Here is a 72,089-nt window from a genome sequence, read left to right as displayed (position 1 = left end):
GTGTGCATTTCATGCGACCCAAATCCAAATCTGAAAACATCAAATAAAATACGTTCCGGATTGTGGGTGCATTTCATGTGACGCAGTCCAAAGACGTGTTTTAAGCGATGTTCACATTCTTGTAAAAACAATAATAATAAAGCGGTTAAAAGTTAAAATTTGCACATAAGTTCATACTTGTATAAAATCAGATAATCAAGCCGAATATAACAATTGAGCGACCGTGCTAGAACCACGGAACTCGGGAATGCCTAACACCTTCTCCCGGGTTAACAGAATTCCTTATCCGGATTTCTGGTACGCAGACTATAATATAGATTCATTCTTTTCCTCGATTCGGGATTAAAATTGGTGACTTGGGACACCCTAAATCTCCCAAGTGGCGACTCTGAAATAAATAAACCAATCCCGTTTCGATTGTCCTTTAATTGGAAAAAACTCCCCTGCGCCCTCGCGGGTGCGGAAAAAGGAGGTGCGACAGTTACAACAGAGATCCCCAAGCAGGAAACAATAAAATCCCCAGCACCAAGAAGCAGAAGGCTACAAAGGCAAGCGCGCGATTCAAAAGGAAGAAGGGACGCGTCTTGAAAGAAGCAGTTTGGGAACGCTATAGCATGCCCATCATAACAATTTTGATGAAGAAAGCCACACCACTGAAGAAACCATTGAAAGGCTTAAAGAAGAGGGCCATGTTCCCAGCAGATCAAACAAAGTGATGAAAACTGGCATTCAGAAAAAAGGGCAAAAGACCAGTGTCATCCCCCAAGTTCACAAAATAAAAGCATCGGAGGAAAGTGCAAGCCGACAAGAAAGCAAGGCGACAAGAACAAATTGAAGATAGATGAGATCTCATGATTCATAGTCTAGCTTAGCTTCTTGTTTTTCCTTTTAAAACAATGTAACAAGGAGATCGGTGAGATCTCATGATTCATAGTCTAGCTTAGCTTCTTGTTTTTCCTTTTAAAACAATGTAACAAGGAGATCGGTGAGCGGTAGCATCCCACAGCAGCATGCAACAACACACAACAGCAGCGAACACTACAGCCATACGGTAGTCCCAGCTACCAAAACTTTCCGAACTACATTGACCTGATTCCTGTTCATCCCAGGATATGTAGGAAACCTCTGAAGCAAAGGTTCGGTCAAATCTTTTTCAAAAAATGCTTCACACGGAGTACTCGGACAAGCAAAAATCGCCCGCTTTATCTTTGCGTGAAAACCCGTCGTGTCTTCGGGCAAAGAGGGGAAGCTGTAAGCACGTGATTTTTGCTTCACGGACAATGACTCCAAAAGAAAAACAAAAAATAGTGACAACTGACCTCGCTGTACAATTTTTCGATTTTCCATGACATGTGTTGGTAGTCATTTGTGGTTCTGTCCATTTTTTCATTTTAATCTTATCAAACAAGATACAAAATATGTATGTCATGTGTAATTAAACCATAATTCGGTCATTAAAAGAAAATTCACAAAAAATATGCATCTTTTATTCTAGGATGTGATTTAACCTATTTAAATATTTTTAACATGTGTGTGATAAATGTGTTAAGTATTAATTAATGGGTGTCTTTTTTTATTTCTAATTGTGTTTAAAATTAGAAAACAAAAGAAAAATGCAAATTGTGTAGTAAATCGGACTTGGGCCTATTTTCATTTCGGAATTAAGGCCCAAACTCAGCCCACATCAGCCAGCACAAGGACCCAGTCCAAACCAGGCCTGCCCAGGCACGGACCCAAAACGACGCCACATAGGGCGTCTGATCTGAGCCGTCCATTCAAACTCATCCAACGGTCCACACTCACACCCAGCACCCGACCTGTTTACCCGGTTCAACCCAACCCCTCACTTAAACCAAACGACCCCGTTTCTATACCAAACGACCCCGTCTCGTCCATCACTAACGGATCCAAGCCGTTGAGATCATCTGATCTAACGGCCCAGATCTAATCCCCTACCCCATAAATAAACCTAACCCTTTTACCCCGCCACCCTATCCAAACACCCACCCCCGTTCCTTCGTCTCTCTCAGAAGGGATCCCAAACCCCCGAAACCCTAGCAGCCGCCATGGCTTCCCTTTCACCAGAACCCGGCGGCAAGGACGCCGGTGACCACCCCCTTAACACCCCTGATGCACCTCACCACCCCAAACCCAAATCTGTTACCCCCTAGCCTCGAATCACCTTCCATCATCTCGAATCTTGATTTGAAGATTCGAGACAAAACTCGATCTACACCAAACCACACCATATTCGTACCAGACACTCCCCTGACCTCCCTCGTGACCAAACCAAACTTGGTTTGGTCCGAATCTACCCACAACTCCTAGAATCTCAAATCTGAAGATCCAAACCCTAGAACACAAGAACCTGGGGAATCCGGCCAGTTTTAATAGAGGTTTTAGGTCTAATAGACCTTAATCAGGGTGTTCTCGGTTGAGAACACCCCGACTAAAGTTTGTTCGGCTTCAAAAGGCCAAATCTGATTCGGACCTGGTTTGACTTTTGTTAAAATTTTCAGTAAGTTTTTCTTTTCTTTTCTGTTTTATTTGAATACTGTTTGAGGATTGCCAGCATGTGTCGTTGTGTTTGTTTGGTATTTTCTGGTATTTTTCTTAATTCCTTCCATCTCTGTCAAAGACCTTTTATTTGGTCGTTTGTTCTTCTGTGTATGTGAATACATCTGGTGATATACATGCTCGTCAATTAGATTAGTCGTCAAATAGTTAATTCATATAGGTTCCCAGTAATTGAACAAAAGTTGTCTGAAGCCATTTGGGACCCTGTACGTGTTGTTTATATGAACAACTGATTATTACCTGTTATAATTAGTATAGTCGACTCGATAAACGTCGTCGATTAGTTTCCTACGATTGAATGTTCAAATATTCTAATTCATACAACTTCACATAAGTGAACGAACCTGTTGAGTGTTAATTGGATGCTCGACATTGCCTGAATTTAGCTTATAACTGCATTACAAAACAACTGAAAGATTCAGTCTAGGGCAACTTCGATTTTAAACTTTCAGAAGTTCAAAATGCCCCATTGTTGCAGAGGGTTAGTACAGTAATAACCAAGGATTAACAGGGGTAGTCTGGGGTTTGAAAAGAACAGAAAAGCTTAGTTTAAATGAGCTAACAAATAGGGTACTGGATTAGGATTAAAATAAGGTAATAGTGGGGAGCCAAACTTTGTGGTATGGGGCTGATTGAACAAAAAAAGGGTGCCCATGTTGTTGGGCAGAAAATACAGGCTAAAAGCCTGTCGAATGGATGGGTATGGGGAATATTTTGATTAGTTTAGAAAGGAAGTTATGGGAAGGAAAGAGGAGAGGGGTTCAAGGCAGCTGAGTGCTTGCCATTTCTGCCTATAAATAGAGTTGTTTCAGAACTTAAAAGGGGGTGGACATTCTTTAGTCTTCAGAGAGATTCTGTGAGTGAGAAAACTGAAAAGGAAAAAACAGAAACAAATTTTAGAATACTGTGAATGAGTATTGTCTGAAAACTGTGTAAGAGTTCAAGGCGGTCAAGCTGTCTTTGTTGTTTGCTGTTGGTTGTTTGCCGAGCTTTGTTGGTTATTGGATTTCTGTTGCTGTTACATTCGATATCCTGGGCCTCCTGCTGTCTCTCTACTCTGTTTTCTGGGATTGCCTGTTTATTGCTCGATCACTTGTTGAGCTTCATCATTGTGGTTGTTTGGTTGTTGCTGTGTTGTGTTGTTTATCTGCTGCTGTTGTGCTTGCTGTGTACCACTCAGCTGATCATTTTCCTTCTTCTTTTGTTCCTTTACACCAGGTACACGACTAATACTGTCCATGTAACTTGAAAGTCGAGCATGAATACAAAAGAGAAGATTTGAAGACGTTTATGTCCACATGTAGTTGTTATATCGAGTATCATGTAGAGTGTATTGGTTTACATTCTTGTTTGGTACTGGAGTTGGTCCTTTCATATAGTGAATGTAAATGTAGGATAATTTAATATGGTGCATAGTTTGACAGATAAGAGGATTGGCAGTATAATAGGCTACATCTTGGAAATTAGTTGTGTTTTTTTGTGATTAGCATGTCCTTAAATGCATGTCAAAGCATAAAACTATCCATGTTAGTTAATTTCGTTTCCCTTTTGATAAACTGCCCCATTATAATTGTCGAACCACACCCTTATAACAAATAGCACAAGTCTGCGTTCCTCAACCTCATGAAGGTCGAGCCCAGGTCGAAACAGACCAAGCAGGCCCGCATCGGTTAAACAGTGGCCCAGGTCTGGCCCATCCCGCATGAGCTGGATTTGGGCCCATAATGTTCGATCAGCTGTCCGTGTGCGTAGCCACGTTTTCTTATTCTGTAAAAGCATTTTGAATCCTGCTATAAATAACCTGCAAGCATGTAATTAACTAGGACTAACTCTGTTTTCAATTAGTAGAGACAAACGCGACAAGAAACGTAGTTGCTATAGGATATCCTTTTAAAATAAGGACGAGATGAGCCTCGACAAATAAAAACGCACAAGCTGCGGGGCCCTCGTTAAATGTATATATCGAAGCATTCAGTTTCCAAGGCGGGTCGTTTAGCAAATCTCACGACCCTCCCGGAATAATAACGCGATAGTCTCTTTAAGCGCGTATTTAATAATCTTACCTTCTTAAATTCGGGTGCACATTTATGTGACCCAAATCCAAATCTCAACGGATTCGAAATGTGTTTCTAATCACGGGTACATTGATTGTGACGTGGTTCGAGATGCGTGTCCATGACGTTGCGAATTCCTTTTAAAAATAAGAATGAGACGAGCCTCGACAAACAAAAATGTACAAAGCTGCGGGGCCCTCTAAATGTATGTATATATTAAAATATTTAGAATTTGGGACGTGCCGTTTAGCAAGTTTTACGACCTTCCCCAAAATAACAAGACGCTAGTTGTTTTAGGCGCGCCTTTAATAATCTATCTTCTTAAACTCGGGTGTGCATTTCATGCGACCCAAATCCAAAATCCCAAAACGTCGAATAAAATATGTTCCGGATTGTGGGTGCATTTCATGTGACGCAGTCCAAAGACATGTTTTAGGCGATGTTCACATTCTTAATAATAATAATTATGAAAGCGGTTAAAAGATAAAATTTGCACATAAGTTCACATTTGTATAAAATCAGATAAATAGGCCGAATATGACAGTTGAGCGACCGTGCTAGAACCACAGAACTCGGGAATGCCTAACACCTTCTCCCGGGTTAACAGAATTCCTTATCCGGATTTCTGGTACGCAGACTGTAATACGGAGTCATTCTTTTCCTCGATTCGGGATTAAAATTGGTGACTTGGGACACCCTAAATCTCCCAAGTGGCGACTCTGAAATAAATAAACCAATCCCGTTTCGATTGTCCTTTAATTGGAAAAAACTCCCTCGTACCCCCGCAGGGGCGGAAAAAGGAGGTGTGACATCTCTGGCGACTCTGCTGGGGATTGAGACCCAGAACCACTGGTTCAGGGTTAGAAATTCGAGCTTAGATAAATTGTTATATTCGGTTTTATCTGATTTTTACATGTTTGAGCCTAATGTGCTAAATGCTGCTTTTACCGCTTTGATATTATTTGAACTGTACATATAAACTGTGCCGAAACCCTTCTCTTCTTACCTCCGGGGAGAAGCTCGCTGGTCGAGACTCCCTATTCTGAACTGTACATATAAACTGGTCAATGGAATATTTGGTGGTTGTGTCCATTTCCAAGTATTCTAGAGGGAGGTGAATGATAACGCCCAACTATGTCTTTTAAAAGACAAAGCGGTTGCTGCAAATATAATCCGATTTTAAGTCCGGAATCGAATCCTCAGGGAACTAACTTATCTATTACACTCTACGGCAATGTTATTATCAACTCAATCAATCTCTAGATGCAAGATTTTTTATCAATAAGATTGGGTTTTTGTTTAACTACTTCAACTACTATTAAAAACAACAGTAAGCTAAAACAAAGATAATTCAATGGTAAAAAGGTCTGGGGCAGTGATTTCCCAATTGCTAGTTTAGGTCTTGAATCTTCCGCTATAATCTCGCTGTAATACTCTATGAGGATTAAGAGTTATGGATTATCGTAATTATCTCTCGATCAACTACAATAATTTACTAGAGCATTCTCTCGAACTACTCTAGCTGACAATAGTTATGCAACTCTAAATTATCCCACCAAAGTTTTATTATCTCTAAACCCACTTTTAAGTTCAAGTAATGAATCTCTTCAATTATCCAAAAGTGGTGTTGTTCAACAGCTATCTAACCTAATATTCTTTCTCAAGCAATATAAGGTAATTAGACACGATTAATCAAGGGCTCATTCAATTAATCACCGTACAAAACGTAGTTGAACAATCATATCATAAATCCGGCTCGATTATAACAACTTGAGTCAAAACTTCAACCAACAATTGGTTCCATCAACCCTAGATAAGTATTTAGCTACTCATAACAAAATAAGAGAAAACTACTAAATTGTTCATAATGTAAAATTGCAAGAATTAAAAGGAGATAGAAAAACTCTAATGTTTTGTTGATCTTCTCACTCTTGTTCTTGCCTCCAAAAGTAGTCTAAAATCAGCTTAGCACAATCTTAGGCAAATTTCTAAAACATATAAGGGTTTTACAAAAGTTTTCCTGATTTTACACTTTGGTCCTCAAACTTTCCAGCAGCGTGAACAGTGCACCGCGGTCGACCGCGGTGAATGCTGACCTTTCTGCCTTACGTTGTTAATCTACCGCGGTCGCGGTGGCCTTTTTAACCAGGCCATTTATGCTTCTTTGTGTTCGGGTACTTCTCGAGTGAGCGTTTTTCTTCACATTATCGCCTCCAAAACACTCCATGTTGCTTCCTCTCATTTAATATTCCCTGCTAAACAAAAGAACACTATTTAGAGCATTTTGTTGACAATTTATCTATAAAACAATAACAAAATATGGTCATATTAAAGTGTAAATATCAATTATATAGCCTACTATCAGTAAAACTCATGCGTAAGGAACCAGAAGAAAAAGAATAGCTACATGTCATCATTTCTTCGTTGTTAAAACGAGAAGGATTTATACTACTTATTTTCTTATTTTTTGTTATATTTTTCTAGCACATTTAAATTCCCCTCCACAAAGATAAAAGAACAAGGGCACAATTGTCTCATTTCTAATAATGCAGAATTAGCCTTTTTTTTTTCTGTTCTGAAAATGATATTTTTGAGCTATTTGGCTAGCTGGAAGTGTAAATTTTAAGTTAATTGACTATGAGGAGGGAATTTTTATGTCAAAAAGGCAAAAACAAAACAAGAGCAAAATTATTCTATTTCAAATATTTCTGTAGTATTTTTGTGCATAATGATTTAAAAAAAAAAAAAATACAACCGTTTCCTAGGTAAATAAAGAAGGAACGGGAAAACATATGCAGTTATTCTCTTCAAATCAAATGCACAAAATTCTAGGTTCTATTTTATCCAACGAGAGGCCTGGAAACTTCCAATGTCACGGACGATCCAATGATTTGTTGATGATTTCCCTCTTCCTATTTACAGTCGTCTCGTCTCGTCTCCTTCCTTGTATAGTCTGTCAATCTCCTCCACCTAAACCCCAAGAAAGAGAGAGCGGGAACTGGGTTAGGTAGTAAGATGAGCTCTTCAAGCTCACCTGGTCGATCTCGAGGAGGAGAAAAGGAGCAAAGAGCAAGGACTTTTGACACTGAAGCGAAGAAGATGTGCTGGGCCAAGGCGGAGACTGTACCTGGTCGACATCCCGAACGCTGGCGCAAAGATTCCGCCGGAAACGTTGTCTGTAAACGCTTTGCCAATTGTCAAGGCTGCCTTTGCTTTGAATATGACCACATTATTCCCTTCTCCAAAGGTCCCTCCTATTTATTACCAGTAGTTTGCTAACACAACTATTCTACATATTTCAGTATTTTTAGCTGATTATCTGACTCATTCTAGTAGCCAATAGAGGCCGGATTTGAATTTTATTGTTTTAAGTTCGGGATTCTACAACTCATTTGATTTACTGAGTTCGAAATCAATTATTTGTACTTGTTTAGTTATTTTCTTAACGCATACGCAAGGTCCAAGCCGAAACTTAATACTCTATGTCTGCCCCTTGTAGCTGACTTGACTAGTTTGTTCCTGAATATTCCGTCATCAATTTGAGATTAAGGATTAGTTGATTGCTTATTATTGTCAAAGTGAATCATTACTGTTCAAGCAAAATGAATTGGACTCGGAGTTGATACATAGGATTCATGTGGTCAATCCTAGCTAGTTTGGAATTGGGGCTTTATTGATTTTGTTATTACCATAGTTAATCATTACTGCCCAAGTGGAACGAACTGAGCCCAAATAGAGCGGATTGGATATAGAGGATTCATATTAACGAACTAGTTTGAAATTGAGGGCATGGGCGGAGCCAGAAGCCCGGATATGGGTTCGGACAAACCTAGTAGCTTTTACTCAAACAATATATTTCTACTGAGAAATCCATTAAATATGTACAAATATTAAATTTAGAACCTAGTTGACATCGTACAAAAAATTAAGAACCCATAAAGTTGAAATCCTAGCTTTGCCTCTGAATTTGAGAGGTAGTTGATTCTATTTTCACCTAAATGTAATGAAATGGACCTTAATAATGGGCAACTTCAACAATTGGGATTGAGGGGTATTTGGTTGTTTGATTGATCTGATTCACTCCTAAACTGATTTTGTTTTTTTGTTGTACTGATTTTAATCATTTGGACATAATATTAACTGATGAAAAATCCTGCTTTATATATATATATATTTTTTTCCGCATCCGGTGGTTGGGCGGGAGGAGTGAGGTGGGGCCATTGAATTTTGGTTTGGTGGTCAACACATGGTTGTTGCACAATTTTACTATGTGTTTCCTTATGCAGGGGGTGAGTCCATAGTGGAGAACTGCCAGATCCTTCAAACAAGGGTAAACAGGCTTAAAGCCAACAAGGATGAGATTGATATTAATCAGCTAAAAAGCTACTCTTGCGATATCAAGTTCACTGGTACTCTCCTGATCTTTCCCTATTTGTTCTGCTTCTATCAATATTTATGGCATTATCAATATTTATGGCTTCTGGACTTAGCCCCTACAGTGGAGAGCTGTGAGCTAAATAATCGTTCTGTTCTCCTGTAGCCTCTTAAGATAAAAATTGCATCATTTCTGCGGTAATTTCAAAGTTTAAGTCATTGCCTGATCTCTATCTGGATTACAGGATTACTACCGATTGATATGCTATAATGATCTTATTGTTGTCTGGAATTGAAGTTTAGTCATAGTAGTTGTAATATTGTATTTTCATGGCGGTTCTCAGGTATTCATGTGTTTTCAGGTTTAACAAGATAATTTGACACAGTTTATATAGAGATACAATCAGTTAATATAGGAGGCAAATTATTTTGCATAACCATTAAAAAATCATATGAAACATTGCTGTTGTTGTGGTATTTGGTTTGAACCTAAGTTGCATTTTCATGGTTGTCATTGTGATGGTTCTTGTGGGGATGTCTTGCTCAGATTAATGTTTTTCCATTCAGTACTCTCTTGGCCCATGTAAGGTCTCATTCTGACAAAAAAAATTCCATCAGAGGGGCAGTATGCATGCGGTCACATTAAGATTAATCTTTACTGTATATCTTTTTCTGTCTCCTACAGCCAGCAGTAGTTGGAGAAGGTTTTTGGTTTAAAGCTGGTTTCTGAATCCAAATAAAAGTTCGGTTAGAATTCAAGTCCTACTTCTCGTCGCATAACCCTAGTGAGAAAACATGATGTGAAATCAAGAGAAGCTTTGCAACAGAACACAAGTAATAGAATTGTTTTTCTTTTGTGCAAATGTGGATGTAGACAATTCTTCCCAAACTACGTAGATCTTATCTTTTTTTAGATTATTCTTGACAATCTAGGTCCTAACAGAGATAAGATTTTGCCATTGTAGAAGATCAAGCAAAGAGCCTATAATTCGTCCATCTAGAAGGATTCCTTTGTCATGTTAGCTAGACATAGCCTAAAAACATATAGAAGTTCTTTATCTTGGTAGATGCTGCCTCACTTCCTCAGAGTTTGATCCCTGCTATATCAGCCGTGCTACCATCTCTATATAATCTTCTCACAAAGGATAGAACCAATAACGTTTGTGTTGCTCTTTTAACTGGTTAGACCCCTTTCTGAAGTTGTGCCAGTTTTTCCCCTTCATTTTTTTTCCAGACTCTATATTCTGCTGTTTCGCAATAAGTTATTACAGAACCTACCTTGTGACACAACAGCTTAGGCAACTTCAGATTATGGATCTGGTAACTGGTGAGTTTCTTTTTTCTCTTTTTTGTGGATAAGGTATAATGGAACTGTTTAGGGCTGAGGTGCAGTTATTGTTAGATAAGGTATAATGGAACTGGTAAGTATAGAGGACCAGTAATACCTTCTTCTACACAATTAGTGCAAACTGAGATATTCTTGTCTGAAGGTAACCTGTGGAGACTATTTAATAGTATATGGTATAAGATTTTCTATGAAATCTAGCAGAACTTCACCGACCTTAAGGTCCCTTAAAATGTGTAATTAATTAAGTCATCCTTCCAACTTCACACAGAGTAGTTGGGCATATAAATTTGTATGCTTACTGCATGGTCATTTTTTTTGCAGCAGTAACATTTCGCTAATATTTACCATGTAACTTGGGCGATGCAGATAAGGAGCTCGATGTAATTGAAATGGCTGTTTATGGGGATGTTATCCGCCCTGGAAACCAATGTCGTTGTAGAACTGTTGCAGAACTGCTAGGCCAATACAAGTCAAAGGATATATCTGCTCCCTGCAAGTTACCATATGCTGATGAATCCTTATAGCAAAGGGAACTCAGGGCTGGATATACATTTGTCCAACAACAACTACGCTTCAGTCCCAAACAAATTGGGTAGGCATACATTTCACCAACAACAACTACCCCGCAGTCCCAAACAAATTGGGTGGGCATACATTTCTCCAACTTCATTTTTTTTTTCAGAAGTCATTAATATGTTGCATTTTAAAAGCTTAAAGTAGAGTTTAAATTCTTAGGTAGCTCAGCAGCCTATTGAGTGAATTGTTGTAGCTTTGGTGGATAACTGTGTCACACAGTGAACTTAAGTGTTCCGAGTGGGTCTCAATGGCATTCCTTAAGATGGAAGGCAAATAATTCTAAAGCCATTTACAACAGCAGATCTTGTTTCGTGACCTTCTGAATCCTTAAAATGGATTAGTATAGCAGGATTCATATAGCTAATCCTGACCAGTTCATAGAGAGTCTATTATACCTAAAAACACAGACCAGCAAACTTGTTTGTTTTTGTCAGTTCTTCAAGTATTACTACGTGTTCAGTTTAATCCATTTGGCTTCAATTATGAAATGCCAGGATAAAAATAAGCCCAAATAATCTACAACCCAGTGCGTTCCTCCAATGGAGAAAATTAGTTGTAGCTACTTTTTATTGCATGTTGAATACCTAATTCAAGAAACATGCTATTATTATTTTGAGGGTAGCTGTCTACATTATTACTAATTATTTCTAGAGACCTATAGTTCCTTCTTGCAGTTGAATTTATGGAGGTTTTCCAAATCAACCTGCAAAATTAAATAAAATTCACGTGTTCGTCTACAAAATAATTTAATAAATACTTGCCAACATTCTGTATTAACACCCAACCACATAAATTAACTAGGTTATATGATAAAGTGAGGTGAGAATATATAGTGATTAACTGTGAATAAATAATAAAAAGTATATCTAAGTACATACAGGAACTGCTGCTGAATAATTAGACTGATTGATGATCCTTGTCCAATGAGACTCTAGAGTCTAAAATGATCAATCATTCATAATTATGTTTCAAAAGTTGCTTTAAGCACGGTACTACAAAATAGATAAGTCAAAACTTTCAGTTGCCCACCCTTAAAGAGCAACAGTATTTATTACCTTTTACCGCGTAATAACTTGTGCCATTACGTTCCGTGAGTGCATAGTATCATCCCATCTACTACACTTTTTGACAATAGGTGAAGATTTCGGGAGGTGACGGGATTGATGAAATTCTTCGACCCTTAATTAGAAGTCTCGAGGTAAGAATGAAAAAATATGCTTCCTTTTGACGGGCACAACATAAAGCGAATTTGGATTATTTGGACCAGCAAATAAGATAATTATGAAAAAAAGAATTGAAGAGGAAAATGTGAATCTGCCCTAGCACATTGTTGTTTGCCCGCTTATGGAAGTCTTAAACTTGGGATCACCTAATTAACTTTTCAGAGAAATGAACCTGCCAATTGGCTATAAATGCCAAGTATGATAAAGTAGGTAGCTAATCAGTGATCCTACATATATAAATGGTCCCAACTGTGAACAATAAAAGTTAATCACTTTCTTCATAATCTCAAGACCCAACCTCTAACCCCACAGCCCCCTCTCTGTTTGTGTGGTGTACACTGTCTACCAAGACTAATTAGATTCTTAAATTGCTTTGGATCATTAAACTTATTCTATAATGACGTGTAAGGACAGGTGGGAAGCAAATTATATACGGAAAAAGGCCAAATATACCACTGTAAGTATACCCTTGTTGTTATACTATTAGTTCAAATACACCTCTTTTCTGTTAAGTTTGTTTAAAGTGGACATTCAATCCTACGTGACACTAAAATTTGATGAGGTGGACTCTACATGGCTTGCCACTTCAGCGCTCCTAACCCATTTTGCCCCTCCCTTTTATTTTTTTTCTACCACTAAAATTTTCTTCTCTCCACCACCATTACCATCATTACCGTTCCATTCAAATTTTAGTCTTTTATATATGGATTAGAGGCAGCTGAGATGACATGCCATGTACATTCACCTCATCAAATATCAGTGCCACATAGGATTGGATATCCATCTTGGACAAACTTAATAGAAGATGGATATATGTAAAATAATAGTATTACAACAGAGATATATTTAGACCCAAAGTATAACGAAGGGTATATTTAAACCTTTTCTCATAGTACAAGGATATATTTGACCCTTTGCCGAATTATATATGTAAGCAATTAGCAATGTGAAGAGTGCTTCAAGGGTTGTTCCATTATATTGCACACAGTACTAAAGTAGACACACAAAACCATCTTTGACAAGTAAAATAACACAGACCAGCATGAAATTTGGAAGTCAATGGTCAATTTTGGAATTTTTTGGTCATCATTTATCAAGTTGATTACTATAGTAGTATAGCCTAGGCAAAGAAAACTGATTTGGTCAATGAGTAATTGCCAATTAGCCCACTGCCCAAGTACAACCAGACCAAAGTTCTCATGAGGTTCTGGTACTCCACTGATTTTCTTTTTCCACACAGAGACAGTAATCATCCTATTCAAAATGGAGTAGAAGCATGCTCTCCAAATAAGTATTGAAAATAGTCTATATCATGACTACATTGATTCATGATAGCGCAGATCTGTGGGTCCAGAGGGCTAAACTATTCCAAAATTTTGGCAAGATGGGTGCACAACGACGAAGAGGTAGATTCAGGATATAAATTTTAGGAGTTTAACCTTTAATTCTTGCTATCACACCAATTACACTTTTAAGTTTAAAATTATTATTTTTTAAATAGTAGTATAGTTTCTTAAATCTATACAGTGACAAAAATATTAGAATCAGTTAAATCCATTGACTATATGCTACATCTTCCACCGCTACTTGTTTTAATATAAACATTGTATTTAATCATATAAGTTTTTAGAATGACAAAAGAAGAATAGTAATTTCAATGGGTGAAAATTTTAAAAGAATAAACCAAACAAAGAAGAAAGAAAACGAAAAAGTACTTAACTAATTCGCAAAAGTGACATCAAACATGTCCAATCTCCCGTGGGCGCCTTATTCTAGGAAAAAAAAAGAAAAAAACAACAAGATTAATATAAGATTTGAAGTAATAAACAATATGCTTGGAGGATGGAATTACATTACAAATCTGGAGTACCATTATAATGGTCGAGTAGTTATAGCATGTAGACCTGATTACTATCAAGTCAGGTACATAAGTGGAACTGCCCAAAGCATAACATGTTTAGCTACAGATGTTGTTTTTCAGAAGGAGTATTATATGACAGTTGTGTACGTTTTTAATACAAGGGAAGAAAGAAGAAGTTTATGGCAATACTTAGAAAGTATGAGTGGAGAAATAAAGCAACCATGGTTAGTAACAGGGGATTTCAACTCTATCCTGCAAGCAGATGATAGAATAGGAGGACTTTCAGTTACTATGGGTGAAGTGGTGGATTTCCAAGAGTGTATTGGTTCTTGTGAACTCATGGAGTTACCATGTGGAGGATGTAGATACACATGGAATGACAAACATGGTGATAATAGAGTTTTTTCAAAAATTGATTGGGCATTTGTCAATAGAGAGTGGCTAGATAATATGCCAGTGGTTCAGGATGTATTTCTAGTGGAGGGAATAAGTGATCATTGTCCACTTAGAATAAAGAAAGATACAGGAGGATGGAAGAGGGCTAGAGCTTTTAAATTCTGCAATGTGTGGGTTTTACACCCTCAGTTTAAAGAGGTTGTAACACAGGGATGGCAGGAACAAGTTTCAGGGTGCAGTATATTTCAAGTAGTTAAGAAACTGAAGTTACTAAAGAATGATTTGAAGATGCTCAATCAACAGCACTTTAGGAATATCTTAACAGAGGCTGAGGAAGATAGGGCATCTTTAAACCAAGCCCAGAATAGATTGCATTCTGACCCCTCTAATAAAACTTTACAAGAACAGGAGACAGCCATGTACCAGAAATTCAGGAATTCCTCTTATCTAGTTGAAATGTTTCTATTACAAAGGAGCAAGGCAAGCTGGATTAAGTTAGGAGATGACAACACTAGGTATTTTTACTAAGTAATCAGGCACAAAAGATTGCAACAGGCCATCACACAGATCAAGGATCAAAATGGGGAACTAGCAACATATAATATAAGCATAACAAATGTTCTGGTAGATTACTATGAAACTATGCTAGGAAGGAAAGAAAGAAGAAGATCAAAAGCATTTCAAAGCTTTTTGAAGAATGGCACTACACTGAATGTTATACAACAGATGGAATTAATACAACCATTCACAGTTAAGGAGGTGAAACAGGCTATGTTCAGTATAGATGTGAACAAAAGTCCAGGTCCAGATGGTTATGATAGTGATTTCTATAATGAAGCTTGGAGTATAATTGGAAATGATGTTACAGCAGCTATATTGGAATCATGGAGAATGTCAAATTGTTAAGACAAGTCAACTCAACAGTAATATCTTTGATCCCCAAAGTTCCAGTTCAAGAGTATGCAAGTCAATTCAAACCAATTTCTTGTTGCAATGTCATATACAAATGCATTTTCAAGATGTTGTACAAGAGGCTCAAGAAAGCTGTATCAATACTAGTAGCTGAAAACCAGGCAACTTTTTTTGAAGGTAGATCTTTGATTCTTAATGTCCTAATCTGCCATGACTTACTGAGACACTATAATAGGAAAACATCTCCTAGGTGCCTTATGAAAATTGACTTGAGGAAGGCATATGATATGATCAACTGGAATTTCATAGAGGAAGCTTTGAAAGGATTTGGATTTCCAGATTCATTCACTAAACTGGTGATGACTTGTGTTATTACAATCCAGTTCACTATTAGAATTAATAGAGAAAAACATGGCTATTTTGAAGGCATGAAGGGGCTTAGGCAAGGGGATCCTATCTCACCCTCCTATTTGTTCTAGTAATGGAATATCTTTCAAGGGTTCTTGGTAAGATGAGTGATCTCCCAGACTTCAGATATCACCCCGTGTGCAAGAAAATAAAGTTAACTCACTTAGTATTTGCAGATGACTTGATGATTTTCTGTAAAGGAAATCTGAAATCCATAGCTAGAGTGATGGAGGCATTACAGCATTTCAGTGATGTTACAGGATTAAAGGCAAACATAGATAAATCTAGCATGTTTGTAGCAGGAGTAGATAAGGTGACAAGGCAGAATATGCTGAAGATTACTGGGTTCACTTTAAGGACCTTTCCTATAAGGTACCTAGGCCTTCCTCTTACATCAAGGAAGTGGAATAAGATGGATTGCAATCAACTAGTTGATAAGATCACAAACAAAATCATAGCTTATACAAGGCAATTGTCATATGCTGGGAGATTGCAAATAATAATGGCAGTTCTGTTCTCTATATACAACTTCTGGAGTACTGTGTTTATTCTTCCTCAAAGTGTGGTAAAGCTTGTTGATAAGAAATGCAGAGACTTCCTGTGGGGTACAACTGAAGACAAAAGGAAGGTTAACCTAGTAGCATGGGAAAGGGTCTGTGTTCCTAAACAATATGAAGGTTTAAACATCAAAAGTTGCTGCAAATGGAACATTTCTACAGTAGGTAAACTTCTATGGAAATTAGCTAGGAAAAAAAACACTGTATGGGTCAACAATATATAGATAAAGGATAAGAAAAGTATATGGGAACACCAACCACCAACAGACTATAGCTGGTATTGGAAGAAATTGAACTCTCTTAAGTCTCAAATGGTAGGATGGTATCAATAAGACAAATACATGTTGTCAAAAATAGTAGAATACTCTATGTCCAAGAGTTATCAACATATGTTGGGGCCTCTATCTAAAACAAGGTAAGTTAAGCTAATATGGAGTAAAGTAATGCTTCCTAAACAAAGATTTATAGTATGGCTGGCATGTCAAAACAAATTGCTAACCAAGGAGAGGATGCAGAGAATGCAGTTTGAAGTAGAAGATCACAACTGTTGTTTATGTGACCAGACTCAGGTGGAAACTCAGACTCACCTCTTTGGACAATGCAAATAGATAACAACCCTTAGAGATAAGTTGAGTAGCTGGATGGACATCAAAATTCATAACAATGAAGCTAGTAAGGTGATCAAATGGATCCAAAGAAGAAGATGAGCCAAGTTCAGAAGGAAATAGTTGGTGCTGTATGAGGTACCATGGTGTATTATACCTAACAAGCAAGGAACTGAAAAATATTCAGGAAAGTAAATGTGAGCATAGATCTTGTAAATGAACAAATTAAGAAAGAGATTGTAGACAAATTGGAGATAGTGTATAGTGGAAGAAGAGATAGGAAAAGTAAAGTGTTGTTTCAGAGAATATGTAAATAGATGTGCTGATATGCTTGGAGATCTAGAGTTTGTATCTGTTCAGACACTAGAAGCTCGTAGGTTATAAAAAACTGTTTTTGGTTGTAATGGTAATATTCACATTTTTTACCAAAAAATATAAGATTTGAACTCACAATCTAACTTAGAGCGGTGCACGCGATAATCATTGAACTCACAATCTCACTTATTAGAGATGCACCCAATAATCATCACATCATATGATACTTTGAGCTTGGGTACACACATATATTTAAGTATTTTTTTTTTAAATATACATAATCTAGGGAGAAGAGCATCAATTAACGTGCCCTATGGAACCCTTCGTAGATACGCCCCTACTTAAGTTACAAGATTAAGTGAGTGCCAATAAATATTTATCGTTTTATAATGTATTATATCGTATTGTATCGTATCGTTTTATGAATACAATGTTTGGATAGATTGTACTGTCTGTTATTGTTAAATAATATGTTGCTATTTGGTTTGACTGTATCGTACTGTACTGTAATTGATAAGTTTACTAAAATACTCTCAATTGTTTAAATATTAAATTTATCAAAAATTATGCATAAAAATAATTTTAAAAAATAAAACAGAAGAAGACAAAATACCTTAAAAAAAGTAGAACAAAGGAGTGAGACAGAAGAAGGCAAAACAAAGGAGCACAGATAATTAGAATTGAGTTAAAAGCAAATTAGGAGAAAAAATAAAACAGAAGGCGGCAAAACACCTTTAACCATAGTGGCAGAAGTTCAGGAAAAAAATAAAGTAGGTTATAGGTTGGAGATTTGGAGTAAAAATAGAAAAAAAGGTAAAGGGTAAAATAGAATTGTGGAGTAATAAGTTAGGGCTTAATTGAAAAGAAAAACAGAAACAATCCCACCACACCAAATCGGTTATTTCAAAAAAAAGGGACTTTTCATTGTTCCGGAACAATAGATTTAACAATACAATACAACCAATTTTAATGAAACAATAAAGGAAAACATTGTTTTGGAATAACAATACAATACAATACAACGAGGAACAGGCATCCAAACAAGTTGTAAGTGAGCGTCTGTAAATATTTATCAACACTCAATATTCGTATCAAATTAAGTAATTTAATCTTAGCCGTTAAAAAATAAATTAATAACAAATATTATTATTTAATTATGATTAAGCAATAAAAATACATATAAGAAAGGCATACATGTAATTCATTAATTTGATATAAATAGTTAAGTAGATTTTGTAGAGTGGTTGGTAGTGGAAGTGCAAATGGTAAACCCAAAACAGCAGCAAGTAGAGGCAACCTCATAGTTTGTTCCCCCTCACTACATCAATCTATCCACTTTTTTCTTTTTCTTTTTCTTTCTTTATTCAGCAATTCATCTCTCTTTTCTGACTTCATGTTTGTCCCTTACATGTCCAGCCCCACGCCTAGAGCACTTAAATAAACAAGAATGGTGCGTGGGGACCACTCCAGTCCCTTCATTGAACCAAACTGTAATTTAATTTTTAACAAATCTACTTACACATTTAGATGTGATGAGAAATAATTGGAGTTTTAATCAAATATTTCAGAATTTCGACTCGGGTTCAAAAGATAAATTCTCAGCAGGAGCATTTTACCAACTTATCGAAAATTAGGTTTTATTAAACCAAACCACACAAAAAATTATTCCTAAACAAATCTACTTACTCCATCACATGTCATTTCATTTGGCTGGCCCCCACCTTCTCGGACTGTATACTGACCAATCTCGTCTTAATTCTAAATATTTTAACCGGGAAAATAACCAAAATAGTGCCAAAATTACCAACAAGACCAGGAGAATTTCAAATTTCCGCAGTGAATGCTGAGACAAGTCAAAGAGTTGTTGCTCTCAAAAGACTGCAATGCTTACTTTTCTTTGTCATTTACTTTTTTTTTTTTTTTTGTTGCCCTCCTAGATTATAACCAAAAAAGAAGTTTGAAAATTCCTACTGTTACTATTGAAAAGGCTATAACTTCCGTTGATTTCGCTCATCACTCATTCCTATACTCTGACTGTTAAGCTCTTATTTTCCTTGTCCACCTTCCGCAATTGCCGCAGAAAAGAGTTTCGACGAGGGAGATCAGCTAGTGACTGTGTGAACTGAGTTCTTGATTCTTGAATATATAAAAGTAATATTTCAAATTTCCATTGCTACTTCAGAATTGAACTTGACCCACGTCAAGATTTAGTTAAATGCCGTCTGGGTTGGTCTTGTTTTGTAGTCAGGTGTCACTGTAATATATACAGAGACAGATTAGAGTTAATGAGTTCAAAATGGATGCAACATAATACTCATATACGTACATTGTTTTTGGATACGTATACATAGCTCGCTCGAGTGGAAGCTGTTGTTTCGGCTGCAAATGGCTATATTGACGATCTGTTTGATAGTGTAGAGTCATTTACAATTATATTGTCCTTCATGGGTTGTGTGGCCTCGAAACAGACCGTGTCGGTAACCCCTGCATGTGATCAATATTCAGGGACTTTCAGAGAAAATGACGACAGTAAAAGCCGTGTCGGCAGTGATGCATTGGTACCTGAATTTGATTTGAAGAGAGGAGAATTATCAGGACTAAGTGGAGGCGAGAGGGGGTTAAACGAGTCGGGCAAGGAAAATTCCAATGGTGATCAATCAGTGAGTTTGATGAAGTATGTGGAAGGAGAGCAAGCTGCTGCAGGTTGGCCTGTATGGCTTAGTACTGTTGCAGCTGAAGCCATTCATGGCTGGCTGCCTCTTAAACCTGAGTCGTTTCAGAAATTGGATAAGGTTAGTTTCAAAAATATGATAAAGAAATCTTCTCATCTACCTAGTTGAGTAGTCGAGGTGTGCGCAATCTGTCCATCAATAATATTTCTACATAACACCTTCTACACTGCATTGCTTAGATGTAGTAGTAGCAGCAGTAGTAGTCTTTGCTTCTTTGTGTGCTGAAACTAATTAAGGTGGAGTGAAGATATCAGATTTTAATTTGATTCTTTTTTTGGTGGGGGTTTATGTGTGTGTGGGGGTGGGGTGGGGTGGGGGTGGGATGGGGGGGGGGGGGGAGGAGGAGAGCACATGGAAACTAGGAACAAAAGGGGATGAATGAGATGAAGATAGTAGTATTTTCTGTTGACTGAAGTGATAAAGTTTTAACCTTTTTGTATGACCGCTCCAATTCATTAGTTGTCTTTTCGAATTCTGTAATTCTGTTAGGTTGAGGTTCCTTTCTGTGTACTCTTAGTTCCTTGTGTTATAGTTTTGCTATCTTATAACAACAGCATTCTGTATTCAAGTGTATATTACTTCAATATTCGTCCCGTGCTACACGAAGCAGTGGTTCAATGCACAACCTTTTGACAAAGCAATTGATACCACCAAACCACCTTCATAACTTTTTGAGACATCAACAAATTTTAAGCTTATTAACTAGTTACAAATTTACTCCATGAAAGGAGTTGAAGGTCTCTGGTCGTCATCAGACAACTATCTTTCTATTCCTACAGAGTCAAACTTTCTTACTATTCATAATTTTGCTAATTAAGCTTTCTTGCTGATGAATTATGTTTTCTTTATGTGGTTTAACTGCTGTAACAGATAGGTCAGGGTACATATAGCAGCGTATTCAGAGCACGCGATCTGGAAAGTGGAAGGACAGTTGCACTGAAGAAAGTGCGATTTTATAACTTTGAGCCAGAAAGTGTTAGATTTATGGCACGAGAAATTTTGATTCTTCGTAGGCTTGACCATCCCAATATAATGAAGTTAGAGGGGATAATTACCTCCAGATTATCTTCTAGCATATATCTTGTGTTTGAGTACATGGAGCATGATATTTCAGGACTCCTGTCCTGTCCTGAAGTCGAGTTCAATGAATCACAGGTTCGTTAGCTTCTCATAGTTAACGTTAGCTTCTCATAGTTAAAGGTATTGGGTGTTTTTGCCCACTCTTCAACCTGATGAGTGCATAATATTTATGTTTGTGCTAAAGATGTGCTGCTTCTTTTGCAGGTTAAATGCTTAATGAAACAGTTGTTATCTGGACTTGACCATTGTCATTCTCGAGGTATAATGCATCGGGATATCAAAGGTGCAAATCTTCTAGTAAATAATGAGGGAATTCTGAAGGTTGCAGACTTTGGATTGGCGAACTTCTCTGACCTTGGAACAAAGCAACCACTAACCAGTCGAGTTGTCACTTTATGGTATCGTCCTCCAGAACTTTTGTTGGGAGCCACAGATTATGGAGCTTCTGTGGATCTCTGGAGTGTTGGATGTGTCTTTGCGGAAATTCTTACTGGTAAACCAATTCTTCAGGGGAGAACTGAGGTACCTCCTTTATTCAAATTACTTCTCTTATGAGAATAGAAAATAAGATAAAGTGCTTGTCTGCTAACCTGAATCATTAGAACTTTACCCTTTACACTTTTTACTCCATTTCTTGCCTTCATCCTTGATAACAATGCAATTTATCTATGTGATTTAGGTTGAACAGCTGCATAAAGTTTTTAAACTTTGTGGATCTCCACCAGATGATTACTGGAAGAGATCTAAACTTCCTCACGCGACTATATTTAAACCACAACATCCTTATGAGAGCTGTCTTTGGAACACCTTTAAAGATTTACCAAAAAGTGCAGTCTCACTCATAGAAACTCTTCTTTCTGTGGAGCCACACAAACGTGGGAACGCTTCTTCTGCCCTTGCATCTCAGGTAGCATTTGTTAGTTCAATGTTGTCGAACTCACACTTAATCTGAGATGATATATATAGTATAATGAAAATTATTCTTCTCCTATCTTTCCAATGTGCTCTTTGTTTGTGAGTTTAAGCCTGAATTCTCAATCTTTTTGTCAAGTTATATTTATCTAACAACTCAATCATTGCCTGTTATCTCAATGATACATAAATTTCAAGATTGCTAACACTTTTTCGAATGATCTGTGTAGTACTTCAAGACAAAGCCTCATGCTTGTGATCCTTCAAGCCTGCCAAAGTACCCACCAAGCAAAGAGATAGATGCCACATATCATGAAGATGCAAAAAGGTGAAGATTTAGGTCATATTATGTTAGAAAGAACTTTTGACTTAATAGTTTACAGCACTTGATTTACATTTAAGGAAAATCATGTGATTAGACAAGAGTGCTTTACGCTGTCCCTCCCCGAACCCAAACTGACCTGAGAGAAAGGGATAAGCAGCAAGTATCCTTCTGAATTATGATTCTTATGGATTATATAAAAGGTTTGATTATCTCAAATCAAGTCAGTAATTCGGCATAAGCATAACTATTGAATACAATACGCTTATGCTATTGACTCATCCAGCTTGAGGTTCGTCCAAGATAATTTTCAAGTCATCTATGTTTGAACTAGACTACAACTCGAGGATGAGTAGTGAAAAAAAATCAGTTGACATATACTCCAAAATCTTTCAAAAGCTGGACTCACGAATATCTCTGGGAGCAAGAGAGCGGGAGAGACAGAACTTGAAAGTGGTGCCTACAGAATGAATTGCTTGCTTACCAAACCATCTCGACTTCCACTCATCCAATTAGATTGTTCTAGCTCTGTCTGACTCAACCAAAAATATGCAACTTTCCATGTTGAAACCTTGACATTGAAGAGGGAGGGGAATAAAACTGTATGACTAAAGTTGCACCACTTAATCTGGTAGAATGAGTTTACTGTCTTGCTCTTTGGTTTTGACAAAAGTTCATGCAGTTGATACAGTTTTTAGGAGTTTCGCACGGATCTAACCTAAGTTATGATTCCAACAATTTTCAGGAAGAAGCCATGTGGAATAGTCCGTGTACCTGATCCAACAAGAAAGTTAACTAGAAAGCAGAATGGCCTCCGTAAACTAGCACCAGAAGAGGTCCAACTTTTTCATCTCAACCTTTCACTTTTTAAATAATTCCCATAACTGCATGTTGCTTTTTTGTAGTATTTTTTTTCCTTTCTATAAGTATGAGTGCATTTTGTCTTCAGTCCCTTTATTATGGAAACGAAACTAAATTTTCATTTCTGCAGAATTTGCCCATCCAAAATAAAGGTACTCATATAAGTGACAGCAATAATGTAACTGCTCAAGAAGAAAGAGATACGATTACAAGTCTTGAGCGACCTAAGCCATCAGTTGATATGATGGTAAAGACTTTTCATGTCAAGAATGCATCTCAAGGTGATGTCCCCTTTTCAGGTCCACTTCAAATTTCAGGATCAAGTGGTTTTGCATGGGCAAAAAGAAGGTTCGATGATTCATCAGTAAGATCACGAAGGAGAACTAGTTCGAGAAGCCTTATTTTTGAACCTTCAATTGCATTGCATGTGAAAAATAACATGGAGCCAAAAGGACAAGACAACTATGAACTTATCGATGCAAAGCAGACAAATTATATGGACCAGGATACCTATGAATCCACCAAGCATGCAATTCGTCAAAGTTGGAGCCAATTAGAGCGGCCAGATTCCTTTGATGCTTCTGATGGTTACCATTCACAAGAACTGTCACTGACACAATATCTAAAAGAGGAAACTGCTATCAAGAGAATCAATTTGGTTAGTCAAAAGCTTTTGTCAAGAGTCTTATTTAATAAGCACATTTTCCCTCATCAGTTTATATGTATCGCTCATAATAAAATACTATACCATTGCTTTTGCACTCCATTTTATGGGATGCATAAAATTTGGACTCCATATTTTATCTCGGGCTTCTATTAATATTCCTGAATTGGACTACAAACAGGTACAAGATCAAGGGGATAAAGTCGAATTTTCTGGACCATTGCTATCTCAAACACAAACAGTTGAAGAGCTCCTAGAGAAACATGAGCGTCAGATCCGCCAGGCTGTTCGACAATCATTGTTCCAAAGAGGATTAAAAGTTCACCAAATGTTTGCAACATAGGAAATCAAAGATCAATTATCTACCCCTGTAAATTCGTAAGGTGCGCTAAAACTACAACCCTGAACATTCAACCTTGTATCACTACCAGATTTCTAGACCTTTTTATTTGTATTCTCTCTTGTGTATTGAATCTTCAAATTCGATTAGCGTACGATAGTTAATGAAATTACTTCCTTTTAATGAAGATCTGACAGCAAAATGGACTAGTTATATCTTCTCCTGCTAACTGACAGGGAAATCCTTACTCAAGCTCAAGAGAAAAAGGCATGAACTCCATCTTCAATATGGAGCTCTTCATCTCAATTCCCTGCAAAGGTGAGTGACTAATGACTGCCGAGACCTACTTCTCTTTAGGAGCTCTGTTGCTCCAGATATGCAAGCTCATTTTTTTATTTTTCAACGGCCAATATACACACACACAAACACATTGTTCCTCACTACTGCCTCTTAATATCTTCTCCATTCTTTCATTCTGAGTGTTTTTCTTCAGCAGTGTATAGTCCCATTCAATGGTTGAGACACCCTTTAGTAAAGGAAATCATCAGATACCGCTTCTCAAGAAAATTTCACAATATATATGTACAACAACAACATACCCAAAGTATTCCCACAAGTAAGGTCTGAGAAGGGTAGTACGTATGTAGACCTTATCCCTATCTTGTAAAAGTAGAGGGGTTATTTCCGGAATACCCTCGGCTCAATAAAAGCAAAATCACAATAGTTATGACAAAGAACTACGGAGAAATTGTAACAACAATCGAAGTGAAGGAAACATCAAGTAATAATAGTGATCTTAAAAATAGGAAACGCGAGGATAACACTAGTACTACAACTATGAAATGAAGTACAGGTTTGGAAAAGAAATACACTCAAGTACTTACTAACCTACTACCTTAATTCTCGACCTCCACACTCTCTTATTAAAGGTCATATCCTCGGTAAGCTGAAAATTTTCAGCTTGAACATATGCGTGTAAAAAATAGTTTTCTAAAAAAATAATAAGAACATATACAATGGATCATAGTGTAGTGAATAGATCACTATACACAAAGTTGAATCTTTAGAATAATGCGGTTAACTTCGTCGAGTAGACTTGTTAAAATCCAAACATTATTTAGGTTGGACTTCACAAAATTAATATGGTTACTTAAAAGACGTGTCATGTCAAGTCAAATAGAAACCAATGAGATGGTGCCATATGTTCAATACCATGGCATGCACAGATGCTGGTCAAAGTGGCTATAAGCTTCAAATACCAATTTTGACGAATCAAATGCACTTGTAACACTAACTTAATATGGGATCCGGCTCCTCCATTTCTTTCTCTCCATTTACCCTATGTTCTAGCTTAGATTAGGGATACATGGCATAGGTTAAAATTAAGGAAATTTGAGCTCCTATAACAAAGATTTATATTCTATTTATTATAAATTAAAATCCTTTTCAAATATTATTTTCTATAGCTATCTTTTATTTTTTATAGCAAAACTGGTATTTATGGTATACACTACCACTAAGGCATTAAATACGCTATTTTTCTCTCTCATTCTTTCAATTATTCTCTCCCAAAAAAATTTTCTTTCTCTCTCCACGATCTCTCTCACAACAAGATTGGATTCGCAATTTTTGAAGCACGATTCTCTCTCACTTTTAACGTTTTTGCTCCAAAAAATTGTGGTAAGTGTTAAAGTTTTTGCTCCAAATTTTCGAAGCAAGCTTCTTCTTTTTCTGTTCGCTTTTTTTTTTTTAAAAAAAAATATTCACCATTGTTAGGTTTTTAGCAGAAAACTTCAAATTTCCTCTTCAATGGCTGATTCAACAACTTTGAAACAGGAGGGTCATGCGGCTTTCTTCTACGCCAGATATTGCAATGGATTCCTTTAACGGATACTGCAATATTTTTTATGCCGGAGAAGATTCGAGGGCCAGGGTTTTTATTCAGTCTCTATTTTTAGTTTTAATACAATATATACAATATTTTACTTGGCCATAAAACACTATCTCCGGCGAACTTTCTTCTCTTTTTGCTATTTAGTCGCATACAATGATAAATAATACATTGTATTTTGTACAAATGCACTCAAATACATTGTATTTTTGCATAAAAATATATATTTTTGTTTGTATTTATGTATTTCGAAGGTTTATATTTTTTCAATACAGCTAAATACATATGTATCCATGCATGAATATAGGACATAAACATTGAAATATACTGAATACAAATATTAAAATAGAACAAAATATAAATAATGAATACATTTAATTTTAAAATACAGTGAAATATAGTAAAATACACTGAATACAAATAGAAATACAGTAAATACAACCAATGAAATATATTGAATACAACAATAATAATATGTGTTAGAAATAACTAAAATACTATTAATACAAATACATTTGAATACACTAAATATAAAATAGCGAATACAGGAAATGCGGCTTTCTTCTACGCCAAATATTGCAATGGATTCCTTTACACGGATATTGCAATATTTTTTATGCCGGAGAAGATTCGAGGGCCATGGTTTTTATTCAGTCTCTATTTTTAGTTTTAATACAATATATACAATATTTTGCTTGGCCGAAAAACGCTATCTCCGGCGAACTTTCTTCTCTTTTTGCTATTTAATCGCATACAATGATAAAAAATACATTTTATTATGTACGAATCCACTCAAATACATTGTATTTTTGCATAAATATATATTTTTTGCTTGTATTTATGTATTTCGAAGGTTTATATTTTTTCAATACAGCAAAATACATATGTATTCATGCATGAATACAGGACATAAACATTGAAATACATTGAATACAAATATTAAAATAGAACAGAATATAAATAATGAATACTTTTAATTTTAAAATACAGTGAAATATAGTAAAATACACTAAATACAAATCGAAATACAGTGAATACAACCAATGAAATATACTAAATACAACAATAATAACATATATTAGAAATAACTAAGATACTGTTAATACAAATACATTTGAATACACTGAATATAAAATAGCGAATACAGTAAATACAAACATTGAATCTAATAAATGCAACAGTAAAAAAATATTGAAACACACTAAATATATAAATTAAATACACCGGTTATATATAACTGAAAAATTATTCTAATTAATTGGGTTGATAATGAGGCATGCTAGAATTGATTTTGTTGAGTTATATTAAGAGTGTATAACACTAATTGATATTATTTTTGTTATTAGACAGTTGGACATACCTTTTTAAGGTGATTATCATTACTATATTCATGAATACATGAATACATGACGCGAATATATGCGCGTACAGCTGGATTGCCATGATTTTAGGTATTTTTTGCTGTTGTATTTATGAATACAACAGTGGGAATATAGCAAATATACTACCGTAACAACTGAATAGTAGCTATAGGAAGTAATTATGTATATGGTAGTTATATGAAGTTAATAGTCACTAAACAATAGTGATTCTGAAAATTCCTCATTAATTAATGGCTAAAATTTAGTTGACTAAACAAAGCCCTAACCATGATTTAGATAATTAATAACTTGTCCGTAAAGAAATATAGTCAAACTTTTCTCTCTCTTCCTATTTTTTCCCCACAGCCGTATCAGTCTTCTTTCAATTTTACCGAACACTTATATTCATGAGCTGGTTCACCTGAGAAAACCCAGTTCCAAGAAAGCTGGCTTATGAAATGAAGGATATAAAACTATGAGAGAGATCGTTTACACTCCATAAGTTTAATCAATGCAATAGTGCTTCTAGGAATAGATAATGCTTCTTCCACTACATCAAAATTTAACCTAATTCTAATTAAGACTAATTTTGTAAAATTAACCTAATTATTCAATGTAATGACCCGGCCGGTCATTTTAAGAATTTATTTTTCGATTTCCTATAAACTGCTTTTTCCGTATTTGTTTCTGCTATTTTAAATTGCCGAGATGTTTGGTTTTGAGTTTAGGAGAGTTTTGGGACACTTAGTTCCTAAATGAGAGTTTAAGTGTTAGAAATTTGACCGTAGTCGGAGCAATATGAAGACGGTCTCGGAATGGAATTTCGTCGGTTCTGTTAGCTCCATTGGATGATTTCGGGCTTAGGGGCATGTTCGGATTATGTTTTGGAGGTATGCAGCTTATTTAGGCTTGAAATATCGAAAGTCGAATTTTTAAAGTTTTCGGTTCGATAGTGAGATTTTGATATCAGGATCGAAATAGAATTCCAAAAGTTGGAGTAGCTCCGTAGTGTTGAATGTGACGTGCTTGCAAAATTTCAGGTCATTCGGACAAGGTTTGGTAGACTTTTTGATCGAAAGTGTAATTTGAGAGTTTTGGAGTTCTTAGACTTGAATCCTATGTTAAATTGGTGTTTTGAACGTTCCGAAGATCGGAACAAGTTTGAATAATGTTTTAGGATTGGTTGACATGTTTGGTTGAGGTCCCGGGGGCCTCAGGTGTGTTTCGGATGCTCAACGGGTCATTTTGGAACTTAGAGAAATTGCAGAAAATTGCAGCAACCCAGTTCCGGTTTCCTTCTTCGCGTTCGCGAGTGGAGTCTCGCGTTCGCGAAGAGGAGCTGGGGCTGGGGGGAGTTTAATCCTTCGCGTTCGCGAAGGAGGGGGAGATCGTGCATCGCGTTTGCGACCAGGACATCGCATTCGCGATGAAGGAGGCCGGACCCAAGCGAAGTTGTGCTTCGCGAACGCGAGGGTCCTTCCGCGTTTGCGAAGAAGGAAATACCTGGGCAATATTAAACATTTCAAAAACGAGGGTTTGACCATTTTTATCATAACTTAAACTTGGGAGCTCGGATTTTTGAGCGAGGTTGTAGACACCTGATTTTTGACCCTCCCCGAGAATTTTCACATTTTTAGCGTGAATATGTGAAATTGGGTCTAATATAGCCATTTTAACTATTTTTACTTTATTTCGTTGCAAAAAGAAAAATTACAAAAAATATATATATAAATTTTAGTTTATGTATTTCTCATAAACTTGAAAAAATACAAAAATTGCACTCTATTTTTGTACTTTATATAATTTCGAAAATAACCAAAAATATAGTTCTATTAATGTTTTGTAGTCATTTTAATTTTTGAAAAATACAAAAAATATTACTTTATATTTTATCCTTATATAAAAACGAAAATTACAAAAAAATAGTTTTATTAATATTTTGTAGCTATTTTAAATCTTGAAAAATATATTAAAAAAGATATAGTTTTGTTTAAATATTAGTCTTATTTTTGTAGTTATTTTGCTTACATAGGATTAGTCGAACAACGTTGTGTTCTTAATCGGGTCCGGGCAAAAGAATAATATTCGGGTTCAAATTACCCGCTTTTAGGCCTAATTTCGGACCTAGCCCATAATAATCCGAGTCCACCACACATGAGGGGACACGCGTGGGGAACACGGACGGAATCCCGTACACGGGGAACCCCACCACGCGTGGGGGACACAAGTCTTGAACCCCACCACGCGTGGGGCTCATTTTCCTAGCAAAGGGATACTAAATACACGGACAAACATTTTTGGAAGGGGGGACTTTGAAGAAAATTTGAAGAGAGATTACTATTCATCTCCTTCCTCCTGAAGGAAGAAACAAAAAACCCTACTGTAAAAAACCACCACCACCAGACCCCGACCAGCTGACCCCTCTCCGTCTCGCCACCCCGTCAACCAGCCCCAACTCAACCCAAAAACACCATGTCCGAAAACCACCCTCAACCCTAACCCAAAACCACCACCAAAACCACCATCCACCACAACCAGTAGCGGAGTCGACAACCAAACGCCACTGCCCAAACCACTACCTCCGACCAGCTTCCTCCATCAACGCCGGACTCCTCCATCGTCACCACAACCAGCTCCCTCCGTCGACCCTACTGTCAATCACTACCCCAAAACTACCAACAAACCACCCTCGCATCCCCAGCAGTCATCTACCACCACCGCTGCCCGCTACCATTTGTACCAGCACGATCGCCACCACCATCACTGCCCGTCGAAAGACAACCAGCGAACACCACCGGAAAATCCAGCAGTCCGCCATTGCTGTTTCATCCTTCTCCAGTCGCAGAACCAACCCCATCTCGCCTCCTCAGCCCTACGTCCAAACGACTGCCTACAACGTCCAGCCATGGACGACCTTCCATAGCCTCCTCCTCCCTCACATCCAAACGACCCCTTCTGTTGCATTCTCTCGAACCAACATGCTGCGTTGAGAAAATCCAGCAGCAGCCAACATCTCGTGCGTTGACAGTTTTGGCCGAGCTTTCAGTCTCCATTGAGGTCGTCGTTGTTCGTCGAGGTCCGGTACGTCGAGGTTGTCCCGAGGTTTCGTCGTTGTTCCTCGTGCAGTAAGGTCCGGCTTGAGTTCCGTCGGGGTCGTGTTTGTCGTTCTGAGGTTGTCGAGGTTCAAAGGTTATTGTTCTTCATCCCTTTGTTTCATTTGGTTCGTTTCGCATGTTATGGTTCAAGGCGAATGCGAGTATTTGATATTGATGAATGCCAACAATGCAATTTTTGTTGTTTTTGTTAAAAATGTTTATTTTATGGTTAGTTACTGCATGCTTAAAGTAAATGTGAGAACACATGAACGGTTTGTGTGTCGTCTTTGTTGAATTGTTTTTTTACCATGGATACTATTACTTATTAGAATTGTTGTTTTTGTTTAACCTCGGATGACTTCATTGGTAGAAAATCGTAGTTGTTTTAAGTTTGCCCTTAAATAATAAAAAATGAGACGAGCTTCGCCAAAAAATAAAAAATGTACAGATTGCGGAGCCCTCACAAAAATGTATATGTTAAATACTTAGATTCCGGGACGGGACATTTAGCAAATTCCACGGCCCAACCCAAAATAATAATATGCTAGTTGCTTTAGGCGCGCATTTAATAACATTATCTCCTTAAACTCGAGTGCACATTTATGTGACCCAAATCCAAATCTCAACAGAATCGAAATATGTCTTTAATCACGGGTACATTGATTGTGACATGGTCTGAAATGCATTTCCATGACATTGCAAATTCTTTAAAATAATGAATGAGACGAGCCTCGACAAACAAAAATATAGAAGCTACGGGGCCCTCTAGATATATATATATTTAAATACATACAAATTGCGGGGCCCTCAGTAAATATTTGCTTTAAAAATTGTTTAGACTTCGGGATGGACCGTTTAGTAAAATTCTACGGTCCTACCCAAAATAAATACGCTAGTCGCTTTAGGCGCGCCTTTAATAATTTAATTTCCTTAAACTCGGGTGCACATTGATGTGACCCAAATCCAAATCTCAACGGAGTCAAAGTGTGTCGACAACCACGGGTACATTGATTGTAACGTGGTTCGAGATACATTTTCATAACGATGTAATTCTTGATAAAATAATAGTGAATGATAAAAGCGGTTAAAAGATAAAATTGACACATAAGTTCACATTTGTATAAAATCAGATAATCAAGCCGAATATAACAGTTGAACGACCGTGCTAGAACCACGGAACTCGGGAATGCCTAACACCTTCTCCCGGGTTAACAGAATTCCTTATCCAGATTTCTGGTACGCAGACTGTAATATGGAGTCATTCTTTTCCTCGATTCGGGATTAAAATTGGTGACTTGGGACACCCTAAATCTCCCAAGTGGCGACTCTGAAATAAATAAACCAATCCCGTTTCGATTGAACTTTAATTGGAAAAACTCCCTTGTACCCTCTCGGGTGCGGAAAAAGGAGGTGTGACAGCTCTGGCGACTCTGCTGGGGACACCGACCCAGAACCACTGGTTCAGGATTAGAATTCGAGCTTAGACAAATTGTTATATTCGGTTTTATCTGATTTTTACATGTTGAGCCTAATGTGCTAAATACTGCTTTTACCGCTTTGATATTACTTGAACTGTACATATAAACTGTGCTGAAACCTTTCTCTCCTTACCTCCGGGGAGAAGCTCGCTGGACGAGACTCCCTATTCTGTTAGTGTCAATACCTGAAATAAGAAAGAGGTCGGACAAGTTACAAAGCCGGACGATCTCGCGGGTCCCTGGTACGTAGCCCCCTCCTCGGCTCGAGTTGTACGCTCGGGTACACAGTCTAGAACGTATACCCAGGTTATAAACCAAGTATGACAAAACCGCTGCTGGAAATTAAACCCAGAACCGCTGGTTCAGGGCTCAAGGATTCGAGCTTAGAATAATTGTTATATTTGGCTTTATTATCTGATATATATTACATGTTTTGACATAACATACTAAATGTTGTCTTTTACCGCTTTGATATTATCTGAACTGTATATAAACTGTGTCGAAACCCTTCTCTTCTTACCTCAGGGGATGTGCTTACTGGTTGAGACTCCCTATTCTGTTAGTGTCATACCCTAAATAAAAGAGGCTCGGAAAGTTTCTAAGCCGGCTGGCCTTTTGGTTCCCGGAAAGGAGCTCCTTCCTTAGCTCGAGTTGTCCGCTCGGGTACACTGTCTAGAACACCGACCCAGGTTTTGAACATAGAATAACGTGACTTCATGCCAGATCCCTAGTAGGAACGTTTATTTGCATCATGTGCATTTGACTTAGGGGACTCAACACAGGGGTTGGATCCGTCTAGGACAAGCAACCTGAAAATAATAGACCATCTTATGGCATCCTATGTGCTACATGTTGTATTTATTCAAGGGTGAATGAGTCATTTGGCGGACCAATGATATTTGCGGACAAATGACACTCCTTATCATGCTGATCACGTTAAATAAGAAAGTTGCACGATTTTTTTAGATAAGCATGCTATTATATTAATTAAACACATGAGGAACATTGTGGAATTCAAGAAGTCTTGGTATTCCACATGTCCCCCACGCTTCATTTTTTGGAAAAAAGCGCATGAGGAACATTCGCGGAGTCCAAGATGTCTTGGAAGTCCTTGTGTCTCCCATGCAACATTTTTGAAAATAATAATAAATTAAATATATATATATATTTTATATATATATATATATATATATATATATAAGAGCATGAAAATTCAAAAGATTTTGTATGTTGTCATCATTTTCCAAAAATTAGAAAATCGTGAAAAGAGGAGAAAATAACAGTGTAGAGATATAACTACTTATTTTTAGAGAAAAAAACAATGTCCAAGTAGTGTCGAAACTCTGCCAGAATTTTGAAAAAAAGAAAAGAAAAGAAAGGAAATAATGTTTTATGTTTTTCGTTAATTTGTTTGTTTGTTATGAATGAAAAATAATAGTCTATTTGATTGTTGTGAAAAAAGAATAGAAAATGGAAAAGGGTCTTCTCAAAAATAGTTTATTTGCCCGAACTACGCGGGTTTGATTCTCACCGGATGTGAGATACGTAGGCAACCCTCATCGGGTCCAACCCCACCTTTTGCTAAAAAGCCAAAAACAAATAAATAATAATATGTCAAATTTTTAAGAAATCGGATGACGCTGTTTTATCAAGACATAGCCGAATGTTCCCGAAAGGGACGCCGGAAGGCTGACTTTGCATTAACAGCCACCCTTGGGTCATGTTTAAGATTTGGTCCAGTTGACCCCCACAGCCTTAAAAATCTTCGTCCCCGAGGCGTTGAAAGGCCGTGTTTGCAAGTTGAATTTTCTATTTTTGAAAAATGATAAAAGAGTCATAAACAAGTCAGGGTGATGCTGTTTTGTCATAAATAGCCGAATGTTCCCGAAAGGGACGCCGGAAGGCTGACTTTGCATAAAAAGCCACCTTTGGGTCATTGTTTTAGATTTGGTCCAATTGACCCACACAGCCTTAAAAAATCTTCGTCCCCGAGGCGCTGAAGGGCCGTGTTTGCAACACCAGGTTTTTTTGTAATTTTGAAAAAAATAAAAAAATAAAAGAGTCAGCGGTCAGGTGAATACCGTTTGAATTTTGTCATAATAAGCCGAGCCAGCTTCGGCCGCGTCTTAAACCGTTCTTGCCGAAATAGCCTTAGAGTATCTTTCAGTTGTCGAAAGGTTATTTTCGTAAAAGAATGGACAAGTTTGTAAAGTGTCAAAATAATCCTCCCCGGCCTCAAAATTCATGTGAAGTTTGCCAGGGGCCACATTTGCAAAAATAACCGTTTGATTGCATTTGTCAAACGGAGAAAGGGAGCTAGCCTTTTGTTTTGAGTTTATAATATTTTTAGAGTATGCGGGTTATTTGATTTTCGAGACCGTTTGTTGTCTTTTGTCAAAATCTGTTAGTATTGTTAGTTTTTAAACTTTTGTAATCAAGTTTGTTTTATTATGAAATTGAAAATTCAAAAAAAATGTTTTATTATTATTTATCGTTTATTTGTCCGAACTACGCAATGTCTGATTCATGCGGGGTCATGCTACGTAGGCAATCTCCATAGGATTCGACCACAACAAAAAAAGTATATAAAAAAAATGAAATGAAAAAATGACGAAAAAAAAAATATAAAAAATCGAAAAAAAAATGATGAAAAAACATGTTGATAATAATAAGGACCGATTGAGTCCATTCTAACATGTTTTGTTTTGAATTGTAAAGAAAGTTGAGGTGGTCGGTTTGTGGTAAGCAGCCAACACAAGGTCCAAGGAAAAATGACAACTGACGTCGAAGCTGTTACAAGTGCTCCAGAGACTCAGGGTCGGAGGGTTCAACACGAGTCTACTATGGTTGAGGAAAATAGAATATTGAAACTGCAAATGACCGAAATGTGTCAAGCATGGGCTGGTGGTCAAGGACAACTTCGTCATGAGTCACAATTTGCGACACAACAAGAGCGGTACCACGCTCCTGAGTACCACTCGTACTCGTTTGATCTTCCTGCAAAGATTGAGAAGCCTGCCCGAAAGATGGTACAAGAAGAAATGGCCCAAAGAGTGAAAAGCTTAGAACAGTGGTTGAAAAACATGCAAGGGTTGGCAGGTCAAAAGAGTGTTGCCTTCAAGGATCTATGTATGTTCCCCGATGTCCACTTGCCGCTTGGTTTCAAGACACCCAAATTTGAAAAGTACGATGGACATGGAGATCCCATAGCCCACCTGAAAAGGTATTGCAATCAACTGAGAGGTGCGAGAAGAAATGAAAAATTGTTGATGGCTTATTTTGTGGAAAGCCTTACGGGAGTAGCCTCCGAATGGTTTATGGATCAAGACACGTCTCGCTGGTATGTCTGGGACGACATGGCACAGGCCTTTGTCAAGCAGTTCCAATACAGCATCGACATTGCTCCAGACCGCATTTCCCTTTCAAACCTGAAGAAGGAACCAAGTGAAAGTTTCAGGGAATATGCCATTAAATGGAGAGAGCAAGCAGCTCGAGTTACGCCACCCATGGATGACCCCGAGCTAATAACTGTCTTCCTTCAAGCGCAAGAGCCAGACTACTTTCAAAACATGGTGTCCGCAGTTGGCAAATCCTTCTCGGAAGCAATCAAAATGGGAGAAATGGTAGAGAATGGTCTTCAAACAGGCAAAATTATAAGTCAAGCAGCTTTAAAAGCCGCAACTCAGGCTGTCCGGGTTGAGTCTGATAATCTTAGCGACACAAATGAGGAGATTGAAGAAATCATGATGACATCAGGGTCTAGAAGAGGTCCCAGGAGTACATCTCGAAGGTATGAGCAGCCTCTTCAGATGTTCCATGGCTCCCCTGAGCAGTATTATCCACCTCAGAACCCTCAATACTTTATCGCTCCACCTCAGTATGTTGTCCAACCACCAAAACGCCCCAGGAGGCGAGCACGAGCATCACAAAATCTCCAGAAGTCTCCACAAAATTTTCAGGTGCCCTATAACCCACATCCAAGCCAGAGGTATAAAGGGGAACAAAGGTTGAAAGATAATTTTACACCAATAGGAGAGTCCTATGAAAGCTTATTTGAGAAGTTAAAGAATCATGACATGATTGCACCTATTCCTCCAAATCGTGTGGACCCACGTGCAAGAAGCTTTGACCCTTCTAAAAGGTGCGAATACCATTCCAATGCCCAGGGGCACAATGTGGGAATGCTGTCGGGATTTGAAAAGAGAAATAGAAAGAATGATCCAAGAAGGGCGGATTGTGATCAATAACAGTGACATGGAGCACTCGAGCCCTATCGAGAACTTGTTGACAGAGGTTGATGATGTTGAAGCTGGTAATGGTCTTGGCAGTATTGATGCAAAGCTCAGTGGCTAAGATGCCAGTTTTTGATGAAGTGGGAGGCCGCTCCATTCTTTGGTTAGCGAGAGAGACGCTGTTGGTGGCTTATTTTGTTGTCATTTCTATTGTCCGGATTATTAAGGTTGTAATTTGGATTTTGTCCTGTGTCAAACCTTCTTATCTTTCCATTTTGTCCTAGCAGTTTGTTTAAATTTTGTCCAGTTTGTGTTAGGATTTTATTCTGGTTTGTTTTGTTTTCTCAATCCATTCCACCGGTAGTCTAAAGCAAATCCGATCTTTTATTATTTCCAGTCATCTCTTTGTTTAATACTTTTATCATTTCGTTCACTGCCGATTCTAGGGACATGACATGCGCACCCAGTTTGGGCCTAATCTTTAAAGTTAATCATAAAACTCCGGAAGGGCGATCAGACCATTTAAAGAAAATAAGGACGGTTTGAGATTATTCAGAGCTCGAGTCATGTGGAACTGGGGCAAGTTAAGCACAAAGAAAACCGTTAAAAGCAAGATTCGCCAAATTGGCATGAGGGTCGGTCATGATAATAAGAGTGTCGCCCAACGGTGCTTAGAAATGACAAAGGAAAAATAAAATGTTTAACATAATTGTCAAGTCCAGCACCATCGGAAGAGACTATAAATCTATTGTTTAATTGTGTTGTTTGCACTTGGCATGTTTTAAAGACTGGAATGATGAAGACATTTTGTTCTGCTACCTAAACACTTTATCCTTCGTTACCCCTTTTGAGCCTTATTTATTTTCTTTCATACCCCTCGTTCGGAATCAGTAGCAACGAAGAGAAACAGAGAGAGAAAGAAAACAACAAAACGAAAAAAAAGAAAAGAAAAGAAAAGAAAATGATAGCATAAACAAAGATAAGAAATGAGTGAAAAGAAAGTCACAAGAAAAAAGAGGAATTGGGAACTACGTTTGACCTGATTCCTCAAAGAGGATACGTAGGCGCTTCACGGCTCGGTCATAGTTTTGAAAAATGAAAAAAAAAATCAATTAAAATATCCCCAAGCAAGAAACTGGGGCAAAAGTTGCGTTTGTTGTAAATAAATCTAATTCCGAAGGTTGTAACTAATAACCCAAAAATTAATGTATTTTTGAGCCTTTTATACCCTTTCTTTCTAGCCTATCCAAAACCCACATTACGGTCCAAAGAAAGACCTTCTGATCAGTCTTTAAAAAATGCCAAGTCAGACAAATGAAGAGTCTTACCGGCGAACATAACATTCTGTTCCACAGCAGAAAGGACTCTAATCTCCAACAGAAAGAGTCATACCAGCAACACTCCAAATCCCCAGCTGGAGAGAGATATAAAACGAGAGAGTCTTATTGGTGAAAATCTTCACAGGCACCATAAGGCGATGAAAGTTGAGAAAAGAACCAAAAATGAGAGAGACTTGATAGTGAAAACCCTTCGGGCACTACAAGTCGAATAAGATTGAGAATCAGATGGGGAATCGCCAATTGAAGATCTTGAAAGATGATTGACGGTAGAGGATAGGCCACATACGCATGTCATGGCCATTAGAGTCGGTATCTGCGTTTGATAGATTTTTATTTATAGTTTCTTTTGTAAAAGAGTCATCGTTTCCTTTGTCTTTTATTTTGTTTCTCTTATCTTTCTCCTTTCATAGAAAAACTCCCCAATAGAGTCTGTCTGGTCAGAACAAGTATGAAATGACTTCAAATATGCCATCAGCTTTTCAAGATGAGATCTGACTAGTACATCCAAATGGTATAGTCAGCAAGGAACAAGTGCGAGGCCAGTGTCAATAAAGATATCCCCAGCAAAAGGGAATTGACAAAAGGATTGACGAGCGTCAAGAGGGATATCCTTGCCAAAACCAAGGTTATAAACCTCAAAGACAAGGCCCGTGAACAAAGCAAGGAGAGCAGTGAGCATGATTTGGCGAAATCCATACTAGACTAAAAGGTCGGGGAAATGCCAGTTTCCAAGCTATGCCACAAAAGAAGAGGGATATCCCCAGCAGGAAGGGATTATCCCCAGCACATAATATCATCCCCAGCAAGTCGTGGAACACAGCGCAATGAAGGAGAAAGGGAAAGCCATCCCAGTAGGAGTATCGCAACCAACCACCATGTTTTAAACTAACAAATTTTGTTTGATTTGAAGCAGGTAACGGAAATGGCATTGATGCCAGAACTGCATGCCACAAGGGATATTATCGAACTGGGGCAGAAAATTTTCCTTCCATTTAGAAAATTTTCTGGAAGTCAGGTACCCCCAGCTGATAACATTTTACCCCCAACAGGTAAGTAAATAATTCCCCAACAGCGTTATCCCTAGCAGTTGCAAGGAGTCCAACACAAGGTTGGAAAGTCAGTATCCACAGCGGTTCCTTTCGGGGAAAGACAAAACGACTCTCAAGGGAGGTAGTCTTCGAAGGAAGAAGCTATGCAAAAACAAAACAAAATAAAAAAAAGAATAAAAAATAAAGAATAAAAAAAAGAAGAATAAAAAGATAATAATGAAAAAAAGGGGGAAAAGTCATCCCCATCAAAATAATCCCCAACAGTTTCGAGGGAAGACAACACATGTAAGTAAATAATTCAAAAAAAGAAGGAAATGGTTCACGCATAGGAGACGCACTTCCTAAATGAATATGTCATTAATAGGAGACGCACTTCCTAATTTGAAATCATTAAAGTTTTTACCCATAAGAGATGCATTTCCTCCTAAGTTTGTTTCACTTTTACCCATAGGAGACGCATTTCCTCCTAAGTTTATGTTTTACCCATAGGAGACGCATTTCCTCCTAAGTTTATGTTTTACCCATAGGAGACGCATTTCCTCCTAAGTCTAGTTTTACCCATAGGAGATGCATTTCCTCCTAAGTTTGTTTTAGATTCACCCATAGGAGATGCATTTCCTCCTAAGTTTAGTTTTTACCCATAGGAGACGCATTTCCTCCTAAGTTTATGTTTTACCCATAGGAGACGCATTTCCTCCTAAGTCTAGTTTTACCCATAGGAGATGCATTTCCTCCTAAGTTTGTTTTAGATTCACCCATAGGAGATGCATTTCCTCCTAAGTTTACCTTTACCCGTAGGAGACGCATTTCCTCCTAGGTTTAAGTTTTACCCATAGGAGATGCATTTCCTCCTAAGTTGTTTGCGAAAAAAAATAAAAAAATAAAAAAATAGAGACCTAGTCTGACGAACCTTCTCCTAGGATCAAAATCTTAGTGTGATGAATCTTTCTCCTAAGATACCAAAAAAGAAAAGACCTAGTCTGATGAACCTTCTCCTAAGATCAAAATCTTAGTCTGACAAATTTTTCTCCTAAGATAGAGACCTAGTCTGACGAACCTTCTCCTAGGATCAAAATCTTAGTCTGATGAATCTTTCTCCTAAGATACCAAAAAAGAAAAGACCTAGTCTGATGACCTTCTCCTAGGATCAAAATCTTAGTCTGACGAATTTTTCTCCTAAGATAGAGACCTAGTCTGATGAACCTTCTCTTAGGATCAAAATCTTAGTCTGATGAATCTTTCTCCTAAGATACAAAAAAACAAGACCTAGTCCGATGAACCTTCTCCTAGGATCAAAATCTTAGTTTGACGAATTTTTCTCCTAAGATAGAGACCTAGTCTGATGAACCTTCTCCTAGGATCAAAATCTTAGTCTGATGAATCTTTCTCCTAAGGTACAAAAAAAACAAGACCTAGTCCGATGAACCTTCTCCTAAGATCAAAATCTTAGTCTGATGATTTTTCTCCTAAGATAGAGACCTAGTCTGACGAACCTTCTCCTAGGATCAAAATCTTAGTCTGATGAATCTTTCTCCTAAGATACCAAAAAGAAAAGACCTAGTCTGATGAACCTTCTCCTAGGATCAAAATCTTAGTCTGATGAATTTTTCTCCTAAGATAGAGACCTAGTCTGACGAACCTTCTCCTAGGATCAAAATCTTAGTCTGATGAATCTTTCTCCTAAGATACCAAAAAAACAAGACCTAGTCTGATGAACCTTCTCCTAGGATCAAAATCTTAGTCTGATGAATTTTTCTCCTAAGATAGAGACCTAGTCTGACGAACCTTCTCCTAGGATCAAAATCTTAGTCTGATGAATCTTTCTCCTAAGATACCAAAAAAACAAGACCTAGTCTGATGAACCTTCTCCTAGGATCAAAATCTTAGTCTGATGAATTTTTCTCCTAAGATAGAGACCTAGTCTGACGAACCTTCTCCTAGGATCAAAATCTTAGTCTGATGAATCTTTCTCCTAAGATAACCAAAAAAAAAACAAGAAAAAGACCTAGTCTGATGAACCTTCTCCTAGGATCAAAATCTTAGTCTGATGAATTTTTTTCCTAAGATAGAGACCTAGTCTGACGAACCTTCTCCTAGGATCAAAATCTTAGTCTGATGAATCTTTATCCTAAGATACCAAAACAAATCCTAGTCTGACGAATTTTCTCCTAGGATAATTTGAAAAAAAACAACGTTTGAATTTGAAAAAAAAGAGGTCATTTTTAGTTTTCTTAAGATTATCAACGTTTAGTTTTCCTAAAGCCAGGCGCCCACCTGTATAATGAGAGGAATACATTCCAGTCTTTACTTTTCAAGTGTTGAAATTGGGAGCCCGCCCATAATAACAGAGGAATACATTCCAGTCTTTACTTTTCAAGTGTTGAAATTGGCAGCCCGCCCATAATAACAGAGGAATACATTCAGTCTTTACTTTCAAGTGTTGAAGTTGGGAGCCCGCCCATATAACAGAGACATACATTCAGTCTTTAGATTTCTAGTGTTGAAGCCAGGCGCCCACCTGTATAACGAGAGGAATACTTTTCAGTCTTTACATTTCATGTCAGGCGCTCACCTGTATAACGAGAGGAATACATTTCAGTCTTTACATTTCATGTTTCAGGCGCCCACCTGTATAACAAGAGGAATACTTTTTAGTCTTATACTGCAGATTTTGGAAATCAGTAACCCCACCGGAAGGTAGAAGGTTACAACAGGAATCCCCAGCAGGAAACAATCCCCAGCACCGGGAAACAGAAGGCTACAACAAAAATCCCCAGCATTCAACCAAGTTATAAATAGCAGAAGCTCGCCTCAAGAAGGCGAGTCAATAGGCTGAGATGGTCAACAAAAGCTGGTCACAAAAACAAAGAAAAAAAAAACAAGAAAAGAAAAAAAAGAAAAAAAAAAACGAATCCAAAGCATGGAAGTGGAGAACAGATGTAGTCTGCTCAAGAACTAGAACCTACAACTAGCAAGTATCAAGGTTCAAATCCAAAGTCTGTATGAAGCACCATTCAAGACTCAAGATCAAGTTTCAGAAGACTTAGAGATAGGAATCCTTGTAACTAGTAGCTGATAGGTTTAGTTAGTCTTTTTCAGTTATCATTTTGATGTAATGACAGGACCGCGGACCGGAACCTCAACGGAACGGCACCTCGATTGGCTCTTCACCTTGGTACACTCTACCATCTCTCTCTCATTTCCGAACTACACGTGGCCTGATTCCTGTAAAACCAAGGATATGTAGGCAGCTCAGATACCAGGGCTCGGTCACATTCCCTCCCTTTCCTTAGTGTAGTCCGTCCAAGTAATGGTCGGGTCAAAAACATGTCTAGTCGTTCTTTGTCGGAAAACTCTTCGTGTTTCCAGTCAAAGAGGGCAGCTGTAGGCACCAGATTTTTGACCCTCCCCGAGAATTTTCACATTTTTAGCGTGAATATGTGAAATTGGGTCTAATATAGCCATTTTAACTATTTTTACTTTATTTCGTTGCAAAAAGAAAAATTACAAAAAATATATATATAAATTTTAGTTTATGTATTTCTCAGAAACTTGAAAAAATACAAAAATTGCACTCTATTTTTGTACTTTATATAATTTCGAAAATAACCAAAAATATAGTTCTATTAATGTTTCGTAGTCATTTTAATTTTGAAAAATACAAAAAATATTACTTTATATTTTATCCTTATATAAAAACGAAAATTACAAAAAAATAGTTTTATTAATATTTTGTAGCTATTTTAAATCTTGAAAAATATATTAAAAAAGATATAGTTTTGTTTAAATATTAGTCTTATTTTTGTAGTTATTTTGCTTACATAGGATTAGTCGAACAACGTTGTGTTCTTAATCGGGTCCGGGCAAAAGAATAATATTCGGGTTCAAATTACCCGCTTTTAGGCCTAATTTCGGACCTAGCCCATAATAATCCGAGTCCACCACACATGAGGGGATACGCGTGGGGAACACGGACGAAATCCCGTACACGGGGAACCCCACCACGCGTGGGGGACACAAGTCTTGAACCCCACCACGCGTGGGGCTCATTTTCCTAGCAAAGGGATACTAAATACACTGACAAACATTTTTGGAAGGGGGGACTTTGAAGAAAATTTGAAGAGAGATTACTATTCATCTCCTTCCTCCTGAAGGAAGAAACAAAAAACCCTACTATAAAAAACCACCACCACCAGACCCCGACCAGCTGACCCCTCTCCGTCTCGCCACCCCGTCAACCAGCCCCAACTCAACCCAAAAACACCATGTCCGAAAATCACCCTCAACCCTAACCCAAAACCACCACCAAAACCACCATCCACCACAACCAGTAGCGGAGTCGACAACCAAACGCCACTGCCCAAACCACTACCTCCGACCAGCTTCCTCCATCAACGCCGGACTCCTCCATCGTCACCACAACCAGCTCCCTCCGTCGACCCTACTGTCAATCACTACCCCAAAACCACCAACAAACCACCCTCGCATCCCCAGCAGTCATCTACCACCACCGCTGCCCGCTACCATTTGTACCAGCACGATCGCCACCACCATCACTGCCCGTCGAAAGACAACCAGCGAACACCACCAGAAAAACCAGCAGTCCGCCATTGCTGTTTCATCCTTCTCCAGTCGCAGAACCAACCCCATCTCGCCTCCTCAGCCCTACGTCCAAACGACTGCCTGCAACGTCCAGCCATGGACGACCTTCCATAGCCTCCTCCTCCCTCACATCCAAACAACCCCTTCTGTTGCATTCTCTCGAACCAACATGCTGCGTTGAGAAAATCCAGCAGCAGCCAACATCTCGTGCGTTGACAGTTTTGGCCGAGCTTTCAGTCTCCATTGAGGTCGTCGTTGTTCGTCGAGGTCCGGTACGTCGAGGTTGTCCCGAGGTTTCGTCGTTGTTCCTCGTGCAGTAAGGTCCGGCTTGAGTTCCGTCGGGGTCGTGTTTGTCGTTCTGAGGTTGTCGAGGTTCAAAGGTTATTGTTCTTCATCCCTTTGTTTCATTTGGTTCGTTTCGCATGTTATGGTTCAAGGCGAATGCGAGTATTTGATATTGATGAATGCCAACAATGCAATTTTTGTTGTTTTTGTTAAAAATATTTATTTTATGGTTAGTTACTGCATGCTTAAAGTAAATGTGAGAACACATGAACGGTTTGTGTGTCGTCTTTGTTGAATTGTTTTTTTACCATGGATACTATTACTTATTAGAATTGTTGTTTTTGTTTAACCTCGGATGACTTCATTGGTAGAAAATCGTAGTTGTTTTAAGTTTGCCCTTAAATAATAAAAAATGAGACGAGCTTCGCCAAAAAATAAAAAATGTACAGATTGCGGAGCCCTCACAAAAATGTATATGTTAAATACTTAGATTCCGGGACGGGCCGTTTAGCAAATTCCACGGCCCAACCCAAAATAATAATACGCTAGTTGCTTTAGGCGCGCATTTAATAACATTATCTCCTTAAACTCGGGTGCACATTTATGTGACCCAAATCCAAATCTCAACGGAATCGAAATATGTCTTTAATCACGGGTACATTGATTGTGACATGGTCTGAAATGCATTTCCATGACATTGCAAATTCTTTAAAATAATGAATGAGACGAGCCTCGACAAACAAAAATATAGAAGCTACGGGGCCCTCTAGATATATATATATTTAAATACTTAGAATGCGGGATAGGCCGTTTAGCAAATTCCACGGTCCTACCCAAAATAAATACGCTAGTCGCTTTAGGCGCGCCTTTAATAATTTAATTTCCTTAAACTCGGGTGCACATTGATGTGACCCAAATCCAAATCTCAACGGAGTCAAAGTGTGTCGACAACCACGGGTACATTGATTGTAACGTGGTTCGAGATACATTTTCATAACGATGTAATTCTTGATAAAATAATAGTGAATGATAAAAGCGGTTAAAAGATAAAATTGACACATAAGTTCACATTTGTATAAAATCAGATAATCAAGCCGAATATAACAGTTGAGCGACCGTTCTAGAACCACGGAACTCGGGAATGCCTAACACCTTCTCCCGGGTTAACAGAATTCCTTATCCAGATTTCTGGTACGCAGACTGTAATATGGAGTCATTCTTTTCCTCGATTCGGGATTAAAATTGGTGACTTGGGACACCCTAAATCTCCCAAGTGGCGACTCTGAAATAAATAAACCAATCCCGTTTCGATTGTACTTTAATTGTAAAAACTCCCTTGTACCCTCTCGGGTGCGGAAAAAGGAGGTGTGACAGCTCTGGCGACTCTGCTGGGGACACCGACCCAGAACCACTGGTTCATGATTAGAATTCGAGCTTAGACAAATTGTTATATTCGGTTTTATCTGATTGGGTAACGATTCTTAACTCATTTTTGCTTGTAACCCATTAATCTAAACATGAATTCATCATTTAATTTCGGAAATTGTGTAAAAATTGGGGGGAAGTTCCTAGACCAAAAATTCAAATTTTGATTGGGGATTTGACATTGGATTTGGATTATTTTGGTATGGTTAGACTCGTGAGAGTATGATGATTCTGAAAACGTAAATTTTTACCCGATTTCGAGACGTGGGCCCGAGGGGCATGTTGGTCATTTTACCGAATTTCGCGTATTAGCTTAGAATTTATTTGTAGAATCAGTTATTTGAAGTGTTATTTACATTATGCAATTGAATTGAATAGATTTGGGCCATTTGGAGTCGAATACTCGTGGCAAGAATGTGGTTTCAGGGTGATTTAGAGCCGGTTCGAGGTAAAGTGGTTTGCCTAACCTTGTGTGGGGGAAACTCCCCTTAGGATTTGGTATTATTGATAATTGAAATGCCTTGTACGTGAGGTGACGAGTTGTACTTGTGCTAATTGTTGAAAATCTAGTTTTCATTAAGTAATTACTAGTATGTTTCTTTTCATGTTTATACTACTTATAATTTAAGCCTGTTGTTAGCTTAGGAAAGCATGTCTAATTGACTTAATTGTCTTACTTGCTCAAACTGCCTTATTTGGATTATGTGCAGCATGCTAGGTTAGAAATACCTATTTTACCTTAGTATGGAACTTGAATTGAACTGTGTATTCTTCTTGTTGTTGTTGTGTGTTTACTTTGGGACTATGAGACGGTATCCTGGGAGATACCCCTGTATGTTTACTTTGAGACTAAGGAATGGTATTCCGGGAGATCCCCCTGTACATTTACATTGGAGCTACGGGACTGCACTCGGTAGATTCCCCCTGTACTGAGTATTTACATTCCGAGATTACGGATTACTTTGCCTCTATAGTAGTAGTTGTTGTTCTTTCTATTCTGTATTACTCCTTACTGTTGTACTTATTATACTGTCTTATTTTTACAATGTTAAACCTTATATTTTATTTAACCTCAATAGGGCTCTGACCTTCCTCGTCACTACCCGACCGAGGTTAGGCTTGACACTTACTCGTACTGTTGGGGTGTACTTATGCCCTTTATGTGCATGTTTTTCATGTGCAGATCCAGGTACTTCCACTCAGTCTTATCATCCTTGAGGCGAGGCGCTTCTGTAGAGACTTCGAGGTATATCTGCCGCGTCCGCAGACCGAGGAGTCCCTTTCTATCTTTCTGTAATAGTATAGCCCTTCTGTATTTTCTTTTCGTTAGACATGTCTGGAGTTAGAGCTTCTTATGTATCTCATAGCTTGTGATTGATGGGGTTCCGGATTTTGGGAAGTGTTAGGTTGAGATTTGGTACTGTTATATGTTAGGCGGCATTTTGGGGTACTTGATCAGGTCTTAAAGATTATTCATGTACAGCCTGTAGTCCCAGGTCAGCCCGAGGACAGGGCAACGACTTTAGAGGATGAGCAGCAGAGACTTGAGAGGTTCAAGAAGTATGATCCTCCTGTATTCAGTGGGTTAGCATCGGATGATGCCTTGGGATTTCTGGAGGAGTGTCACCGTATCCTCCGCACTATGGGTATATCAGGATCAAGTGGGGTTTCTTTCACTGCCTTCCAGCTTCGAGGGGCCGCCTATGAGTGGTGGCGCACCTATGACTTAGACAGCCCGGATGAGGCAGCTTCACTAACTTGGACTTAGTTTTCAGATATGTTTCTGAGAGAGTTTATTCCTTAGAGCCTCAGGGACGCATGACGCGTAGAGTTTGAGCATTTGCGCCAGGGTACAATGACTGTCTCGGAGTATGCTGTGCGTTACACCAGTTTGGCTAGACATTCCCCAGCCTTAGTTTCTATTGTTCGCGAGAAGGTTCGTCGGTTTATTGAGGGGCTTATTCCCAGCATCAGGTCTAGCATGACTCGTGAGTTGGATATGGATATTTCTTATCAGCAGCTGGTGAGCATTGCCAGGAGGATAGAGAGTATGCATGCTAGGGAGAGAGAGGAGAGGTAGGCCAAGAGGTCTCGAGAGTCGGGCCATTATTCTGGTACCCGTTCCCCAACTGCAGGTCATTGTGGTAGGGATTATATGAGTTGCCCCGTTCATTTAGCTCTTCTAGCAGCCAGTGGTATTCCAGTTCCCCCTAGGCCTTAGGAGCCTTATTATGCATCGCTAATATCTAGTGCGCCTCCTGTGCGAGGTGCTTTTAGTGGACAGTCCAGCAGACCTGGACCAAGCCAGTCACAACCACCACGTCCTCCCAAAGCTTGTTTTTAGTGTGGTGACACACGCTATATGGTGAGGGATTGCCCCAGACTTAGGAGGGGTGCACCTCCACAGACTTCTCAGCCACAGCGTGCCCCGCAGAGTTCTCAGGCTATGGTTACAGCTCTAGTTGCTACCCCACCCGCTCAGCCAGCTAGAGGTGGAGGTCGGGGAGGTAGGGGTTTCCCTAGAGGGGGAGGCCAGGCCTGATACTATGCCCTTCCTGCCCGTACCGAGGTTGTTGCCTCCGATTCTGTCATCACAGGTATTATACTGGTTTGTCACAGAGATACATCGGTTCTATTCGATCCAGGCTCCACTTACTCTTATGTGTCTTCTTATTTTGCTCTGTATTTGGGCGTACCTCGGGTTCCTTGAGTTCCCCTATTTATGTTTTTACTCCTGTGGGAGATTATCTTATTGTGGACCGCATTTATCGGTCGTGTTTGGTTGCTCTTAGTGATTTTGAGACCAGAGCTAATTTATTGTTTTTCAGTATGGTAGATTTTGATATTATCTTGGGCATGGACTGGTTGTCGCCCCATTATGCTATTATTGATTGTCACGCCAAAACCATGACGCTGGCTATGCCAGGTATATCGCGTGTTGAGTGGAGGGGTGCTTTAGATCACACTCCCGTAGAGTTATTTCTTTCCTTAAGGCTCATCGAATGGTTGAGAAGGGGTGTGACGCATGTCTAGCTTATGTGAGAGATGTCAGTATTGATACCCCTACAGTTGATTCAGTCCTAGTAGTACAAGATTTTCCTAATGTATTTCCAGCTGATCTTCCGGGCATGTCGCCCGATAGAGATATTGATTTTGGCATTGATCTGTTGCCGGGCACTCAGCCCATTTCTATTCCTCCATATCATATGGCTCCTCCTAAGTTGAAGGAGTTGAAGGAGTTGAAGGATCAGTTACATGAATTGCTTGATAAGGGTTTTATTAGGCCTAGTGTATCAACTTGGGGTGCTCCTGTCTTGTTTGTGAAGAAGAAGGATGGTTCTATGCGTATGTGCATTCATTATCGCTAGTTGAACAAAGTTATAGGAAGAACCGTTATCCTTTGCCTCGTATTGATGATATGTTTGACCAGCTTCAGGGCACACAAGTGTTTTCTAAGATTGACTTGTGCTTAGGTTACCATCAATTGAAGATTCAAGAGCCAGATATCCCGAAGACTGCTTTCAGGACTCGGTATGGTCATTACGAATTCCTTGTTATGTCATTTGGGCTGATCAATGCCCCAGCAGCTTTCATGCATTTGATGCATAGTGTGTTTCAGCCGTATCTTGACTCGTTCGTCATTGTCTTTATTGATGAGATTCTGGTGTATTCTCGGAGTCGGGAAGATCATGAGCAACACTTGAGAACAATGCTCCAAACTCTAAAGGAAAAGAAGTTATATGCTAAGTTCTCAAAATGTGAGTTTTGGTTGGATTCCGTGGCATTCTTAGGCCACGTGGTATCGAGTGAGGGTATTCAAGTGGATCGAAGAAAGTAGAGGCAGTACCGAGTTGGCCCAGACCATCCTCAGCTACAGAGATCCGTAGTTTTCTTGGCTTGGCGGGTTACTACCGTCATTTTATGGAGGGATTTTCATCGATTGCAGCCCTTATGACCAGGCTGACCCAGAAGGGTGCTCCGTTCTAGTGGACGGAAGAGTGCGAGGCAAGCTTTCAGAAGCTCAAGACAACTTTGACTACAACCCTAGTTTTGATATTGCCTACAGGTTCGGGGTCTTATACCGTCTATTGTGATGCCTCGAGGACTGGCCTTGGAGCGGTATTGATGCATGACGGTAGGGTGATTGCCTACGCATCTAGACAGTTGAAAGTACATGAGAAGAATTACCCTATCCATGATCTCAAGCTAGTTGCCATTATTCACGCCCTGAAGATATAACGTCATTATTTGTACGGTATTCCTTATGAGATTTATACTGATCATCGGAGCTTGCAGCACCTGTTCAAGAAAAAGGATCTTAATTTGCGCTAGAGGAGGTGGTTAGAGTTGCTGAAGGACTATGATATCACTATTTTGTGTCACCCGGGCAAGGCCAATGTGGTGGCCGATGCCTTGACTCGCCGGGCAGAGAGTTTGGGGAGTTTATCTTCTTTACCAGCAGTGGAGAGGCCCATGGTGATGGATGTTCAGGCCTTAGCCAGCCAGTTTGTGAGATTGGACCTTTCAGAGCCCAGTCGGGTCCTAGCTTGCGTGGTTTCTCGGTCTTCCTTATTTGATATTATCAAAGAGCGTCAGTATGATGACCCTCATTTACTTGTCCTCAAGGACAAGGTTCAACATGGTGATGCCAGAGATATGATTATTGGTGATGATGGGGTATTGAGGATGCAGGGTCGAATTTGTGTACCCAATGTTGATGGGCTTCGGGAGTTGATTTTAGAGGAGGCCCATAGTTCGCGGTATTCCATTCATTCGGGTGCCACGAAGATGTTCCAGGATTTGAGGCAGCACTATTGGTGGAGGCGGATGAAAAAAGATATAGTTGGGTTTGTAGCTCGGTGCCTCAATTGTCAGCAGGTGAAGTATGATCACCTGAGATTGGGTGGGTTGCTTTAGCAGATAGAGATTCCGGAGTGGAAGTGGGAGAGGATCACCATGGACTTTGTAGTTGGGCTCCCATGGACTTTGAGGAAGTTCGATGCCATTTGGATGATTGTGGATCGGCTGACCAAGTCCGCGCATTTCATTCCTGTATGTACTACCTATTCTTTGGAGCGTCTAGCAAAGATTTATATCTGGGAGATTATTCGTCTGCATGGTATTCCAGTTTCCATCATTTCAGATAGAGGTACTCAGTTCACATCACGGTTCTGGAGGACCATACAGCATGAGTTGGGTACTCGGGTAGAGTTGAGTACAACATTTCACCCTCAGAAGGACGGACATTCCGAGCGCACTATTCAGATTCTTGAGGATATTCTCCGTGCATATGTGATTGAGTTTGAAGGGTCCTGGGATCAGTTCTTGCCATTGGCGGAGTTTGCCTACAACAACAGCTATCAGTCCAGCATTTAGATGGCACCGTATGAGGCTTTATATAATAGGCGGTATAGATTCCTGGTAGGTTGGTTTGAGCCGGGTGAGGCTAGATTATTGGGTACAGACTTGGTTCAGGATGCTTTGGAGAAGGTTAAGGTGATTCAGGATAGACTCCATACAACCCAGTCCAGACAGAAGAGCTACGCGGACCAGAAGGTTCGTGATGTTTCCTATATGGTTAGAGAGCGGGTTCTGCTTCGGGTTTAGCCTATGAAGGGTGTTATGAGATTTGGAAAGAAAGGGAAGCTAAGTCCGAGGTTTATTGGCCCTTTTGAGATATTGAGACGTGTTAGGGAGGTTGCTTATGAGCTTGCCTTACCTCCTAGCTTGGAAGGAGTTCATCCGGTATTTCATGTTTCGATGCTCCGAAGGTATCACGGCGATCCGTCGCACGTGTTGGATTTCAGTTCAGTTCAGTTGGACAATGATCTATCTTATGTTGAGGAGTCAGTGGTAATATTGGACAGACAGGTCCGAAAGCTGAGATCAAAGAACATTGCATCAGTGAAGGTTCAGTGGCGGGGTCAGTCGGCCGAGGAGGCGACCTGGGAGACCGAGCAGGATATGCGCAGCCGTTACCATCATCTTTTCACTACTTCAGGTATGTCTTTATACTTGTTCGAGGACGAGTGAATGTTTAAGTGTGGGTGTATGTAACGACTCGGCCGGTCATTTTAAGAATTTATGTCCCGATCCCCTATAAACTGCTTTCCCCGTGTTTGTTTTTGCTATTTTGAATTGTCGGGATGTTTGATTTTGAGTTTCGGAGAGTTTTGGGACACTTAGTCCCTAAATGAGAGTTTAAGTGTTAGAAATTTGATCGTAGTCAGAGCAGTGTGAAGACGACCTCGGAATGGAATTCCGTCGGTTCTGTTAGCTCCGTTGGGTGATTTCGGGCTTAGGGGCGTGTTCGGATTGTGTTTTGGAGGTCCGTACCTTATTTAGGCTTGAAATACCGAAAGTTGAATTTTTGAAGTTTCGGTTCGATAGTGAGATTTTGATATCAGGGTCGGAATAGAATTCCGGAAGTTGGAGTAGCTCCGTAGTGTTGAATGTGACGTGCTTGAAAAATTTTAGGTCATTCAGACGAGGTTTGATAGACTTTTTGATCGAAAGCGGAATTTGAGAGTTTTGGAGATCTTAGGCTTGAATCCTATATTAAATTGGTGTTTTGATGTTGTTTTGATCGTTCCAAAGATTGGAACGAGTTTGAATGATGTTTTAGGATTGGTTGGCATGTTTGGTTGACGTCCCCGGGGGCCTCAGGTATGTTTCGGATGCACAACGGGTCATTTTGGAACTTAGAGAAATTGCAGAAAATTGCAGCATCCCAATTCTGGTTTCCTTCTTCGCGTTCGCGAGTGGGGTCTCACGTTCACGAAGAGGAGCTGGTGCTGGGGGAGGTTAATGCTTCGCGTTCGCGAAGTTTTTTCTGGCGTTCGCAAAGGAGAGGGAGATCGTTCAACGCGTTCGCGACCAGGACATCACGTTCGCGATGAAGAAAGCTAGACCCAAGCGAAGTTGTGCTTCGTGAACGCGAGGGTCCTTCCGCGTTCGCGAAGAAGGACATACCTGGGCACCATTAAACATTTCAAAAACAAGGGTTTGGCCCTTTTTATCAAAACTTAAGCTTGGGAGCTCGGATTTGAGCGAGGTTTTGAAGGATTTTCAGAGATATCGATTTGGTAACGATTCGTAACTCCTTTTTTGCTTGTAACCCATTAATCTAAATATGAATTCATCATTTAATTTCGAAAATTGTATGAAAATTGGGGGAAAGTTTCTAGACCAAAAATTTGAGTTTTGATTGGGGATGTGACATTGGATTTGGATAATTTTGGTATGGTTAGACTCGTGAGAGTATGAGGATTCTGAAACGTAAATTTTACCCGATTACGAGACGTGGGCCCAAGGGGCATTTTGGTCATTTTACCGAATTTCACGTATTAGCTTAGAATTTGTTTGTAGAATCAGTTACTTGAAGTACTATTTATATTATGCAATTGAATTGAATAGATTTGGGCCATTTGGAGTCAAATACCTGTGGCAAGAACGTGGTTTCAGGGTGATTTAGAGTCGGTTCGAGGTAAGTGGCTTGCCTAACCTTGTGTGGGGGAAAATCTCCTGAGGATTTTGGTATTATTGATAATTGAAATACCTTGTATGTGAGGTGACGAGTGCGTACTTGTGCTAATTGTTGAAAATCTGATTTTCATTAAGTAATTACTTGTATGTTTCTTTTCCTGTTTATACTTCTTGTAATTTAAGCCTGCTATTAGCTTAGGAAAGCATGTCTAATTGACTTTATTTCCTTATTTGGATTACGTGCAGCATGCTAGGTTAGAAATACTTATTTTACCTTAGTATGGAACTTGAATTGAACTGTGCATTCTTCTTGTTGTTGCTGTGTGTTTACTTTGGGACTACGGGACGGTATCCCGAGAGATCCCCTTATATGTTTATTTTGGGACTACGGAACGGTATTCTGATAGACCCCCCTGCACATTTACATTGGAAGTACGGGACTGCACCCGGTAGATTCCCCCTGTACTGAGTATTTACATTTGGGACTACGGATCGGTGTTCCGGGAGATACCCTCGCATTATGAGTTGGACTACGGGACGATATCCCGAGAGATCCACTAGATATTTATATTTGGGACTACAAGACGGTATCCTGAGAGATCCGCGGTTGTTATTTCTGTATTGAGTTGTATTTCTCTCTGTGTTTACTTTGCCTCTATAGTAGTTGTTGTTGTTCTTTCTATTCTGTGTTACTCCTTACTGTTGTACTTATTATACTGTCTTATTTTTACACTATTAAACCTTATATTTTATTTAACCTCAGTAGGGCCCTGACCTTCCTCGTCACTACCCGACCGAGTTTAGGCTTGGCATTTACTGAGTACCGTTGTGGTGTACTCATGCCCTTTCTGCGCATGTTTTTCATGTGTAGATCCAGATACTTCCGCTTAGTCTTATCATCCTTGAGGTGAGGCGCTTTTGTAGCGACTTTGAGGTATATCTGCCACGTCCGCAGACCGAGGAGTCCCTTTCTATCTTTCTGTAATAGTATAGCCCTTCTGTATTTTCTTTTTGTTAGACATTTCTGGAGTTAGAGCTTCTTATGTATTTCTTAGCTTGTGATTTATAGGGTTCCAGATTTTGGGAAGTGTTAAGTTGAGATTTGGTACTGTTATATTCCAGGCGACATCTTAAACACTATTTCAATTTGTTATTTTGGTTTTTAATTATTTATTTTGCAAATTATTTTTTTCCCGCATTTGTTAGACTTACCTAGTCGTAGAGACTAGGTGTCGTCACGACAGTTCACAGAGGGCGAACTGGGGTCATGACATTCAAAATCCGTATTGATTAAATAACTAATTATTTTTTGTGATTTTGGTTTTTTTAAGAATGCAACTAACATGCAATGTGAAGGTAAAACATAAAATATTTTTCTTTATTTTCATGATTTGAAATGTTACTGACTATGCTAAAAATGCAAATAAATGTCAAAGAAACAAAATAAAATGGAGAAAAATTCCTAAAATTCTTAAAAGTAATTAAAGCTATTTTGAGCTATTTTAGGAGTATTTTAAGCATAGGGCAAAAATTACGTGCCCGTAATAGGAATAGAATAGAGGAGTAAGAGATGATATGACCATAACTAATTATAGCTTGTACCGCATGATAGATCCTTTACACAATATGGAAATAAATGTCAAGCAAACAAAATAAAATAGAGAAAAATTCCTAAAATTCTATAAAAGTAATTAAACTTATTTTAGGTTATTTTAGGCATAGGGCAAAAATTATGTGCCCACAATAGGAATAGAATAGAGGAGTGAGAGATGATATGACCTTAACTAACTATAGCTTGTACCGCATGATAGTTCCTTTACACATTATGCCGAATAACTTAGTGCAATATTGATCAGACTCTAGCCCAATAAAATATTCACGGATTCATAATTTATAACTTGATGGTTTCAATATCTAATGTCTTCAATAATGAACTTATTGGGATTTTAAGGAAGAATAGCTTGATAGACACTTGTAATTGTTCGTATTTGATATTCGGATTCCTATACTCTACGCAGTTTCATCCAGACACTTATAGTTATTCAAATTTATTGTATTAAACCCCTTTGACCATTGACCATTGACCAAGTCTATGTGTTAATTTAATTACTGAATTGGATAAAATATGTATATTTCACACGTATAAGGAGCATTAACATATAAATATTTAAACCAAAATTACTAAAATAAAGGAAAAAAGAAAAAGAGAAATACAAAAAAAATCAACTTAAAAGAAGAAATAAAAGGTTAAGGAGTGCTTTTTCTTTTTCACTCCCCCCTTGTCACGACCCCGATTTTCCCACCTTTGGGAATTGTGATAACGCCTACTCGCGAAAGCTAGGCAAGCTGATAGTACAGTTTAACCATCATTATTATTAATTCAACAGGAATAGTTAATAACTAAAACAAAATAATTATGAAATGCAGAAGTGATATAACAATCCACGAATTCTAATACATAGCTACCCTAAAAATTTGGTGTCACAATCCACGAACGACTAAGATTTACTGCAAATATAAGTCTGAAAGAAGTATAATTATTATCAAAATAGAAGAGACAGAAGAAACTAAAACGGGGAAATGGGATTTCAGGCTCTGCGAACGCCAGCAAATCTACCTTGGTCTCCCTGGACTGAAGGCAGCAACCTCAAATCTAATCACATGGTCCGGCACCGAAATCTGCAAAAAAGTGCAGAGTGCATAATCAGTACAACTGACCCCATGTACTAGTAAGTGTCGAGCCTAACCTTAGTGAAGTAGTGACGAGGCTAGGACATGATAATCATAAAAACCTGTGCAGTTTAATCATATACGAGTAGAACAATAATAACATGAAAATAACAAATAAAAATGGAAAGGGGAAACATGTTGCGGGGAATATAAAATTCTAATAGTAATTCAACAGAGAGGCATAATAAACATCATATTTGAATCAGCAAGAACAATGAAATAGTAACATGTGCACTGCATCACCCTACGTGCTTTTACTCTCGTCCTCACCATAAGAATCAACAGAAACAACACGGCATCATGCTTCGTGCATTAGCTCTCATAATCACGGCACGACATCACCCTTCGTGCAGTAACTCTCAAACCATGGCACGACATCACCCTTTGTGCATTAATACTCACAGTATCGGCACGACATCACCCTTCGTACATTAACACTCACTCACAATATCATGCACGGCATCACCTTCGTGCTTTACACTCTTCCTCACCCAAACAATAGAAACAATAACATCCCGGCAAGGGAATCAACAATATGAAATAATAACATCCCGTCAAGGAAATCAGCTATAACCAAATCTCATTTCAATAGTTAACTTCACAAAATAAGTCTCAACTTGAATTAATACTCAACAATGGTCAATTACCAAGAAAATATCATAAGCCTTGTCCAACATGGATAATCATCAACTTAAGTATGGATAGTACATAATAAGCACCACAACGATCACAATTTAAGACTCACTTGCATGCTCGACACCAACGTATAGATACTCGTCACCACACCTCTACGTCGTACTCAACACTAACATGTAGCAAATAAGACAATAACTCATATTCCCTCAAGCTAAGGTTAGACCAAATACTTACCTTGATTCCACGGACAAAAATCAATCCTCAATTACCGCTTTACTTCTCGGTTCCACTTCCAATCCGCTTGTTTCTAGTCATAATTTACTTAATAACATCAATATATGCTAAATAAACCAGTTCTAATGCATGAATATAGATTTCCCAATGTTTTCCCCAAAAGGTCAAAACCCGACCGCGGGCCCGCTTGGTAAAAACTCGAAGTTCGAACCAAAACCGATTACCTATTCTCCCACGAACTCAAATATGCAATTGGTTTAGAAATCCGACCTAAAATCGAGGTCCAAATCCCCAAATTTTGAAATTCCTAATTTCTACCCAAGAACACCTAATTTCCCATGAAAAACTCTATATTTTGAGATTCAATCATGTAAAAAGATGAAATAGATTGAAGGAAAAGAGTTAAGATTCATTTACCTATGATTTGGGGAGGAACTTGCTCTAGGAAAATCGCCCTTTGGAGTTTAGGTTTTGAAATTCTGAAGAATGAAGTGAAAATCCCATCTAAATGATGTTTTGTTCAGGTGCAGATATTGCAATTGCAAAGCTCGCAAATACGAGACAGGCTTCGCAATTGCGAACCTACTGCATGTCTGCTCCTTTTGCAATTGCGAGCAATTTGTCGCAATTGCAATCTTTGACCCTCCCTGTTGACTTCGCAATTGCGAAGGGATGTTCGCAAATGCGAACAAATACTGGCGTGGGCTTCTTCGCAATTGCGATAAATTCCTCGCAATGGGCAAGCCTATTAGGCTCAAAATTGTGAAGTCTGACCTCGCAATGGCGAGACCAGAGCCTGCAATAAAAATACCAGATGCAACAGAAATTTTCTAATTCTAAACTCATTCTGTGGCCTATCAAAAACTCACCTGAGCCTTCGGGACTCCAACCCAAACATACACACAAGTCTAAAAACATCATATGTACTTGGTCGTGCAATCAAATCGCCAAAATAACATCTTGAACAACGAATTTGACACCAAAACTCATGGAATTCTCAAGATAGTTCAAAAGTTTCATTTTCTCAATCAAGGGTCCGAATTACGTCAAAATACTTCCGTTTCTCACCAAATTTTACAGATAAGGCTTAATTATTATAACGGACCTACCGGGCTTCGGAACCAAAATACGGGCCCGATACCATCAAGTTCCAACATTATTCAATTTCTAAGAACCTTTATATTTTCCAGCAAACAATTTTCTTTAAAAATATTTCTCGGGCTAGGACCTCGAAATTTGATTATGGGCATACGCCCAAGTCCCATATTTACTATGGACCTTGCGGGACCGTCAAATCACGGGTCCGGGTCCGTTTACCAATAATGTTGACCCAAGTCAACTTTATTCAATTTTAAAGGACAAATTCAATATTTTTCTTAAATCTCACATAAAAGCTTTCCGAAAATGCGCCCAGACTGCGCACGCAAATTGCGGAGAAAGAAAATGAGGTTTTCAAGGCCTCGAAACCCAAATTAGAGTTTTAAAACAAAAGATGACCCTTTGGGTCATCACATTCTCCACTTCTAAAACAACCGTTCGTCCTTTAACGGACATAGAAAAGTACCTGAGTTGGTGAAAAGATGGGAATATAGGCTCCGCATATCAAACTCGGACTCCTAGGTAGCTGTCTCTACAGACTGACCTCTCCACTGAACACGAACCGATAGATAACTCTTCGATCTCAACTGATGAACATGCCGGTCTAGGATAGCTACCGACTCCTCCTCATAGGTCAAGTCCTTGTCTAACTGGATGGTGCTGAAGTCTAACACGTGGGATGGATCGCAGTGATACTTCCAAAGCATGGACACATAAAACACTGGATGCACAACCTAATAAACTCAACGCCAATGCAAGTCTGTAAGCCACCTCTCCTACTCGATCAAGAATTTCAAAAGGTCCGATGAACCTAGGGCTTAGCTTGCCCTTATTCCGAAATCTCATTACGCCCTTCATGGGCGACACCTGAAGCAACACTCGCTCTCCGACCATGAATAACACATCATGAACCTTACGATCGACATAACTCTTTTGCCTGGACTGAGCTGTACGAAGCCTATCCTGAATGATCTTAACCTTGTCCAAGGCATCCTGTACTAAATTTGTACCCAACAACCGAGCCTTTCCCGGATCAAACCATCCAACCGACGACCGAAATTGTCTCCCATATAATGCCTCAAAAGGAGCCATCTGGATGCTCGACTGATAACTATTATTGTAAGCAAACTCCGCTAACGGCAAGAACTGATCCCATGAAACTCCAAAGTCAATAACACATGCTCGAAGCATATCCTCCAAAATCTAATAGTACGCTCGGACTGTCCATCCGTCTGAGGATGAATGCTGTGCTGAACTCGACCCGTGTACCCAACTCATGCTGAACTGCCCTCCAGAAATGCGAAGTAAACTGCGTACCCCGATCAGAAATGATAGACACGGGCACACCATGAAGACAAAAAATCTCCCGAATGTAGATCTCAGCTAACCGCTCAGAAGAATAGGAAACTGCCATAGGAATGAAGTGCGCTGACTTGGTCAGCCTATCCACAATAACCCATACTGCATCGAACTTCCTCTGAGTCTGTGGGAGTCCAACAACGAAGTCCATAGTGATACGCTCCCACTTCCACTCAGGAATCTCAATCTTTTGAAGCAAACCACCAGGTCTCTAATGCTCGTACTTTACCTGCTAACAATTCAAGCACCAAGCTACATATGCAACAATATCCTTCTTCATCCTCCTCCACCAATAATGCTGCCGCAAGTCCGGATACATCTTAGCAGCGCCCGGATGAATAGAATACTGAGAACTATGGGCCTCCTCTAGAATCAACTCACAAAGTCCATGCACATTAGGCACACAAACTCGACCCTGCATCCTCAAAACTCCATTATCTCCAACTGTAACCTGCTTGGCACCACCGTACCACACTATGTCCCTAAGGATAAGCAAATGAGGGTCATCATATTGTTGGTCCCTGATATGCTCAAATAATGAAGATCGAGTGACTATGCAAGCTAGAACACGGTTAGGCCTAGAAACATCCAACCTCACGAACTGATTGGCTAAAGCCTGAACATCCAAAGCAAGTGGTCTCTCACCGACTGGAATATACGCAAGGCTGCCCATACTGGATGACTTCCTACTCAAAGCATCGGCTACTACATTGGCCTTCCCCAGATGATACAAGATGTTGATATCATAGTTTTCAATAGCTCCAACCACTTCCTCTACCTCAAATTTAGTTCTTTCTGCTTAAACAAGTATTGTAGACTCTGGCGATCCGTGAACACCTCACATGACACGCCATATAAATAGTGCCTCTAAATCTTCAGCGCATGAATAATGGTTGCTAGCTCCAAATCATGAACTAGATAATTCTTCTCGTGAATCTTTAACTGCCGCAAAGCATATGCAATAACCGTGCCATTCTGCATCAACATTGCACCAAGTCCAATACGAGATGCATCACAATATACCGTATATGGCCCAGAACCTGTGGGAAAAACCAACACCGGCGCCGTATTCAAAGTTGTCTTGAGCTTTTGAAAGCTCGCCTCATGCTCATCCGACCACCTGAATTGGGCACACTTCTGGGTCAACCTGGTCATCGGGGCTACTATAGATGAAAACCCTCCACAAACCGACGGTAATAACCTGCCAAACCCAAGAAACTTCGGATCTCTATAGCTGATGTGGGTCTAGGCCAGTCCTTGACTGCCTTAATCTTCTTAGGATCCACCTGAATACCCTCTACTGATACGACGTGACCTAGGAATGCTACTGAACTCAACCAAAACTCACTTTTCAAAAATTTAGCATATAATTGACTATCTCTCAGAGTCTAGAGAACAACTCGAAGATGCTGCTCGTGCTCCTCTCAACTGAGGGAGTAGATCAAGATATCATCAATGAAGACAATCACAAAGGAATCCAGATAAGGCTTGAACACCCGGTTCCTCAAATCCATAAAAGTTGTTGGGGCATTTGTCAACCTAAATGACATCACCAGAAACTCGTAATGCCCGTACCGAGTGCGAAAAGCTGTCTTAGGGACATCGGATGCCCTAATGCTCAACTGGTGGTAGCCCAATCTCAAATCAATCATCAAAAACACTTTGACACCTAGAAGCTGATCAAACAAATCATCAATCCTCGGCAATAGATACTTGTTCTTGATGGTGACTTTGTTCAACTACCGATAGTCTATGCACATCCTCATCGACCCATCTTTCTTTTTAACAAACAACACCGGTGCACCCTAGGGCGAGACACTAGGTCTAATAAAGCCCTTATAAAGCAAGTCTTGCAGCTGTTCCTTCAATTATTTCAACTCTGGCGGGGCCATACGATGTAGCGTAATAGAAATGGGCTGAGTGCCCAGAGCCAAATCAATGCAACAGTCGATATCCCCGTCGGGTGGCATCCCCGATAGGTCTGCAAGAAATACTTTTGGGAACTCCCGCACAACTAGCATGGAATCCATAGAAGGAACCTCAACACTAGAATCACGAACATATGCCAAATAAGCCAAACACCCTTCTTGACTATAAGCCAAGCCTTCATATAAGAAATAACCCTACTGATAGAATGACCAGGAGTCCCTCTCCACTCTAATTGAGGCAAACCTGGCAAGGCTAAGGTTACAGTATTGGAATGATAGTCCAATATAGCATGGTAAGGTGACGACCAATCCATCCCCAAAATAACATCGAAATCAACCATATCGAGGAGTAGGAGGTCTACATTGATCTCAAGACTCCCAATAACAACCATGCATGGATGATGGACACGGTCTACAATAATAGAATCACCCACTGGCATAGACACATATACGGGAGAAATCAAAGAATCACGAGGCACAACCAAATATTAAGCAAAATAAGAAGACACATAGGAGTATGTAGACCCGGGATCAAACAGAACTGAAGCATCTCTACTACAAACCAAAATAGTACTTGTGATAACAACATCAGAGGACTCAGCCTCAGGCCTGGCTGGAAAAGCATAACATTGGGGCTGGGCCCTACCACTTTGAATTATATCCCTGGGACGGCCTCCTACTGGCTGGCCTCTACCTCTAATACCTCTACCTCCACTTTTAGCTGCCCGACCCCTACCCCTAGCTGGCTGGGCCGACGATGGAACACCCAGTGCCTGAACCATAGCACGAGAACCCTGATGCTAGGAACTGCTCGAGGATCGAGGGAAAAATCTAGCAATGTGCCTCGAATCGCCACAAGTATAACAAGTTCTCAGCTGCTGGGACTGCTAGCTCTAGAACTGACCCTGACGGCCTGAATGGCCACCCTGAAAACTTTGGAGCGGAGGGGCATTGATAGGAGCTGGTGACGCACTATAGGGTAGCTGATATAAATACTGAATGAAATTGCCTGGGAGGATGGCCCCTACCAAAAGAATCCCTACCTCCAGACAAGGCACCACTGAATCTACCAGAATGACGGGGCCTCTTGTCAGATCCCTGACCGCTCCCCTGAGCTAGAACCATCTCAACCCGCCTGGCCACATTGGCCGCATCCTAGAAAGAAATCTCGCTCCCTGTCTCCTTCACATCTGCAATCTAATAGGCTGAGAGAGTCCTTCAATAAACCTCATCACTCTCTCTCTCTCTCTCCGATGGGGAGTATAAGAAGAGCATAACGAGCCAAATCAACAAACCTAGTCTCATACTGGGTGACAGTCAAAGAACCCTGCTAGAGGCGCTCAAATTACCTCCGATAATCCTCTCTCCGGGTGATAGGGAGAAACTTCTCCAGAAATAGCCGAGAGAATTTATCCCAAGTCAGATCTGGTGATCCAACTGGCCTGGCCAAACAATAATCCCTCCACCACTTCTTGATTGAACCTGACAGATGAAAAATAGCAAAGTCGACCCCGTTGGTCTCCACTACCCCCATGTTCCGCAGAACCTCATGACAACTATTCAAATAATCCTGGAGATCCTCTGAAGATGTACCACCATAAGTGGTAGAAAAAATCTTGGTGAACCTCTCCAGTCTCCACAAGGCATCAGCAGATATAGCTTACCCATCACCGGTCTGTGCCACAACACCCGGCGGAACTACCCCAATTGGCTAAGCTATTAGAGTCTGAAATTGGGGATCCATCTACTCCGGAGTGCGAGTAGCAGGAGTCTGGGCTCGTCCTCCAGCTTGAGGGACAACTGGTGCTATAAAGAATATGCCTGCCTGAGTGACACTCTCCATAAGGCCCATTAGACAGACCAAAGCATCCTGGAGTACTCGGGTGGCGTAAACCCCTCTAGGACCTGAGCTGGCCCTGCCGGAACTATCTGAGCTGGAACCTCATCCTCAAACTCTACTTGAGGCTCCGCCGCTAGTGCTGCTGCTCGAGCTCTAGGCTGAGCGCTGCCTCTGCCTTGGCTTCTAGCATGGCCTCGGCCTCTGCCCATCATAGGAGCTGCAACTGGGGGCTCGAGCTGCTGGTCAGCTAATGAAGCGGTAGGTGTTCTCACCATCTGCAAAAGAATAGAGTGGAAGTTCAATTAGCATTGAAAAATCAGGTCGCACGATAGAAAGGAATACATGTGAAATTTTCCTAAACTCTGTAGCCTCTAGGGGATAAGCACAGATGTCTCTGTACCGATCCCTAATACTCTACCTAGCTTGTTCATGAATTATGAGACCTAGGCAACCTAGAGTTCTGATACCAACTTGTCACGACTCGGATTTCCCCACCTTCGGGAATTGTGATGGCGCCTACTCATGAAAGCTAGGCAAGCCGACAGTTACGATTTTACCACCATTATTATTAATTCAACAGGAATAGTTAATAACTAAAACAAAATAATTATGAAATGCGGAAGTGATATAGCAATCCAACAATTCTAATACATAGCTACCACAAAGATCTAGTGTCACAATCCACGAACGACTAAGATTTACTACAAATAAAAGTCTGAAAGAAGTACAATTGTTCTCGAAATAGAAGAGACAGAAGAAACTAAAAGGGGGAAAGGGGACTTCAGGCTCTGCGAACGCCAGCAAATCTACCTTAGTCTCCCTGGACTAAAGGCAGCAACCTCGAATCTACTCACAAGGTCCGGCACCAAAACCTGCACAAAAGTGCAGAGTGCAGTATCAGTACAATCGATCCCATGTGTTGTAAGTGTCGAGTCTAACCTCGGCGAAGTAGTGACGAGGCTAGGACACGACAACCATAAAAATTTGTGCAGTTTAATCATATACAAGCAGAACAATAATAACAGGAAAATAATAGATAAAAATGGGAAGGGGAAACATGTTGCGGGGAATATTAAATTCTAATAGTAATTCAACAGAGAGGCATAATAAACATCATACTTGAATCAGCAAGAACAATGAAATAGTAACACGTGCACGACATCACCCTTTGTACTTTTACTCCCGTCCTCACCATAAGAATCAACAGAAACAACACGACATCACCCTTCGTGCATTAACTCTCATAATCACGACATGACATCACCTGCATGCATTAACACTCACTACCAATATCAGCACGGCATCATCCTTCGTGCATTAACACTCACTCACAATATCATGTATGGCATCACCCTTCGTGCTTTACACTCTTCCTCACCCAAATAATAGAAACAATAACATCTCTACAAGGGAATCAACAATATTAAACAATAACATCCCGGCAAGGGAATCAGCTATAACCAAATCTCGTTTCAATTGTTAACTTCACAAAATAAGTCTCAACTTGAATCAATACTCAACAACGGTCAATTACCAAGAAAATGTCATAAGCCTTGTCCAACATGGATAATCATCAACTTAAGCATATATAGTACATAATAAGCACCACAATGGTCACAATTTAAGACTTACATGTATGCTCGGCACTAACGTATAGATAATCGTCACCACACCTATACGTCGTACTCAACACTAACATGTAGCAAATAAGACAACAACTCCTATTCCCTCAAGCTAAGGTTAGACCAAACACTTACCTTGATTCTACGGACAAAAATCAAGACTCAATTACCACTTTACTTCTCGGTTCCACTTCCAATCCGTTTGTATCTAGTTATAATTTACTTAATAACATCAATATATGCTAAATAAACAATTCCTAATGCGTAAATATAGATTTCCCAATATTTTTCCCAAAAAGTCAAAACCCGACCTCGGGCCCGCTTGGAAAAAACTCAAAGTTCAAACAAAAACCCGATTACCCATTCACCCACGAACTCAAATATGCAATTGGTTTTGAAATCTGACCTCAAATCGAGGTCCAAATCCCCATATTTTGAAATTCGTAATTTCTACCCAAGAACACCCAATTTCCCATGAAAAACCCTAGATTTTGAGATGAAATCATGTAAAAAGATGAAATAGATTGAAGAAAAAGAGTTAAGATTCATTTACCTATAATTTGGGGAGGAACGTACTCTAGGAAAATCGCCCTTTGGAGTTTAGCTTTTGAAATTTTGAAGAATGAAGTGAAAATCCCGTCTAAATGATGTTTTGTTCAGGTGCAGATGTCGCAATTGTGAATTGCGAAGCTCGCAAATGCGAGACAGGCTTCGCAATTGCGAACATGCTGCATGTCTTCTCCTCTTGCAATTGCGACAAAGCAATTTGTTGCAATTGCGATCTTTGACCCTCCTTATTGACTTCGCAATTGCGAAGGGATGTTCGCAAATGCGAACAAATGCTGGCCTGGGCTTCTTTTGCAATTGCGATAAAGCCCTCGCAGTTGCTAAGCCTGTTAGGCTCGTAATTGCGAAGCCTGACCTTGCAATTGCGAGATCAGAGCCTACAATAAAAATACCTGATTCAACAGAAATTTTCTAAGTCTAAACTCATTTTGTGGCCCATCAAAAACTCACTTGAGACCTCGGGGCTCCAATCCAAACATGCACACAAGTCTAAAAATATAATATGGACTTGCCCGTGCGATCAAATCGCCAAAATAACATCTTGAATAACGAATTTGACACCAAAACTCATGAAATTCTCAAGATAGTTCAAAATTTCCATTTTGTCAACCAAGGGTCCAAATTACGTCAAATTACTTCTGCTTTTCACCAAATTTTATAGATAAGGCTTAATAATTATAACGGACCTGTACCGAGTTCCGAAACCAAAATACGGGCCTGATACCATCAAGTTCCAACATTATTCAATTTCTAAAGATTCTTATATTTTCCAGCAAATAATTTTCTTTAAAATTCTTTTCTCAGGCTAGGGATCTTGGAATTCGATTTCGGGCATACACCCAACTCTTATATTTTACTACGGATCCTACAGGACTGTCAAATTATGGTTATGGATCCGTTTACCAAAAATATTGACCGAAGTCAACTTTAATCAATTTTAAAAGCCAAATTCAATATTTTTCTTAAATCTCACATAAAAGCTTTCCGGAAACGCGCCCGGACTGCGCACGCAAATGGAGAAAAAAGAAAATGAGGTTTTGAAGGCCTCAGAACCAGAATTTGAGTTTTAAAACAAAAGATGATCCTTTGGGTCATCACACCCATCTTCACATTACTTTCCCTCCCCCATTTTAACCCAAAATCCACTGCAACACAACCCTCTTCATCTATTAGTTATATCGCTCGTTGCCACAGATCAAATCACTGTCAGATTAGCAATAATTTTTTGGAAAATTTCTTTCTCCCATCCCCATTCCCCAACTTTTAAATATAGCCTTTTCAGAGAAAAAAAAACATAAATAGTGGAAGAAGATCGCCGATAAAATCTGTTTGCGAATAACTTTCTTATAGCAAAATTTCAAGAAGTTCCGGGTGATGTTTCAAGTGATGTTGGTCTTTTGGCTGGTTATTTCTGATGGCCGATTATTTTAATGGTTGATCGGTGATGTTGTGGTGGCGTGTTGACTGTAAAAAAGCTTTGTAGGTGAAGGGTGGTCGAAGAGGGACCGTAGACATTGGTGGCTAGGATATTTTTAAGATTTATGGCTAAATACAAAAAAATTAAAGAGGTTGGTAAAGGTGCGGGGAATGATGGAGAATAAAGATGGTGAGAGAGAAGGGAGGTGGAGGAGGAGATGGTGGAATAAAAAGAATTTAAATTTTTTAAAATAACGTGTTTTTTTAATAATGATGTGTTACAAAAAATTTGACGTGGACACTGATGTGTCATCCATGTCAGATATTTGAAGAACGCGCGAGGTGAGAGGGATTTAAAATACTTACTTTGAATAATTATAAGTGTCTGGATAAATTTTCTTGAGTGCAAGGATCGGGATGACAAACACGAATAAGTACAAGTGTCTATCGGGCTATTCTACCTTCTTTTAAGTGTCACGACCCGGATTTTTTACCCTCGCGAGTCGTGATTGTGCCTACTAGTGAAAGCTAGGCAAGTCAACCATTTAAATTATTTACCTTTTTTTATTTTTAATCCTTTAACAATTAAGAGCTAATATTACATAAATAACGGAAATTTAAAAGCGGAAGACTGAAATGTAATATTTTAATAAATATGTCAAGACCAATTCATACATAAACTACCCAAGACTGATGTCACAATTCCACAGACTATCTAGGAATACTACAAGTAAAGGTCCGAAAGAGTTATTAAAACACTGTCTCTGAAATACATAAAAGAAACAGAACAAAAGGATAGAAGAAGACGCTAAGGCCTGCAGACGCCGGTAGGACTACCTCGGATCTCCGGATGGACTGAAGGCAGCAACCCCAAAGCTAAGGTTCAAAAGTTGTTGCACCGGGATCTGCACACAGTGCAGAGTGTAGTATCAGCACAACCGACCCCATGTGCTGTAGGAATGTAAAGTTAAGATTAGGAGGGGGAAACATGCTGCAGGGAACCATCAAATGATAATAGAAGGACAACAGGTAAATACAAGGAATACCATAACTCAATTAACAATAAAAATCAGAAATCAAACAAGTGCACGACATCACCCTTCGTGCTTTTACTCTCGTCCTCACCATAAGAATCACTATAATCTGCACGGCATCACCCTTCGTGCTTTTACTCTCATACTCACCATAAAATCAATATAATCGGCACAGAATTGTACATCATGCGACACGACATCACCCTTCGTGCTTGTACACTCTTCCTCACAAAATCATACACGACATCACCCTTCATGCTTTAACACTCTCTCACCAAAATAATGCACGGCATCACCCTTCATGCTTTAACACTCTTCCTCACCCAAACAACAATCACATGAAATAAGGGCAAGGAAATAAATGAAATCACAATAAAATCCCGGCAAGGGAACAATATCAAAAATACCAACATCCCAGCAAGGGAGATAGCATTAAAAGCAACAACATCCCGGTGACGGAGACAATATAATAATCCTCTTCTCTTTTTCACATTTACTTCACAACTCACTACACAACTTGAGTCAATGCTCTACAAGGTTCAATTACCAATATTACTTCCACAAGCTTTGCTCAAACAGAATCATCACATAAAGCATGAACAAATCAAACAGAGTCATAATAATCATAATATAAGACCCACGGCCATTCTTGACACCAAGTTATAGATACTTTTCACCATACCTATACATCGTACTCAACAAATAATATATAGCAAATATGACACAACTCCTAATCCCTCAAGCTAAGGTTAGACCAAACACTTACCTCAAACTTCCACGACCAACTCAAACTTCAAACACCACTTTTCCTTTAAAATTCGCCTCCAAATAACTCGTATCTAGATCAAATTGATTTAACAATATCAGTAAATGCTACAGAATTCATACCCAATGCTTAATTATAGGTTTTTTTATCATTTTCTCCAAAAAGTCAAAAATCAACCTCGGGCCCGCTTGGTCAAAACACGAGGTTTGAACCAAAACCCGATCACCCATTCACCCACGAGCTTGAATATGTAATTAGTTTCGGAATCCGACCCCAAAATGAGGTCTAAATTCCAATTATTCAAAAAGCCCTAACTCTACCCAAATTCCCATTTTTCTACCCTTAAGAACATGATTTAGGCCTAGAAATCTAATGGGTGTTAATGAAAATTGAAGAAAACAAGTCTAAGAATACATACCTATGATTTTGTGGTGAAATCCCCCTTCAAAAATTGCCCAAGTTTGAGTTTAAGTGAAAAAGTTATGAAGTTTTGAAGAAATCCCGTTTTGCTGCTGGTTTAAAATAACTAGGCATTTGTTCACTGCGTTCGCGTGCCTTTGGCCGCGTTCGCATAGGGTTGACTAACTAAACCTACACATTCGCGAGCTAAGGGCTGCGTTCGCACAGGGTTACAACTACCCAGCCCCCAGCCCATCTCCTATTCTATGCGTTCGCGACAGCCCGGGTGTGTTCGCGTAGAGTGAACTCCTAAGGCTCCGTGTTCGCACCTGGTTCTATGCGATTGCATAGTTCAAACCTGCCCCCTCCCAATTTGTTCAGTGTGTTCGCGTGGGTTACCACGCGTTCGCATAGAGTAAAAACTTAGACACCAGCAAACAACAAAAACACCCGATTTCTTAGTCCAAAAACACTCCGACGCCTATCCGAAACTCACCTGAACCCTCGGGACTCCAAACCAAACATGTACACAACCTCAAAAGCATCCCACATACTTACTCGTGCGATCAAATTGCCAAAAAAACATCTTAAACAACGAATTTAGCATAGAAATCTAAGAAAAATCTCAAAACTTCCAAAGTTTCAAACTTCACAAATATGGGTCTGAATCACATCAAACGACCTCCGTTTATTACCAAATTTTACAGGCACAACTCAAACATCATATTGAACCTGTACCGGGCTCCAAAACCAAAATACGGGCATGATGCCATAAAGTTCAAATATAATCATATTTTCAAAAACTCTTATATTTTTTATTAAAACAATTTCTTTCAAAAATTCATTTCTCGGGCTTGGGACCTCGGAATTCGATTCCGGGCATATGCCCAAGTTCCATATTTTCCCACGGACCTTCCAGGACCGTCAAATCATAAGTCTGGGTCTGTTTACTCAAATATTGACCGAAGTCAACTTAAATTTAATTTTAAAGGCCAAATTAACATTTTCATCATATTTCCACATAAAAGCATTCCGAATATTTGTCTGAACCGCGCACGAAAATCGAGGTAAGGAAAAAGGAGGCTTCTAAGGCCTCAGAACACAGAATTTACTCGTAAATCAAGTGATGAGCACATTAAGTTTATGAGTTTATGCTTTAATAATTTGTTAAATTTTTCGTCGTTTCTGATATATATATTCAGTAAAAAATAACTGGATTCAGTTGAACCATACGTGTTATGCTCATCTGCTACCCTCTTTAATTGATTGTCCCTGCCCGAAAACTTTCCTCCATTGGTAGTTTTTTTTTTTTGGCAATTCGCTAGGCAAACGCCTAGGGCTAGTTTTTTTATTAATAAAAGAAAGGTAAAATACAACAATTAGGAAAAGTACAAATAAGGGGGATACTAGCACCGGTTTTATTACCCATGTGCCTTGGCTATATATAATCACTCCTCTGCGCCTCACATTGCCTCATGATTGCAGCCTCATGTAGAGGATTCATGGTGTAGCTGCGGGCAAAAGTCTCACGAGGGCATATAATCTCATAGCCGTGTGGATATTTTTCCAAAGGCATAGGTGCAAGGCAACACAAACCGGGCTAAACCTTACCTCACTAATCCTATTGAGGCAAAGAAAAAGCCTCATCTTCTAGCAAGCATGTAAAAAATAGGAACTTGAAAGTACCAAGTACTCTATGATCGCCATAGAGTTTATACCACACTCTATGACGCTAATACAAATAATGATGCTTTGAAAATGATAAACTAAAACAACGTAAAAATTAGAGTCTTGCCCCTCATTTATCAAACTTGTGAGTTCTTCAATTTGAACTTCCTTAAAATCCTCTTTAATTGTTTTCAAATAATCTTCAAAATTCTCCATTTCTTCTTATCTATTGGACCTCGTAGATGCAATAGCAGGTATATCAGTTACCATTACTACAACTCCAGTTATGTTTGCGTTATACTGCTGCTGCCCAGTCGTGTTTGCATTGGACTGCTTCTGCCCAGTCATGTTTGCATTGGACTGCTGCTGCCAGGATTTGTGTTAACATCAGCTGCAGTTGTTGTATGTTGCTTCTGCCCAGATTGCATTGATGCTGCCTCACCAATCGACCTATCTTTGTTGTTATTTCTCCCTTTATGTTGTTGCTTAGTGTTGGGAATGAAATCAGGAGCTTTGGATTTGATGGCCATTTCCTTTACATTTGATCTTACAATTTCGTTGTTGTTTCTAGTGGATATCATGAGTTGCTCAGAAACTACTCCATACTCACCATAAGACTCCATAAATTGTGTAGGAACTTCAAAAACTGATTTGTTCAAAGTAACTAGTGGTTGTTTAAACATGTTGGTTTGCATTCCCATAGCTGCCTGGGTCTCTTTAATTATCTGTTCCACTTGTGGACTGGAGAAGTGAAAGGTTGGAGTAGTTGCACTATGTGCTTGGCCTGTATTCAATGAGGCATTTAGGCGGCAATCGAAATTGTCGATTAAAGTATTAGTTCTTTGACGATTGTTTCCACGGGTAGAGCATGGAACAAGTTGCTTGTTCATCACATCTTCATTTAGGCTTATTGCATCAGTTCCACCACTCTCATCAGTTGCAAGAATCTCAAACACGTTTGAGATGGGCACAATGTCAGTGTCCTTTCGTCGAAAACTTGTATTTTCCTGCCTTGGTGCTAAATTTGTAGCAGTTGTACCTGCTGCAGCTGATTTCTCCACTGGTTCATGACCTTCAACTGGTATATGCTTGTCACCTACTAGTGTTTCAATTAAATCAACAAGTGCAGCAGTAGAATTAGGATCCCCACCAATATATCGATCCCCAAGAAATGAAACAGCAGTTGTTGGTGAGACAGATCGTGCACCTACTGCCAATGAAACAGTACCAAATTTAGAAACAGCTGGAGCTGCTTGTTGCACCAGAGTCTGCCCTTTTCCATCCACCACTGAGGCAACTCGATCAATCTCCTTACCAGCCTGCACACCAACAAATCCAGTGGCATCAGATGAACCCACACCGACAGCTCGATCACTTATAACATTCAATGCAAAAGTGTCAGCCAAGTTCGAAATAGTAGCAGCTACAACAGTGGGAGCTGCAACAGCAGTAGCTGCAATCTCTTCACACTCCAATGCATCAATACCTCCTGCTACTGTCACTGTATCATTGACATTCCCTCGAATTTTCAACACTCTATTTCTTGCTTCTTCAACCATAACTTGAGACAACCTAGTTAAGGCACGATCAACAGGGACAATAGCCAACTTCTTTGAGATCCCTGACTTGTTGAGATCATCGTGGATATTAGCATTAGTTAACACTGCTTTTTGGTCCAACTGTTCTTGCTACCTCAATTACACCATGTAGTCGTCTCTTTTCATTAAGCATCTGTCTCAAATCTCCTTGAAAATTTTCCACAATCGTGGGATCATCAGCTTCCTCAATATCACCATTCAATCCACTATCCCGATTATTTGTCGAGATCGAACTACATGTATTTACATCATGACCTTGACGCTTACAACATGTGCAATACAGGGGCAGATTATCATAAACAAATTTTTGAAGATGCTCGATCACCTTACCAGATTTTTCATCCAAAAATTTGATCCTCAAATTCTGCGGCAGCTTACCTAAAAGATCAAGCTCGACCTTGACCCTAGCTGTGCTAGGTCGTGACTTCTCTTGTTGCTTTATCTATTGCCAATGGCTTACCTGCTGCTGAAGCTATAGAAAACAATGACTGTTTTGCAAATAACATAGCAGGCAGGTTAGGAAACGATATCCACACAAAAGCTTTGGAGGTCTCCTCTTTAGGATTGAAACTAATAGTCCATGGAAAAATTCGCATCTGTAACTCTTGTCCATTAACTGCTAAGTAATTAACAGATTTTGCAGCAGCAAGAACATAATCATCATGTCTATCAAACCTGATCAAAACATGTCTTCTTGCAAGCTATCCGACGAGGCAGCGACCTTGAGTTCCAAATTGTTTAGGCAGCAGTTTTTGAATATCTTGCATATCATATTAATCTTGTGAGAATTTAATCACCAAAGCTTGATGTAACCCTTCCTCTTTAGCATATTGA

The 72,089-nt window shown here is 39.2% G+C and overlaps 2 protein-coding genes across 6 annotated transcripts; both read left to right on the top strand.

The window, feature by feature from the left end:
- Positions 1-7,430: 7,430 nt before the first annotated feature.
- On the top strand, positions 7,431-11,229 carry LOC107830382 (uncharacterized). 2 transcript variants are annotated; one of them, XM_016657918.2, is made up of 4 exons: positions 7,518-7,878; positions 8,918-9,040; positions 10,240-10,332; positions 10,720-11,229. In XM_016657918.2, exons 1-4 carry the CDS (start codon positions 7,647-7,649, stop codon positions 10,875-10,877), a joined length of 606 nt encoding a protein of 201 aa, XP_016513404.1. In that variant the 5' UTR covers positions 7,518-7,646; the 3' UTR covers positions 10,878-11,229. The 2 variants fall into 2 exon arrangements, with proteins under 2 accessions (XP_016513405.1, XP_016513404.1); XM_016657919.2 differs by lacking the exon at positions 10,240-10,332 and having other exon boundaries at positions 7,431-7,878.
- A 7,864-nt stretch (positions 11,230-19,093) lies between these two features.
- LOC107827522 (protein IMPAIRED IN BABA-INDUCED STERILITY 1) lies at positions 19,094-26,203 on the top strand. 4 transcript variants are annotated; one of them, XM_075241107.1, is made up of 11 exons: positions 19,098-19,998; positions 20,809-21,093; positions 21,223-21,540; positions 21,698-21,925; positions 22,161-22,258; positions 22,998-23,088; positions 23,244-23,265; positions 23,413-23,771; positions 23,959-24,160; positions 24,354-24,435; positions 25,954-26,203. In XM_075241107.1, the coding sequence occupies exons 1-9, from the start codon at positions 19,651-19,653 to the stop codon at positions 24,118-24,120; spliced, it is 1,911 nt and encodes a 636-aa protein (XP_075097208.1). In that variant the 5' UTR covers positions 19,098-19,650; the 3' UTR covers positions 24,121-24,160; positions 24,354-24,435; positions 25,954-26,203. The 4 variants fall into 4 exon arrangements, with proteins under 4 accessions (XP_075097207.1, XP_075097208.1, XP_075097206.1 ...); XM_075241106.1 differs by having other exon boundaries at positions 19,094-19,998; positions 23,244-23,771; positions 24,306-24,435; XM_075241105.1 differs by having other exon boundaries at positions 23,244-23,771.
- The last annotated feature ends 45,886 nt before the right edge of the window (positions 26,204-72,089 follow it).

Source organism: Nicotiana tabacum, chromosome 20, assembly GCF_000715075.1.
Source record: "Nicotiana tabacum cultivar K326 chromosome 20, ASM71507v2, whole genome shotgun sequence".
NCBI classification, from domain to species: Eukaryota; Viridiplantae; Streptophyta; class Magnoliopsida; order Solanales; family Solanaceae; genus Nicotiana; species Nicotiana tabacum.
Note: the sequence above shows the minus strand (reverse complement) of the source record. Positions and strands in the feature narration are given on the sequence as shown.

Coding starts and splice junctions, on each gene's coding strand:
- LOC107830382 (XM_016657918.2), top strand. CDS start 7,647: ATGAGCTCTTCAAGCTCACCTGGTCGATCTCGAGGAGGAGAAAAGGAG. Junction 9,041..10,239: donor TTGCGATATCAAGTTCACTG/GTACTCTCCTGA, acceptor TTTTTTTTCCAG/ACTCTATATTCTGCTGTTTC. Junction 10,333..10,719: donor GATTATGGATCTGGTAACTG/GTGAGTTTCTTT, acceptor TGGGCGATGCAG/ATAAGGAGCTCGATGTAATT.
- LOC107827522 (XM_075241106.1), top strand. CDS start 19,651: ATGGGTTGTGTGGCCTCGAAACAGACCGTGTCGGTAACCCCTGCATGT. Junction 21,926..22,160: donor CTTCTGCCCTTGCATCTCAG/GTAGCATTTGTT, acceptor TGATCTGTGTAG/TACTTCAAGACAAAGCCTCA. Junction 23,772..23,958: donor CTATCAAGAGAATCAATTTG/GTTAGTCAAAAG, acceptor GACTACAAACAG/GTACAAGATCAAGGGGATAA.